General features: G+C 36.2%; 1 long non-coding RNA gene across 4 annotated transcripts; it reads right to left on the bottom strand.

Moving 5' to 3' along the window:
- Positions 1-25,233: 25,233 nt before the first annotated feature.
- On the bottom strand, positions 25,234-69,920 carry LOC143271106 (uncharacterized). 4 transcript variants are annotated; one of them, XR_013048330.1, is made up of 9 exons: positions 69,834-69,920; positions 67,811-67,892; positions 64,929-65,012; positions 61,727-61,794; positions 44,603-44,686; positions 41,348-41,418; positions 31,361-31,413; positions 30,153-30,313; positions 25,234-28,585 (listed from the first exon to the last, which is right to left on the bottom strand). It is a non-coding gene; the product is annotated as an uncharacterized LOC143271106 (long non-coding RNA). The 4 variants fall into 4 exon arrangements; XR_013048331.1 differs by lacking the exon at positions 44,603-44,686 and having other exon boundaries at positions 61,727-61,780; positions 69,834-69,913; XR_013048328.1 differs by lacking the exon at positions 44,603-44,686 and having other exon boundaries at positions 69,834-69,910.
- Between the last annotated feature and the right edge of the window lie 2,169 nt (positions 69,921-72,089).

Raw genomic sequence — 72,089 nt, 5'->3', positions numbered from 1 at the left:
CTGGTGCTCTAACAGAGAAGCTGGGCAATGAACAGGAAAGGTTTCGTTGTATTGGGAGGGGGGAGGAAAGGAGTGTGCATGACATTTGCACTGTCCTGTATTTATTTGATTTCCATGATTAGTAGATTTCTTGATTTCTCATATCTGATGGACTTTATGTCTCTACTTTCAGTCATACCGCTGTGAGGCCATCCACAAAGAGACAATCCATATCTTATGGAAACAAGGTAGTTCTGCAGTGTGCATATCAGCCTATTTAAATTCCCATTCTTAAAATATGTCAAGTAAACACCTTGTAAGGAAATGGCATATGCTACTTGAAATTCATTATGCAAGTCCTGTTTACTTTGGCTGTCTATTCTTATTAGAATAGTCCCTGAAGTCAAGATGAGACTGGATTTAATGATTCTTAGGATAAGCAGCCTCTTTACTTGACCAAAAGTAAGTACAAATGAGTAAATACTCAGTGTTTTACAATAGTATATTAAAAGGAATATCAGAAATCTACAGTATTTACCCAGACACCTAACTTAACTATTGTCAAGTCTATGCAGAAAATATGGCTAAAGAGATACAAATTATTGTATGGCAAGACTTATTGTGGTGAGATGCCTCACACATGTCTACTCAACCCAGATGGGAGCCCACAACAGACCAAAGCAAACTTGGTGAACCTGTTACTTTTACTGGATTATGGGTTAAGGGTTACTTACAAGAGCAGAAATAACTCAAACACAGCTGTATCACCACCTCAGCATTGGTGACAATTCACAAAATCTGAGAGCCTGGAGCACACTGCACAGCCTTCAGGCAGCTCATTCAGGTTGGAGAGTATCCTTTCCTAATGACTCAGTGGACCTAAATCTCTTCCAGGAAGTTTGGCTGATTTATGTATGCTTCATCCTGGCAGCTGGTCTCAGATACTCTTTCTCAGATGCTTGTCTGAGGACTCTTAGCTTTTTATTGCTTACTATGAAATGGGGGAACCTAATAAATTTTGTCAGTTTCAGGGACTTTATGAAGATATTTTGAGTTGTTTACCTTCTCCTTATTTACGTGACTGAGACAAAAATTCTATTGAAACCATCTCCACAGGTTGTCAAATGTCTATCTGTAGTTAAAAATCTCAAAGGCAACATAATCCAGATTCTGTGTATGATTTCCACCTTTATGTGGCTTATTTTTATATTACTTTTGCCTTCTTTTTAAAGACTTTATTTTTAAAAAATATTTCTTTATATAAGTGTCTATATTCATTTTCTTCTCTCTTCCAAGCCTATGTACATTTTTACATACACTGTAAACTGTTTAGTGTTTATCCCATCTGAATATGCCTTATTGTGAATCTATTGCTTTAAACTGAAGCATTACTGGGACTGAAATGGCAGCTTTGGTTTCTGGCTCTGGCCACCTCAGCTTCTCAACACGGCAAACTACATGTACAGCTAGCTCCAGGAACCATGCTCTATGCCAACTCTGGGAAGTAGTGGGTTTATGCTTCTATGCAGCAGTGTGTAGGCCAGAAACCTCTTTTTTTGTCTGTACTAGCAAAAGATAAATCCACTATGCACCATACTGTGTGGCTTGGAAATGCCTCTGTGTACTGTGGTGGGAATCCGCAGCCATGTCACTTAACTCATGGCTGGCAGCCAGCTCCATCTTGCAGGCAGCTGTCAGGAGACAAGTTTGCACTGCTGCTGACACGAGACTGTAAGACTAGGAAGCTCAGTGTGGCTCCATTTCTGTGCATTCAGAATCTTTAAATTTTCTTAGGTCTATATGGCTCAATGCCTGACAGTGAGCACCAATTGTAGTTGGAAGTTTTCCTGTGTCCCACCTGGTCCATTAGTCACTCAGCCTCAAGTAAACACACAGAGGTTTATATTAATTAAAACTGTTCGGCCATTAGCTCAGGCCTACCACTGACTAACTCTTACACTTAAACTCAGCCCATTTCTATTATTTTATATGTCACCATGTGTTCCATGGCTTTACCTGTGTACCATTACATGCTGCTCCCCAGATGGATGGCTGGTGTCTCCTGACTAAGCCTTTCTCTTCTCAGAATTCTCCTTGTCTGCTTATCATGCCTATACTTCCTGCCTGGCTACTGACCAATCAGCATTTTATTAAACCAGTGTACAAAGGTATTATCCCAGAGCATAAAAAATTGTGGTACATTCACAAAATGGAGTATTACTCAGCTGTTAACAATAAGGACACCAGGAAACTTGAATGCAAATGGATGGAATTAGAAAAAAATCATTCTCAGTAAGGCAACCCAGACCCAGAAAGATAAAGATGGGATGTACTCACTCATAACTTGATATTAATTGTAGAGTAAAAGATAATCAGGATATAATCCACAGACCCAGGGAGGCTAGGTAACAAGAGGGCTCAAGGGTGAAATGCTTGGATCTCTCTGGGAAGGAGAGATAGAATAGACATCTCAGGTGGAAGGGGGTTGGGGGAATGGTAATCAGATGCAGGGGAGAATAGAGGGAGAGAGTACCAGTAGAAATAACTCTAACTCAGGGAGATCATCTCAAGGAAACTTAGTTCAATGGAAACTCCCAGGAATCTATGAGAGAGACCTTAGCTAAGCCTCCTAGAAAGGTGGGATATAGAGAACAAACTGGCCATCTCCTGTAAACATGCAACTGTTCAAGTAGAGGGATTGGGAAACCAATAATTTGTCCTGCCTACAAGATGTACTGATGTAAAGGTGGCACAGAAATTGTGGAAGTGTCCAACAATGACTGGTCTAGCTTAATACCCATGCCATGAGAGGGAGCCCATCCCTGACACCGCCTGGGAGGGCCAGGAAACAGAAGCAAGATACAAAGGTTTCCTAGTGAAATCTGAGCATGATTTACCCAGCAGGGCTGCATTAAGGGATGACTTGACGATGTGCATAGTTACTAGGTGATTGAAATGGTCTGCACTTGGCTGTGCTGGGGGGGAGGTCTTTTGCCCCACCTTTTAGTATTCCTATAAAAAGGCCTTTTAAAGAGACATAAGGGGATGGTGGATATTGATAGGCCCTTCCAAAGCTATTCTCTATTTCTGTCTGTCTCTTCTCCACATTCTCTTTCTACCTAATATTTCTTATCCCTCTCTCTTTAGGAGTACTCTGGGAAAAATGGGAAAATGTGGGAGCTGGCTTCATACAGATGGCACCAGATTGTGGGGCCCAGGTTCAGGAATCCCCACAGAACAGGAACTTAACTAGGGACTTGGCAAAAGGAGATTGGGAGTGTCACAAAGCAGGGAGGCATGTCTGGTAAGGAACTAAAAGTAAAGGCAATAGTATTCTATTTTTCAGGGGTATATAGATGAGGTAAAGAGGTGGAAAGAAAAACCAAAGTAAGACGTTAGGCTGCAGAAAATATTTCTCTCTGTTTAGGTTTATTTCTTTTTCTCTCTCAATTTCTATCTATTAAAATTGGGAAAAAATATAGGGTTAAGTATAGAAATACAGTGTAGGAAAAATTTAGGGTCAGGTATATAATATAGGAATGTAGTGCTGTGGATATCGTTCTATATAAATAAAACATTGATGGCCAGGGACCAGACAGGAAGTATATAGGCGGGACAAGGAGAGAGGAGAATTGGGGAAACAGGAAGAAGAGAGGAGAGACACTGCAGCCACCGCCAGGACAAGCAGCATGTAAAGATGCCGATAAGCCACCAGCCACGTGGCAAGGTATAGATTTATAAAAATGGGTTAATTTAAGATATAAGAACAGTTAGCAAGAAGCCTGCCACGGCCATACAGTTTATAAGTGATATAAGCGTCTGAGTGATTATTTTATACATGGATTGTGGGACTGCGGGGTTTGGTGGAACCTGGAGAGATGCTCTCCAGCAACAATATAGTGCAGGAAAAAACTTAGAAAAGCAACAAGACACAGGAAATGTGTTCCTGGGACTCTGAACACGGACTCCTGGGGAAGAATTGGAATCATGCAAAAATACTATGAGAAAAACAGGCAGAAAAAAGATTCTTGTGGAAGCTTTTGGCCTGTAGACAGCTTAAATCTGAGTTCTGAGTTACAGGAGAAAAACTTTTCCCTGAGGTGGATACAAGTGAGACAAAACCCTCTGTTCTAGTACCATTGAATAAAGATGCTTGCTGATAACACTGTTCCATCAGAATCATTTCCCACTTGACCATGAAGCCAAGTTTAAGAGAATAGAAGTACTGGTATAAGACAAGAGAGGAACTGAGAGGCTTGAAAAATCTAGTAATTTCTCTTACTCAAAAAACTGGAAGCTTTCCAGGTCTTTCCTTCTCAGATCTCTTTTCTTTCTGTAAGGGCAAAATCAGACTTAGCTGGAAGGAACAGAAAGATTGTTCATAAATGCCCTAACACAAAAATCCTTTCAGAATATGACAAACACTTATTGATAATCCTGTCTTCCCTTCAAGCTAGTAACAGGGATGTAAACCCCTACCCCCAGAATAGAAAGCAGCTAGCAGGGAGCCTGAGCAATAGCAGTGATGTCAGGGACTCTGAATCTGGGGAAGAAGACAAGTATGGACAAGTAGGAAATCTATCAGGGAAAATCTTTCTGAAAAAGCTCTTGTTTCAAGTACTCTCATTTTCTCACTGACCTGGTGAGTTGGGGTATGGTGGTATTTTATTTGTACTGAAATGTGATTTTAATTGTATATTAATAAATTAAGTTGCCCGGGGGTCAGAGCTATTAGAGACATAGAAAGAGCTGGGCGGTGGTGGCGCACCCCTTTAATCCCAGCACTTGGTAGACAGAGCTAGGTAGATCTCTGTGTGTTCAGGGATACAGCCAGCATTGGAGACATAGGCTTTAAGACCTGGAGGGCTGTACTTACAGGCAGTGATGAGGCAGTCACATGTTTGGGTTTACAGCCAATGAGAAGGCAGAACGGAAAGACTATGTAAAGACAAACACACAGGAAGTAGGTCTTTTTCGGAGAGGTAGGACCACCGCAGGAGGAAGGGTAAGGTTTTAGATCTGAGCTCTGACCTCTTGGCTTTCTCTTTTACATTGGTCCTGTGTTTCTTATTTAATAAGACGGTTGGTTACATCTACATTTGGCGCCCAACGTGACAAGAATCCATTAAAAACTGCTTGGCTTGGCGGCAGGTCCGGTTTCCCTCAAGGGTGGATGACTCCTTAGCCCAGGAGGACGCTTCCCTAGCCTGGGCCCAGGTCGACTTGGCCTCAGGCTGGACTAACCATGAGCTACTTGCTTAAAGCCAGTGCTATAAACACCTCAGCCTGCCCTGCTGAACAGGGCCCCTGCCTGTAAAGCCAACGCACATAGTCAGAGCTTAAGGAAGCCAGAACCAAGCCTTGACTCAGCTCAAGAGGGAACACGTGGCTGGTTTTAAGCTTTAGCAGATTATGCTTTCTTGTGTTCTCTCTCTCTCTCTCTCTCTCTCTCTCTCTCTCTCCCCGTCTCTGTGTATTCACACCTCAGACACTAGGTGGCTGTTTTGAAATTCCCTCGGATTCCTAATGTTCCACGCATATTCGGTAAGTCACAACATATCAGATATTTTTAAGGAAAACATTTAAAAGAGAAATTTTTTCCACATTGAAAAAAAGGGGGTTTTATGTGTACATTGGAAGAAAATTGGATTTGTTTGAAATTTTAGGCAGTCTGACAATGGAACAACTATATGAGAAGATTAATATTGATCGAATTATGCAGTTTGTTACTATGCTTATCCTCATTTTTCTATTTAAAAAGATAGTCATTTTAAATGCCAGGATGACAGCTTTAGAAAAACTTGTTAAACCTGTAAAAATTCAGACAGAAGAAATTAACAGTGAAGTTGTTTCAAGTTTGGACCATAAGGTTACAGAAAGAAAGCCTGTTTTCACACAGTCACCCTTAATTTATCCTGTAACCATACAGCATGTGCCTAATCAAATGACTACACGAAATATTTGGGCTCCAATTGAAATGTTGGATTTACGAAGGTTTAAGGAGGCAATAGTATCTTATGGCATGCATTCCGCATATGTAAAGCAAATGTTAAACTCTTGGTCAACATATAATAGGATTGTACCACAGGACTGGCAGGAGCTGGCACAAGTTGTTCTTGAACCCTCCTGAAGGCTTCAGTGGCTAACTTAGTTCAAGGATGAGGCTAAAAACATAGAAAAGCAATGGAGGGATAAAGGAATACAAGTCTGCCAGGATCAGCTTGTTGGATAAGGCCAATATTCTTCAGTACAAACACAATGTTTATATGATGTCCAAACCCAAATTCTATGTCGAAAGGCAGCCTTGAATGCATAGGACAGAGTTGAGGAACCAGAAAAAAGAAACTGAGTCATTTACAAAGGTTATGCAAAGCCCAAAAGAATCTTTCACAGATTTTTTTTTTTTTTTTTTTACAAAGACTGGCTTCAGCAGTAAAGGGAATGGTCCCAGATTCAGAAGCTAGTAAGGCAATAATTGAATATTTGGCCTTTGAGAATGCAAATGCAGCATGCAAAAGAATAATCAGGCCATTAAAGGCAAGATCTGCACCTTTGAAAGATTGGATTAGAGACACGGTTAAGGTTGAGGCTCATGACCATGGTGATATGTGGGTAGGAGAAGCAATTTGAAAAGTTTTGAGGATTGTTAAATGTATTGGATGTGGAAAGCAAGGATGGTGCCCAACGTGTTGGAAAGAGTTTCCACCTAAAACTTGAGAAAAAAGATTCTAAAACGGAACTAAAAACAGCTTCTTAATTGTCTCTCTCAAATGAGCAGCAGCTGCCGGATTGAGTTACTGGCGGGTTCCTGGCGTGTGTGCGCTTGACCTGAAGTATGGCGGGAATGAGGCCTCTGCAAATGGAACATTAAGCTTCGTGGTGGATTTAGCCTTTGCTAGTACAAAAAAAAAAAAAAAGAGGTTTCTGGGCTACACGCTGCTTGGATAAAAGTGTAGACCCACTATTTCTGAGACTTGATGGCTCCCAGAGCTGGTGGAAAACGTACCACCGCCAAGTTGGGAAATTGAAGGGGGCGGAGCAAGCAGCCACAGAGCCATTTCAGGCTTAGAAGGCTACAGTTTAAAGCAGTAAGTTCGCAATAAGACAGATTCAGATGGAACAAGACTTTAAATGCTTTACAATGTGTGTAAAAATGTACATAGGCTTGGAAGAGAGAGGAAAAGGAACATAGACAGTTATATAAAGAAATAGAAAGTTTAAAAAAATAAAGTCTTTAAAGAGAAAGTAAAAGTAATATAAAAAATAAGCCACATAAAGATGGCTATCACACAGAGAATCTGGATTATGTTCTCTTTGATATTTGTAGCTGAAGAAAAACATTTGATTGCAAAAGCTGTTGAGTTATGCCAAAATGTATATTTTAAAGGTACCTTGACTTCAAAATTTAGATGTAAGGATATGTTGCTTTGGAAAAGAGGCTCTGTTTTTGTCTCTACAGAAAGCCAGAGGCTATGGATTTGTTCCAGATTAAGATACATCAGGTTTGACCAGCCAAGACCCCCTGAAAGGTCTCCGATGACACCATGGCCCAGATGATCCAACATCCAGAATCATTTCAAGGCAACTGGCTCAGACGATACAGTCTCACGGACTACTCCATGAACCTAAAATTTTCTTTGTATCCCCATAAGATACTGCGCCCCCCTCCAGCAGGAAGTAGTAAGAGAAGCTATGCCCAAATTCCCAAATATACCAAGCTGGCTTTAAAGATGTGTAAAAGTTAAAACCTTCCTTTTTAAAAAAAGAAAAGGGGAAGTGCTGTGGGATGTTCTGTATGTCCTGTGGGAGCCCTTCTTGGGTTCTTTGTGGCGTTACCCAGCAGGTCCGCATAGAGGATGATTAGGACCATGGGCCTGAGTGCAGGTGTCTGAGATGGTCTGCACTTGGCTGTGCTGGGGGATGGTCTGTATGTCAAGTTGTTCTGATTGATCAATAAATAAAACCTGATCGGCTGTGGCTGGGCAGGAAGGATAGGCGGGACTAACAGAGAGGAGAAATAAACGGACAGGAAGGCAGAAGGCCAGACTGCAGCCGCCGTCATGACCAGTAGCATGTGAAGATGCCAGTAAGCCACCAGCCACGTGGCAAGGTATAGATTTATGGAAATGGACTAATTTAAGCTATAAGCACAGTTAGGAAGAAGCCTGCCACGGCCATACAGTTTGTAAGCAATATAAGTCTCTGTGTTTACTTGGTTGGGTCTGAGCGGCTGTGGGACTGGCGGGTGACAGAGATTTGTCCTGACTGAGGGCAAGGCCGGAAAACTCTAGCAACACAAGGACATTTGAAAAGGGACTATAAACAGGTCATTCCTAGAAACAATGTTTCTTCAAGAAACAATGACAACAGAATGCCCCTTCCTTCTGGAGTGTGCAGAAGGTATGGTAAGGGAAAACACTGGACCAATGAATGTAGATCAACAAAGAATAGACAGGGTAATCCTTTGCCTCAGTCTTTGGGAAACTCCCAGAGGGGCCTTATGCAGGCACCATAGCAAATCCACTTCAAACCTTTCCTGCAGCCATAGAGGAAACCCCTGCTCAGAGCAATTAAATAACCAAATGTCTATTGGAATAAATCATGCTGGTCAGGATGATGAAACAGAGAGAATAGAAAATTCTGGAGAAAACATAAAGAAAAGTTTTTGGCAAACTTCTGTTAATGAACAAAGACCAAAATTAACAATAAAAATAAATGGTGTTTTATGTCTGGTCTGGTAGACACAGGTGCAAATGTTACCACAATTGCACCAGAATTTTTGCATCCAACTTGGCCTCTTCAGGAGGTAAACTTTCAAATGTTAGGAATTGAGACAATTTCTCAGGAGAAACAGAGTGCAAGATGGCTGGAATGTATAGGTCCAGAAGGACAAAGAGGAAAATTAAAACCATATGTGGCTAACATAGCTATGAAGCTGTGGGGTTGAGACTTGTTGTAACAATGGAATACTCAGATTAACATCCCTCCAATCTCAGAAACAAATTATAAACTAGCACATATTTCTGAGAGAAATATTAGAAGGCATTATTCTGAGTGGTCACCAGCTATCCATATTATACAAGAACAGGACACAACAACTGATGATCTCCCAAACACACCAACACCTCTACCTTTAAAATGGTTAACAGACAAGCCTCTATGAGTTCAGCAATGGCCTTTAACAACAGAGAAACTCCAGGCTTTAGAAGAACTGGTAGAAGAATAGTTAAATGCTCAGCATATTGAAGAATCAACCAGCCCTTGGAATTCTCCTGTATTGGTTATTAAAAAGAAATCTGGTAAATGGAGAACGTTAACAGACCTGAGAGCAATTAACAAAGTAATTCAGCCAATGGGCTCTCAACAATCTGGGATTCCTTTGCCTACTCTGTTACTAAAAGGATTGCCGCTAATAGTTATTGATTTAAAAGACTGTTTCTATTCAATACCCTTACAAGAAAAAGACAGAGATTTTCTTTCACAGTGCCTACATATAATAATTCTCAACCAGTTAAAAGATTTCAAAGGAGGGTCTTCCCACAGGGAATGTTGAATAGCCCAACTCTTTACCAATATTTTGTACAACAGCCATTGGAAATGATACGTAAAAAATTTCTTAAACCTATAATTTATCATTATATGGATGGTATTTTACTAGCTGACTCAAATGCAGATACTTTAGAAAGTATGTTTGAAGAAGTAAAGAAAATTTTGCCTTGCTGGAGATTACAAATTGCTCCTGAAAAGCTACTAAGAGGAGATTCTATTAATTATTTAGGATATAAAATAGAGCTACAAAAAATTAGTCCCCAAAAGGTGCAAATTAGGAGAGATAGACTACAGACTCTTAACGACTTTCAAAGATTATATGGAGACATTTCTCATCTACGAACCATTGTTGGGGTAAAAAATGATGAATTGAATAATTTGTTCAAAACCTTAGAAGGTGACAAGGACTTAAATAGTCCAAGAGAATTATCACCTGAAACTGAGAAAGAATTGGCTTTGGTTGAAAAGAAAGTACATGAAGGGCACATGGATCATATTGATCCAAAGCTGGATTGCATATTGGTTATTTTACCTTCTAGGCATTCTCCTACTGGAATATTAATGCAGAGGGAAGATATTATTTTGGAATGGATATTTTTACCAAATAAACCAAATAAAAAATTAAAAACTTATGTGGAAAAAAATCTTTGACTTGATTTGGAAAAAAAAAATTGAGACTTCGTCCATTAGCAGGAATAGACCCAGCAGAAATTGTCGTACCTTTAACTAAGGAGGGCACTGAAAAATTATGGACAGAAAGTGAACCTTGGCAAAGAGTTTGAAGTAATTATTTGGGAGAAATTAACAGAAAATATCCCAAAAGAGATAGAATTGATTTTATAAAGAGAGCTGATTGGATCTTGCCTCGAATTATCCAGGAAAAACCTATATCTGGAGTTCATACATTTTTTTTTTTTTTTTTTTTTTTTTTTTTTTTTTTTTTTTTTTTTGGTTTTTCGAGACAGGGTTTCTCTGCGTAGCTTTGCGCCTTTCCTGGAGCTCACTTGGTAGCCCAGGCTGGCCTCGAACTCACAGAGATCCGCCTGGCTCTGCCTCCCGAGTGCTGGGATTAAAGGCGTGCGCCACCACCGCCCGGCAGGAGTTCATACATTTTATACAGATGCCAACAAACAAGGAAAGGCAGGTTACAAATCAGAAAATTTAAGTAAAGTGGTTCAAAGTCCTTATAATTCAGTTCAAAAATCAGAATTGTATGCTATTCTGTTGGCATTAATAGATTTTTCAGAACTGCTCATCATAGTAACTGACTCTCAGTATGCTGAAAGAGTGGTATTACATATTGAGACTGTAGAATTTATCCTTGATGCTTCAGAATTAACTTCACTATTTATTCAATTATGAGATACAATCAGGAAAAGGAGTTATCCTTTATATATAACTCACATTTGATCCCATACTGGTCTGCCAGGCCCTCTAGCACAAGGCAATGATGAGATTGATAAATTATTGTTTGGAAATGTGCTGGAGGCCCCAGAATTTCATAAAAAACATCATGGCAATAGTAAAGGTTTAAAAAAGGATTTTTCCATAACCTGGCAACAAGCCACAAAAATAGTAAAGAAATGTCCTACTTGTTCCTTCTACAATCAAACACCATTACCAGCAGGATGTAACCCATAGGTTACTCAGAGGAATGAAATCTGGCAGTTGGACATGTTTCACTTCGCAGAATTTGGAAAATTGAAATATGTACACCACACCATCGATACTTATTCAGGATTTCAATGGGCAACTGCTTTGAGTTCTGAAAAAGCTGATTCTGTAATCACTCTTTTGCTAGAAGTTATGGCTATCATGGGTATACCTGAACAAATCAAACTGACAATGCTCCATCATATGTCTCTGTTAAAAATGAAAGAGATTTTTGCTGATTATAATATAAAGCTTATTACAGGCATACCACATAATCCTACAGGTCAAGCAGTTATAGAAAGATCAAACAGAACTCTAAAGGATATGCTAAATAAACAAAAAGGGGTAACAAAATCCCCTAGAAATAGACTGCATAATGCTCTATTAACTTTGAATTTTCTGAATGGAAATTAAAAAGGAACAACAGCTACAGAGAGAGATTGGATAATAGAAAAACTACAGAATTAAATCAGCCTATATACTTTAAGGTTGTGCTGACCTCAGAATGGAAACCAGGGTATGTATTACATTGGGGACAAGGTTTTGCTTTTGTTTGTACAGGAGAAGATAAGCTGTGGGTACCATCAAAATTGATAAAGGTTCGATTTGAACAAGAGAGACCTCTTAATTAGAGGAGGTGATAGTTCATCAACCAGCATGAGCATCCAATTTAATCTAACTTATACCAGTAACACTTGACTTTTCATTTAATCAGATAATAACTTCCCAAAAGGGAACATCCCCAAAATTAGTCTTGGGGAAAGGTTTTTGTTTTTGTCTTTTAGGAGAATGAAGTTTAAGGAATCTGAAGAACACTGGACAAATGAGACAACTGAAGAAAAGGAATAAATCATCTATCCCAGGAAACAGAGTGAAAGGGTGTATGGTTTTCTGCAGGAAATCACAGCCAGGCCTAACATCAACTGAAGTCTCCAGGAAGAAGATTGGGCCCCACAAAAACAACAATTCCACATGGACAATAATAATATCACTAAGCTGACAAACATCATCTACAGATCAACTTTGAACTACAAGGTGCTCAGAGCAATTTTGAGATGACTAGCTGAGATGATCCAGTCTCAAAGACTATTTGAATAAGGACTTGAGATAAACCCTGAACTTTGGCATTATACACAGACTGGATAATGAAGGATATAGTTACCTTTCCTAAAATTTGACAATTAACCTAAAATTTTTCTTTCAGGATAATGATAACTTCGCCCATACCCAGCAAGAAGCAATTTTAAAAATAAGACGCCCACATTCCTAAAGAGGTGGTGTGGGGCAGGTGGTTTTTTTTTTTTGGTCTTTTTAATGGGTTTTGTGTCTGGGATAATTTTCATTGTTTAGGGGGGTTGGTTACAAGTTGTTGTCAAGGGTTAGGAAAAAGGCTAAGCAAAGGAGATTAGATTTAAGATTCTTATTTTAAAAGAAAGAAAGAAAGAAAGAAAGAAAGAAAGAAAGAAAGAAAGAAAGAAAGAAAGAAAGAAAGAAAGAAAGAAAACAGAGAAACAAAGAAACAAAGAACCAAAGAAACAAAGAAAGAAACAAAGAAACAAGAAAGAAACAAAGAAAAGAAAAGGAAAAGACAATTACTAGTTTTAAATACTTTACATTGGATTTGATTGTTTTATATTGTATACAAATTTGAAATTGATATTGTTAGAAAATGCTATATGTATATTTCAAATTGTATTTACACCATCCATTTAACAATGTAATGCAATTTTCTGATCCTTGAATGTTATTATTACCAAATATTAGGATATAAAGAAATGAAAGTTAGTAGTTAGACATTACAATAGAACTTGTATTCATATTAGATATGTTTTAAAAATTAAGCAAATATGTCTTAGATAGACAGGTCATCTTCAAACCCTTCAGAAATCTACAGAATATGTCATTTAAAATGTTTTAATAACTTAGAAAATTATAATAGGTGACTATTCAAGCAGCTGGCTGTTTCTGTCAACTCACACATTTTTTAGAAGTTGCTTGAATGCACTTCCTGTTTTTATTTTTGTTGGTCTAACGAATACCCTAACTGTAATCATAGAGCCTTTGTCCAGTGAATGATTGAGGCAGATGCAGAGATCTACAGCCAGACACCAGGCTGAGCTTTGGGAATCCAAACAATGAGAGAGAGGAGGGATTCTGCAGGTGGGGGATGTTGAGATCATGATAGGAAGATATGCAGAAATGACCAGCCACACTAGTGGAATCCTATGAACTATAGACTAGTGGCTGTGGAGCCCCCATGGGACTGGACTAGGCCCTCTGGATATGGAAGATGGTTCTTTGACTCAAACTGTTTGGGGGGCACCCAGGCAGGGGGATTGGGATCCATTCCTGGTGCATGGGCAGGCTTTTGGGAATCTGGTGCCAGTGGTGTGATGCCTTGCACAGCCTTGATGCAGTGGGAAGGGGCTTGGACCTGCCTAAGCTCAGTGTGCCAGGCTCTTCTGACTCGCCATGGGAGACCTTGATTTGGGAGATGTGGGGATGTGGCGTGGCTTGGTAGAGAGAGCTGGGGAATGGGAGGAGGGAGGAGATGGGATCTGTGGGTGGTATGTAGAGTGAGTAGAAAATTTCTTAATAATGAAAAATAAAAAATAGAAACTTGGGTTGTGCTTGAGATGCAAGAGAGAAACATTGGCATCATTAAAAGAACTCATGGCAGTCTTAGGAGGCAGTTTCAAAAAATTAAAAAGGGGGAATTTTACTTTTAGTCACCAAATGAATCTTATATGAAACAGAAAAATGTCAACTCTAATGATACCATAGCTGCTGACATTCCTCCAGAAAAGCTGGAATAAAATGTAACCTGGAGCCACACTGCTTCTAGCGGCAATTTAATGTGTGGCCCCTTTAAGAAACAGTTTGAGTCTTACTAGTAGAACAGAAAAAATCTCAGTTATTATGGCAAACATTCTCACCCTGAGGAAAGTCTTCTCAGGAAAGCTAACCTAAAGGGCTGCTGTAACAGAAAGCTCAGGAAACTAACTTTCAGCAAATTGTGGCACTCAGGGGAGCTGCAATATCCAAAGTGTTACAGCCCCTTAGCAGCAAGTGTTACAGCCCCCTAAGCAATGGTACTAACTGAATTCTTGGATTTAAGCAGCTTGATACAAAGATTCTAGGGCCACTGACAAATTAGTCTCTGACTTTAAACTGTCACGAAAACTTTCAGGATGATACCAAAGCTGATTGTGAATTCTGAACTTCAGGAATGAAGCAGTTTTGAGTTCACCTGCAATTTTAACTGTGGTGACTCATCATTGCATACTCTCTTGTTGGAAGAAAATATAAATAGTTCTGTTAAGAGATTGCTTCTTGATGTTTCCTTAAGTTCATAAAGTAGTCCTATAAAGTTTGCTTTTGAATGTACGTTCGTAAAAAGTGTGAATATGTATAGTGATAATAGTTTTGTTAAGAGATCTTTTCCAGATGATTGTTGAAGCTTGTAAAGTAGTTCTATAGAGTTTATTTTGAATGTAATTTTGTAAAAAGTGTAAATACATATAGTGATATTCATACTAGTTATAAATATGTATAGTAAGTGAGTTTGTAAAAAGTATAACTGTGTATAGTGACATGCTAGTTGTAAATATGTATAGTAATATTTATACAAGAATTATGTTAATTTATTAATGAACCATGTTTTGGTGAAGCTAAGGGAATCTTTAAGTTTGATGCAGTTTATTTGATGTTTTTGCATCAAGAGTTTTGATTTAGAAAAGGGGTTGGCACAGCTGTTATAGACATCTTAGAAGCATTCAAAATATTCCATCTTTATCATTCTTTGTTCCTTTACTGGGAAGTGTAGCAGCCCAGGGATCACTGTGTATGTTCTACCTACATGCAAACTCTTAGGCAGAACCTGAGTCAGAGGAGTTAGACTCTGTACCCATTCTTGCCAGAGGATAGAAGTCAAAGACAAGTAAATTTCTTTTTGCTAGCTTCCAACCTAAGCTAGAGTATGCTTGATGAAAGGTGTATCTCCATGACAGGTAAGGATGATTAATAAAGAATCATGACCTAAGACAGGTACAGTCTGTCCGGGGCCCCCGGGGGGTCTTTTATTATATAAAGAGGGGGGAGTTGTGGGCCCACAAGGGTTTCCTGGTGAGATCTGAGCTTGCTTTACCCATCAGGGCTGCATTAAGGGATGGCTTGACCACATGCATAGTTACCAGGTGATTGGAAGGGTCTGAACTTGGCTGTGCTGGGGCGGGGGAGTTCCTTTGCCCTGCCCCTTGGCATTCCTATAAAAAGCCCTTTTGAAGGGATATAAGGGGCTGGTGGATATTGATCCAGGCCCTCCAAAATCTATGCTGTATTTCTGTCTGCCTCTTCTCCACACTCTCCTTCTGTCTAATATTTCTTATCCCTCTCTCTTCAAGAGTATCCTGGGAAAAAATGGGAAAATGTGGGAGCCAGCCCGCCACACCTAGGATAGAACCAAACATGACTGGCAAAAAAATAGTCAATAAAATTATTCCTAATGCTATTTTGCTATACTCATAGATGTGTGACTTTATCAATTGTCATTACAGAAGCTTCATTCAGAAACAGATGGAAACAGATGCAGAGACCCATAGACAAACCTTAGGTGAAGCTTGGGGAATCCTGAAGAAGAGGAGGAAGGATAGTAGGAGCCAGAAGGTCAAAAAAATCACAAGAAAACCCACAGAATCAACTAATACGGGCTCATAAGATCTCACAAACCTAAACTGACAACCAGGAAGCATGCATGGCGCTGACCTATGCCCTCTGCATGTATGTGGCAGGTGTATAGCTTGGTCTAATTATGGGACTCTAAAGAGTGGGATCAGGGACTGTCTTTGACCCTATTCCTCATACTAGATTGCCTTGTCCGTCCTTAATATGAGAGGAGGTGTATTGTCTCTCTGCAACTTGATTTACCATGCTTTGTTTATATACATGGGAGGCCTACCCTTTTTTAAGTAGAAATGAAGGAAGGAGGCAGAGGAGGGTTGGGGGAGAGGATCTGGGAGGAGAAGAGGGAGCATGAAACTGAAGTTGAGATGTGAATAATAATAAATAATTAAATAATAAAAAAGAACTCTCAGCTCCTGTCCAGCACTATGTCTGCCTACATGCTTCCTCCATTATAATAATGGATTAAACCTCTGAATATGTAAGCAATCCTTAATTAAATGCTTTCCCTTATAAGAACTGCTATGATCATGGTGTTATAGATGAATTTCTAAATGGTGTTATTAAATAAAAAACATGGAGCCAAATATAAGGGTGAAAGCTTTAGAGAGATCAGAGAAATAGGGAAAGCCACCAGCCAACCTTACTTCATCAACTCTGCAACTTCCAAATGCATGTTACTTTCTGTCTACCCACACCTTTATTGCCTTGCTGTTCTTCCCTCTCATTGGCTATCTTAGTCCAGCTACCTCCTTCCTTGTAACTGTCTGTCTGTACAGACCTACATGTCTCTATGGTTGGTACTGGGATTAAAGGTGTGTATTACTGATTGGCTCTGTTCCCCAGTATGGCCTTGAACACACAGAGACCCCACTTGATAAGTGATTGGATTAAGGGCGTGTACTGCCTGACTTCTTGTTTACTTAAAATACCTGGCCTTTTCCACTTGATCTTCAGGCAAGCTTTATTAAAGCACAAATAAAATATCACTGCCCCTATAGGAAAATCACCATCAGTGCTATGGACATCATCTGAGTGAGCCTGAACAGCAGTTGTCCAGACTCTATCCTTTTCCTCTGAGGTAAAGGTGAAAGAAAGAAAGACATAGAGACCATTCCAGGTAGGGTTGTATTATTGGGTAAGGTATCTAAATTCTTTAGTTAAATTAGTGGAGTTGTTTGAGAAAGAGCCCAGATATTTCTCTACTTAAGAAAGATCAGACATAAAGAAAGGGTCATAGACATAAAAGGGCCATTGAGCACCATCCACTTCGCTGAGAAGGGTAGAGTCCATCAATGAGAGACCTGGTGGGACTTGTTAGTGGGGATTGTGGGAGGTCATGGCACTTGGGGAGGTGGAGAGGGTTTGGGACAGTAGGTGAGAGAGGTGTTGGTGATTGGTCAGGTAGAGGCACAGCAGGTGAAGAAGATGACTGCTCCTGTGGAGATTGAGGTGACTGATCAGAGTACAGAGGAAGTTGTGGATGAGGAAGAGGATGAAGAGGAAGAGGAGGAGGAATAGAAGAAGAAGAAGAGGAGGAGGAAGACAAGGAAGAGGAAGAAGAAGAAGAAGAAGAAGAAGAAGAAGAAGAAGAAGAAGAAGAAGAAGAAGAAGAAGAAGGAAGAAGAAGAAGGAAGAAGAAGAAGAAGAAGAAAGTTTGAAGAGGCTGAAGAGACTTTGGAGATAGTGGTCAATCTGGAGAACTTGATTATGCCAGTGGTAGGTCCAGGTCCTCTGTATCTAAAGCAAAGCAGAGGGACCCATGGGCTTGTGAATATGGTTAGCCTGGAAAGGAGTTTTAGCTTTTTTCAGGAAGATTTGATGTGTGTGGCAAGAGGCTTAAAGAGTAGTGTGGGAACAAAGGGCAAAGAAGGAATGAATGCAGGGGACATTGGACAACTTATGAGTGCCTTGGCAGAAGTTAAGATCCATGAGAATTTGAAGGTCAAATGTGCCATTTTCTGGTCACTGAGACTGATGTCAAGCTTGTATAGAGGTCAGGCTGTGTTGCACTAGAAAATAAGGTGCTGCTGGGCGGTGGTGGCACACACCTTTAATCCCAGCACTTGGGAGGCAGAGCCAGGTGGATCTCTGTGAGTTCAAGGCCAGCCTGGGCTACCAAGTGAGTTCCAGGGAAGGCGCAAAGCTACACAGAGAAACCCTGTCTCGAAAAACCAAAAAAAAAAAAAGAAAAGAAAAGAAGGTGCTTAATGGCATCACAGAATCCAAGAGAGCTAAGAAACTTGAGAAGACAGGCAAGAGGAGTGGCAGCATCTGACTTAGACTGGAAGGACCACATGGTCACTGAGAATGAGTCCTGAGGAGGGGGTGTCAGAAAAGGAATCCCAGTCCAGGGCAAAAGGTCTTTCTCTGTAGTCGTCACTGGGGACTGTGACTAGTAGACCAGCTAGAAGAAGACCAATGATGTATATAAGCACCTAGGGATATGGGTTACAGATCATAAGAATAAAAAAGGTTAAAACAGTGAGATACAGGAGGGGTAAGCAAGTAATAAAGGGCCCTGAAGACCTGAGATCCAGATGCACCATGCTCTCTTGGTTCCTGGACCCTGGACACTAGAGGTAGACATAGCAGAGTTCTCCAGAGAACACCGCTGGACTGTGCTATGTCTTACCCAGACCCTGAAACCTATCTGTCCCTTCATTTGTAAGTTACACCACTAATAAACCTACCTTTAAACTACATGAAGTGGCCTTAATAATTTCACCAATACAGAGGGCATCCCCAAGTGGATTGAGGCTCCTCAGTATAATGCCCAGATCTTTAGAGACAGGTGTCCTTGACCAGGTGATTGGTACCTAGGAGGGCACAGGAAGATAGCAGTTGTACCAGTATGACTTTGTAGAAAGGTATAGGTTATTCAGACAGCTCCTCAGGTAGGTGAGGAGAGACTAGGAGGTAGAGTAGGTAGAAGAGAGAAATAAATGAAGAGACAGACTTTACATGTTATAGTCAGATTGGTTGGGTGGTAGAGGCCAGTAGAGGCAATTGACCCATACCATTGGAGGGCTGAATCAGCGCTTTTTGGTTCACTTAAAGGAGGGACCAGATCCCCAAAGTAAGACCCAGGAATCTCTCCTGGGTTACTTCACCAAGTATAAAAGGCACAGCAAGAAATCACCCAACAGCTAAACTTTGTGATTAAAAAATAGTAGCTTTAATGCAAAACTTCTAGGCTGCTTCATATAGTAGAGAACAGCAGCCCAAATGGGAAAGTTTGTTGGGCTACAAACGGGGCAACACTGAATCTGGAACGGTCAGGTATATACTCATGGGAATGCTGGATACCTGTCTTTTGTGGTCAGAAGCATTTGGGTACGAGCACACTGCTGTGCTTAGGAGCATCCAGGTTTGACTGCTGTATTCAGGAGTGCTCAGCCAGCTGTTAGACCTTTCTGAGAAATGTTTCCAGTTTCTATTTCTCAGAAAAATCAAGCCTTCTAGCAAAGCCAAGCCCATGTGGGACTCAGGTCATTACCCTAAAATATTGCTACCAGCACTGTCATTTTGGGGACCCTACCTTAACACCAAGAGCCCCTCAAAAAATTCTGTAGCTCTTTCACATGTATAGGAACAGACTGTTGTAGAATTTTGTCAATAACATTGTCAGGTATTATATGCATCTTATCAGACCATAGCACCCCAATAATTTTACAGCCATGCCTGGCCATTTCACCTTGTACAAATTGATCCCCCATCCTTGTTTCTTTAAATGTACCTCATTGTCCAATGACTTTCCAAATCTGCAAAACACTCAGAAGTTAGCATGATGCCACCTATACAGCAGGTAAGGCATCCTGAATACTCACCCTATTACAAATGGTGGGGTTACATAGATAAATTTGATGAAAGACTCTAAAAGTCTGTTGTCATCGGTCCTCACCATGTGTCAGGTGATCACCAGAAGATAACCAAGGTCTAATATTCCATTTGTATCAGTAGCTTCTTCCACAGATCAATGTTAGATACAAAGCATGGGTAGCAGGTGCTATCTTAATTAGCTCTCTGTAGTACTCAGCCATTCTCCTTTAGCCATTACATTTCCATATACTGGAGCTCTTCCATGACGGCTCCTTACATTTCTCCATGCTTAATGAACTAAGTGTATCTGGCTTAATTTGTTCAGACCTACCCAGAGCCAAGAGGGAATGTGGCTGCTCTCCCCAGCTGCACAGGTAAATCCCTGGGTCATGGTGGCCCTGGGCTGGAACTGTGTTTGTAGCTGTAGCTTTTGGCTTTCCATCAACCATACCTGGCTACTGGTGGAGTTTCTACTTGGGCCAACCATATCCACCCTCAGCAAAACATTTTGCTAGAGATAAATATACTCTCCTTAGTCTTGGGGGGATAATTACTCAGTCCTGGGGTAGGCTTGGCTTTATTGTCTTCACCTGTATTATTATATCATAGGTGTCTTCTGTGAACTGCTTGCTCTTCAGGCGTTAAAGCCTCCCAGAAGCCCCTTAGCACACAGTTTGGCTTTCTATCATTTTTTCCCTTAGGGAATTCAGCTCAATACAAATCATGTCACATTTGTCTTCCAGTAACACAAACAGCTCTCTTCTTCAGCTTTAGATTTTTACTATCTCCTCTGGGTCGCTCTCTCACTTTACAGAGACTCTTTAAATGCTTGTCTAAGTCACTGAGATCTGACAAACCCTTCCCTTCTTTATGAAAATCTTGCCAGTGGACTCAGCAAAATCACTAAAGCTCCATGCCATCCTCAAGGTCTTTGCTGGGTCAACCTTTTCTTTAACTCCTGTGTGAACATGTTTCTATCCAGTCCAGTGAACTGGACTTCAAACACAGCATTCTTTTTTCCTGGTTCCCTCAATAGTATCTGACCCTCCTCTACGGTCCTCCAGCCCGTTATTTGTGGGGTCTTCAGATGGTGATAACCAAGTGTTCCTAATGGTTTTGAAATGCCAGTCTATCAGGGACCAGTTTCTCATGTGGTCTCGGTTATGTAGCCTTTGCCTTAAGGAGGGAGGACTAGTTATTGTAGCTAGAGTTTTCCTGCCTTGCCCACAGTCAGGACAAATCTTTGTCACCCACCAGTCCCACAGCCACTCAGAACCAACCAAGTAAACATAGAGACTGTATGGCCATGGCAGGCTTCTTGCTAACAGTTCTTATATCTTAAATTAACCCATTTCTATAAATCTATACCTTGCCACATGGCTCATGGCCTTTTTTTTAAGGACCACAAAATAAACTTTACTAATTAAATTTGGCACACATATCCCACACTTCAATATTTCTCACATGTTGCAAAATAGAAGCCACAATGGGATCTTCACATCAGTCTTTGGTGAACGGTGAACCTTGATTAATAATTTGTTTACTTCAAATCTACAATGAAAAAAAGTTAAAACAAGGTTTTTTCCTTGAAATTGAAAACAACTGTGATGTCTAAAGTCTTAACCAAATTGTTTACATAAATGGGGCTTTCTTTCATATAAGTGCCTATCTATTTCCTGACATCAAGATGATATAAAAAGCTTTTAAATATTGACAGGGATAGAAGCATTGCCAAGATCTGGTTTTGGATGACTTCCAGTAATTCTTGCAACAAGAAGCTCCAACGGTCTAACTCATTTTTTCTGCCTCCACAGAAGCCAGACTGAAACCATCTGCTCGCATGTTCCACAAACTCACAAGTCAAGCTGAGACAAGCTCTTTCGCTGCTTGTTTAAAAGTCTTCCCTAATTTTAGTGTTGGGTATTTCCTGATTTCCCTCAGTTTCTTGTACTGGACCACTGTAAAGACACATTCGTACATTTGACCACAAATTTCTCCTAATTTTCTACTAAAGATTTCTTGATTGGTGTCTTATATCATTTTACCACCTTTATCCCATTCTCTTGTTTATCTAATTTGCTTGATAAATCAGAGGCTACCCCTGTGGATGCTAGCTATGTCTCCTTTTTACTGCAATTGTTCCTGTATACAAATAACTTCTTTCTTGGGTACTTATGTACCCAAGACTTATCTCAGTCTCAGATGCATTTCTAACTATACACAACAGTGGTAGCCAGGTAACCTCTGTTGCTGCTTATTGACGATCTTGACACTTGTATGCTAATTTCAAAGATGAAAAAATTTCCTTTAAAATTTTAACTGTTTTCAGGGCATCACCATATTCACATGATATACCCCACTTATCAAGAATACAAGCATGCCACCCCATACCACACACACAAAGACTGCCATCCTTTGATTCCTCTCACAGACATACCTAACTCTGATGGCTCAGTCTTAGTTATGCATCTCACCTACTCACAACAAGAACCATGCAACTGCTGTCATTGCACAACACACATTAACACACACCATACAGGAAAGGGCAACTATATTAGCATTTCCTCCACTGATGCTCACTCCTCAGACTGCCCATTTTCAGTTGCATTCTTGCTCCCTATAGGTGGGACCATGCACTCACTCCTCCTCAATTATCTCAATTATGACTTTTCCTGGAGAAATGCCTAACACACATCTACCCCAAATAGGAAGCCTACAACAGACCAAAGCAAGGATACCACCAAAGCACAATTTTGTGACCCTTAACTTTTATTGAGAGAACTTACAGGAATGTGGTTTAGAGGTTACCTACAAAAGTAGAAATACTCAAAGACAGTTGTATCACCAAAACTATCCCAGCACAGAAGACAGCTCACAAAACCTGGAGGGAACCTGGAGCACAATACATAGCCTTCAGACAGCTCAACAGAGCTATCTTTCCAAGTGACTCTGGTCTAAACCTCTTCCAGGCAGCTCAGCTGGTTTCTCCTTCTTCCAAACAGCCAGTCTTCTTTGCAGCTGCCTGTCTGAGAGTATTCTTTGAAGCTTGACTTATCTGAGAATGACCCTTAGCAGTCATCTCTATTTATATAGTGTTGGGGAGGGAGAGAACCAAATGAATCTGGTCAGGTTCAGGGATATCCTGAAGCTCTTTTGAGTTGTTTACCTTCTGTCTTAAGGAGCTTGCCTGGGAGGTGAAATGTTTCAATCTCAGAGGAGACTGCTATATGTAGCCATTAACTGTGACCATAGTAAAAACGGGCCATTCAAGCTTAGAAAAGAAAGAAGAAAGAAAATGAGAATATTCTTTATAATATTTTATTATTGTTAGATTCTTAAGCTTTTATCATTGATAACTGTACTTTTCCATTTAGAAATTATGACACAGCCACTTAAGGAAGCATGCAATCCAAATACTCACTACTAGACTAATGAGTTGTAATTATTCTGACTTGCACTTGATCCTCGTTAGTAACTCACCTTGTTGCACTGAGGAATTTTCTTCTTCATTCAGGGTAAGAGAACTAATTTCCCAAATTAGCAATCCTGGTCTGCCCTTTCAAATTCTTTTACTCAGTTCAGTATTTCACAAGTAACACTGGCTCACCTTATATTAGGACAAGCCTCAAAATGCATTTTAGTTCAGGCCTCTGTGCTTTTGGCATCTAGAGGTAAGCATGTGGTAAAAGTCAGAAAAGAAAAAGAAAGTAATAAAGTGGCCCAGCCAGCTTGTCTGCTCCTGCCATGCTAGCTGGGGCCTAGTGCTTTTGAAGGAGAATCTTAGTTCATTTCTACTCAGCTGACTATGGTTCAGCCTAGAAGGAAAGCCTGGTGAAGCAAGAACAGGCATCCTGATACCTGATTCACCTATGGCTTTTGCTTCATAGGAAAAGTATGGGCTTCGGTATTCTCTATCATTATCTGCATATATGAGTTGAAATAAATTTATTGGTTCTAAGTATGAAGCAACTTACTTACCACACTATTATTATTCATCTACTTCCTTGAAACAAAAGTTAGGACCATCTGTACAGGGTTTTGAGTAGATTAAACAGGCTAATACATGTGCTCTTAACTAGCAAACTACTATAGAACAGAAGCCAGCATAAAAACTTTAAAAACTGAATATTAATGCCTAGATGCCTCCCAAACAGATCAAGCCAATCAACTGTCTCACCTATTCAGAGGGCCTGATCCAGTTGGGGGCCCCTCAGCCTTTGGTTCATAGTTCATGTGTTTCCATTGGTTTGGCTATTTGTCCCTGTGCTTTATCCAAGCTTGGTTTCAACAATTCTCGCTTATATAAGCCCTCCTCTTTCTCGCTAATTGGACTCCCAGCGCTCCACCTGGGGCCTAGCCGTAGATGTCTGCATCCAGATTCCTCAGTCCTTGGATGGGGTTTCTGGCACAACTATTAGGGTGTTTGGCCATCCCATCACCAGAGTAGGTCAGTCCCGGCTGTCTCTCGGCCATTGCCAGCAGTCTATTGTGGGGGTATCTTTGTGGATTTCTGTGGGCCTCTCTAGCACTTTGTTTCTTCCTCTTCTCATGTGGTCTTCATTTACCATGGTCTCCTATTCCTTGTTCTCCCTCTCTGTTCTTGATCCAGCTGGGATCTCCCGCTCTCTTTCCCTCGACCCTCGCCGTTCATTGCTCCCACTCATGTCCAGGCTGTTCGTGTAGATCTCATCCTTTTCTCCGTCATTGGGTGATCCCCGTGTCTTTCTTGGGGTCCTGTTTTACAGGTAGCCTCACTGGTGATGTGAGTAGCAGTCCAGTCATCCTTGTTCCACATCTAGTATCCTCCTATGAGTGAGTACATACTAGGTCCTGGGCTCGCTGCATGAGATAGCTGTTTGAAACCTGGGACTTATACAGGGACACTTGGCTCAATCTGGGAGGAGGGGACTGGACCTGCCTGGACTGAGTCTATCAGGTCGATCTCAGTCCTTGGGGGTGGCCTGGATCTGGAGGTGGTGGGAATGGGGGGTGGGCTGGGGGGAAGGTGAGGGGGGCAGGAAGTGGGAGAACAAGGGAATCTGTGGCTGTTATGTAGAACTGAATAGTATTGTAAAATAAAAGAAAAAAAACTGAATATTAATATGGTAGGATTTTTTCAAAAGACAGAATAAGCTTTATAACATTTAAATATATGATAAATTCAACAACATTTATATTCAAAATGCAAAATGAATCTAAAAAGAATTACTGTAATAAAGTCATGTTTGAAAAATATTTTTCAAGCTACCTAATACATTTTGGAGAGTAATCTGACAGAAACATGTATTTTTTTAACATGCATTGGTGTGTTGCCTACATGTATGTCTGTGTGAAGTTGCCTGATCCCATGGAACTGGAGTTACAGATAGCTGTGAGATACTATATGGGTACTGGGAGTTTAACCTGGGTCCTCTGGAAGAGCAGTCAGTGCTCTTAACTGCTAAGCCATCTCTCCAGCCCTAAGATATGTATTGTTTAAAGAGCTGTTAAAGTAGGCACCAAATAGTTTCATGTGCTAGCAATATAAAAGGTAAAATAGAAGACTGAAAGTTTGTTTATGAAACATACTTTATTGAAGGATACACATTAAACTTTTATTAAAATCAGGGTATGAATAAGTAGTAAAGGCTATGTGATTTTAACTGATGCAGGTTATTTATCGCCTTATGACCATTTTTAATACTGTATAATTTGAATTTTCATTGTAAAGCTATTAAAGAAGAAAAATGTCAACTTTTACAATGTCTAATTTAATCAATATTTTAATTAGTTTTATTTTAATATCATCTTTTAAATTTTTTAATTAATTATTTGAAAATTCCATGCATTTATATAATGTGTTTAATATCCATCAACTACTACCTCCCTTCCCCTAGGTTCCTCTATCCTATCTTCCTCCCAACTTCATGTCCTCTTCTTTGTTGTTATTAATAACCCCATGAGTCAAATCAATGCTACCCATACATACATGGGTATGGGACTACCCATTAGAGAATGGCTATCATACTAGCAGCTATATCTCCAAAGAAGAGTGATTTTCTGTCTCTCAGTGGCCATTAACTGCAATAGCTTCTCCACTAAGGATAGGCTTCCAGAGGTTCCTCCCACCTACATACTGGATTTTTTTTTAATCTAGGTTGATCTTGTGAAGGCCTTGTGTATGGAATCTTAGCTTCTGTGACTGGATGTATGCAATAGCCCATGTTTTGTGCAGACATCCAAATTTCATATCCATTAGCATTTGTAATGTTCCCCAAGTCTTGTTTTGGAGGAAATTGATACAGAGGGCCTTTCTACAGCTTAGTACTCAAAATTACTTGAATTTAACTCTTTGATCAGTTGTGAGTCTCTGACTTAATACTACTCACTTTGAAAAGACTGTCTGACTAAAGTTTAGAGAGTCATAAATCTATGGGTATAAGCATAAATATTCAGAAATAAATTTGACAACAAGGCAATTTAACAAAGCAGTAACAATTACATGCCCCCCTTGGGCCCATAATCTCACAAGTTATGGGATTTTACCAGGAATGAAATTCTCTCCTGTGGAACAGGCCTCAAATCCATTAGAAAACCTTCAGTTATCCCATAACAGTCATGCCTTTATTGCACCTGTATAAGCATATCTTTTGGTAGTTGACACTATAGCATGCTGGATCCAGCACTGCTTAAGACCACAGTATCTGGCACATTGTAAGCTAGGCATCAGGGAAAGATTTTCTTTTAATAATGTTTTCTTCAAGTTCAGATGTTTTCTCCTATTTTTTGATGTTTTAATAGTTTTACATCAAGGCCTAAGATTGTATTAGTATCTTTATATGGCTTGAGATATGAAAGAACACTCACACTTCTCAAGTACCCAATCCACATAACCTTTTTTTGAAGACTATTATTTTCTAATTAGAATGTCTACAGCCTCATCCTCAGGGATACCAATAGGCATTACATGTTGTACATTACTCCTCACAACAAAGGCCATTCATATTCTAATTCACATGAAAGACACCTTCTTGTGAAAAGCACTGCAAACAGTATTGCTTAATGTGCCAGATCCACCAAAATATTCCTCAGTCCTTACAGTGTTCCTTCATGTTTTCATGAAGTCTTTATTTTTACATGGACAACATAATTTATGTTAAGGAGATGTGCACAATGCATTACTACTGTCTTGCCTTTTTCATTCTTTCCTAAGTGAGTGTTTAGCATAGAATGTTTCTGGTTAACTTAGGATAGAAATTTTCACTTTTGTTCTTCCTCAAATGCAAGCAGATTATTTAGTTATTGTTTATAAAGAGGCTGTGGCTTTATCATTAAAAGGAAGTTTGTAATCATTCAAAGCCATTGCATAAGCAGAAAAGATTAACTATTTACCCAAATTTTCTTTCTTTTTTTCCTTTTCTTCCTGTTTTTTTTTTCAAGACAAGGTTTCTCTGTATAGTTTTGGTGCCTGTCCTGGATCTCACTGTGTAGACCAGGCTGGCCTCGAGCTCACAGAGATCCACCTGGCTCTGCCTCCCAAGTGCTGGGATTAAAGGCGTGTGCCACCACCACCTGGCTATCACCCAAACTTTCTTAATGCAATAGTCCCACACTGTCTTCATTGATCTCCATAGTTCAACCCCAAAAGTACAGAATAATACACAAACCTGGAAACAGAGATATTGAGAAGAGTGAGATGGTATCAGGATAAAGATTGTATTGGTATTGTGTTCCACCACAAAAGATGACAAAAATTTTCTTCCCTGTTTAGACCTTAGAGTGAAAGAGCCCACGTGAACTAACAGAATTAGACAAAGCAGGTAAATCTCTTAGAAGCAAGTATTGCTACTCATTTTACTCTTCTTTGTACTAGGTTCTTCATATTTTATTTGTCAAGTATTTATAATTTTTGCTATTAATTCATAACAAGTTTAACATCTATTGTAAAAGAATAACTGAAATGTCTTATTGAGATATTTATAATTTCAACATAATTTGGATGATCTTTGATTTTTACATTACAGGTACAAGAAGAAAGTGGGATTTGTTGCCATATATATAAAGCATAAAGTAATCATTTTACTTATATATCAATTTTTATAGAGTTTGATTACTTAGATATATATATTTTTGATAGGATCTCATCATGTATCCCAGGCTGGTCTCAAACTCCTTTGACTACTAATCCTTCTACTTTCAAATGTCAAGTCCTGAAATTGCAAGTAAGTACTACATTCTTATAACTCTTTCTATATCTATATTAATAGGCTGCATGAATTATATTCTCTAGTACCGCTCAGCAGCCAGATTAACAACCCACAAAAATGTAATAATAGATTAGGTCAGTTATTCTTGATGTTGATTTTCATTTCTGTTGTTAAATGAGTGGAACCCTTAGCTGTGGCTTTAAGGCATTTTTTATCAAGTGCTATTGCTATGTTTCTGTCATATGTATCTCTCAGATTTCAGAGTTATAAGGGCACTCAACTCCATACTAACATATATATGACACATTAAGGTGTAAAATAAGAGCATATATGTGTTCAGCCATGAAGAGACATGTTTTCTTGTTTGTTTGTTTCATACCTTGGCACTTAAAGACTCTCAACTCCTGAACAATAAAATGAGAATGATGCACATGCAGGATCTCTGAAGCAAAGAATCTGATAATTTATGTCATAATGGAGAGAATGGATATCCCTTTTCCTACTCACAGTCTGGAGTGAAGAAAATCCCATTTGAGTCATCAAGAAACATTAGTGGAATAGAAAATCTTATAGTCTAAATTTGCCCATATATTGTTCCAAGTTCTTTGGTTTCTTGGGTTATTTCCTTGATGCATGATGGTTATCAGTATAATCTAACATTTTCCTTGCTGAGACACATGCTGCTAGTAGCCTGAACTTCCCTCAGCAAACTGAACCTGGAACATATTGAAGGAAATGCATAGACCAATATCAGAATAAGGATAAGTGTGAGTTAAAATATGGAAAACTTATTCTGAGAATTCTTTTAAAGAGAGAGAGACATTGGGAGGTATTAATATATATACATACATATATATATATATATATATACTAATCTACATTAACTAAAAATATTAAATTTGAAATAATAAATAATGTAAGAGAAGACTTGTGATCTAAAGTAGTTTACCAGCAAGTGGAAAACCTGATACCTCACATTTCCTAAGACAGAAATGTAATAAAATAAGACAATTTGATGGTTTCATTTATCTCTGCCTCTATCAGTATTTTAATCTATGATGATATAATTTTAACACATAATGATAAATATGATGATATTAAAAGCTCACAAGAACCCTGGAAGAAATCTGAATGTGTTTTTACCTTGAGGGAAAAAGTAACAGTCACTTGCATAAGAAACAAATATTGTTCAGAAAGCATATATGTATAAATTTTTATAGTTTGAAAAGCTGTAAATGATGTCTGAATTACACAAAACTAAATGACTAAAATGTAAAAGAGTCTTAAATATTGCATTCCATATGGTTAGTCCTTTTGTGAGTTAAAAGTAATAACAACTTGAAAATACAAAATATATTTGCCTAGAAACCCTCAGATTCTGAAGCTGATCTCACAAGAGGTACACAAGACAGTACTTGGAAACTGCCCAACACTGAATGTTCATTACTGACTTGTGACTGAAACTAATTATTAATGCTACCAAAATCATTGTCCATGTTGCACATTACGCTACACAGAAAGGCGCTGTTCATTTATTAGCACAAAAGAACAATGCCTTACTGAGTGGGGTACTGTACACAGCATCGTTGAAGGTAGCAGCTTTATCTTCTTAACATGGATACAAAGCAATTAAAAACCTTCAGATGACTCTATTCCTAGGGAACTTAATTTTTTACATTTTATTATATAGAATATTTTCCAAAGTATCCTGTGAGTTTAATTAACAAAAAGTAGTTGGTTCTAAGATTCAAGTAATGTATAGGTAATCATTTCTTTTCCTTTAGGGCCAATATTGAGATGGTAGCTGTTGTGCATTGCCTCACTCAAAGAAGTACCAATCATATTTTTTGTTAAATGAGTGGTACATCTTGAAGTGATACAGCACACATGGTATAACTGAAGATGGTAACCTTAGTCTGTTTCCTCTGCCATATCATTTAATAATCCTACCCATACACTCATTCCATGAATAATGAGAAGAACCTTCTCAAAGGACCTGAATGGCATTCATTCTTCTTCCTTCTCTTTTACCACCCTTGTCTTTCTTTTCTCTCTTAGTCTTTCCTTGTTTTATTACCCATTTGCTTTCTAGCCTTACAATGGCACAGATTTTAGGACTGAAAGAGAACAAGCATCCCCATTTGTCTCATATATATATATATATATATATATATATATATATATATATATATATATATATATATATATATTACCAGTTTTCATTACCCTGCTACTTTGTATACCACAAAAGTCAGTTGTTTTAGAATTAGTCACTCATTATACCTGCATATCACAGGCTACATGAAGGTGAAGTTCAGTAGGAATAGTGCTGTAAAGGATAATCTTCTCAGAAACACAATTTCTTTATAATATAATGTGGAAACAGACTGGGTATTCTCTTGTCCAAGATGAAGGCCTGCTACAGTGACCACAGCATCCATGAACTTAAAAGTCAAAGATTAAAAGATAAGAAAATTAAATAATTAATATATACAAATAAATATGAAAGCAATAAAAATAACAATTCTCAAAACAATGCAGTACAAACAATAAAAGATTTAAAACATAATTTAAAACTTGAAGTAACACATAGCATTCACTTATCAAAATAGGAGTAAGAGAAACATACAAAATGCAGTATATTCAAATACAGCCAAAAAATGCAAACAAGGAAAATAATAATAGTAGCAACAAAACTACATTGTAAATATAAGAAAAAATAATACCATAAAGTGTATGAAAAAGGAAGCATTCAAAGAAAGGGGCTAGAGAACATCTCTACATATATAAATATGATATTCTTTACACACACACACACACACACACACACACACACACACACACACACATAAGCTTCATTTCACAGTAATCCAAGACAAACCTAAAATTAAACATCCCAGGAGTTCTTACAGCTGGAGGAACATGTATAACATTTACTTTTCTGAGCTTTCCTTTAGGTGCCTCTTGTGCAAGGAGTTTATGATACACAATCTAAAATTAAAATCTTCAATTTCTCTTAAAAATATTTGGAAAGTCACTTTGAGACTATATTTTAAGAAATCTGATTTGAAATTCATGATAACTACAGAATGATTTTGATTATGGAGTATCTAATAGCATCTCCATGCTACATATGTAAGGGATGTTTCTTTTATTTTTCAGCTCTAATCCACACTCATAAACTAATTAGGACTCTAAAACATAGGGTGACACAGAGGCTTTTGCTATAGCAAATGTACTGAATTTTTCCAAGTGTATTACAGACAACTGATCTTTGCTTTAATGTCAAAATTTTACAAGCAAAGTATTCCAGTGTGTGAAGAGAGAGGAATAATTACAAGACCATGAGTGATTAAGTCATTTGGAATCACACTAACTAGTATCTAACAGTCACAATCCCTCAAGATAATTTTCCCCTCACATTGGTTTATAGTAACTGGGAAAGCTGGTGTTTTATCTCTCCCAGACACCATGAATTTTCTTATATTTACCTCCAGTCATTGCCCTTATAATTAGAAAAGGTAGTGCATCCAAGGCATGAATCCTAAAAAACAAAATTGTTAACAGAAATTGAATAAGACCCAAAGAAACAGAAATGTATTATACTTTGACACTATCCCTGGGGAAAATTATAATCATATTATTTCAATTCTCTATAAATTGATCTCTAGGAAAAATGTGAACTTAGAAATATACTTTACAATACTCCTTTCCTCAAAATCAGATCCAAATTAGTCAAAGACCTCTATTGGAAACCCGAAACACTAAAACTGCTAGAAGAAAACAGACGGTGCTGTGGAACACTCTTTGTGCAATAAAGAGCTGACTGGCCTATATGTGGGCAAGAAGATATTGCGAAGGAGAGCTAGAGTAGGAGGATACTGGGAAGAAGAAGGTGGAGTCTAAGGAGTTGAGAGCCAGAACAGAACAAGCAAATGGAAAATACATACATGAGGTAAACAAGCCCTGTTGCAGCACATAGATTCATAGAAATGGGGCAATTTAAGTTGTAGGAGCTGTCTGGATACAACCCTAAGCTATCAGCCAAAAATTTACAATTAATATTAAGTCTCTGAGTGGTTATTTGGGAAGCGGCTGAAGGAACAGAGGGATGTTAATCTGATTGATTTGTGAATATTTGTTCTGAAGGAACAGAGTTGATCACAGTCCCAAGGAAAAACTCCATCTACAAGGCAGAACTGTAAAACATCTATATAGGTGTAGGAAAGGACCTTCCAAACCAGATTCCATTTGCCAAAGAATTAAGGCCAAATATTGCCAACTGGGGTCACATCAAGCTAAAAATGCTTCTATACAGCTTGGAAAAAATCTAGTAAAGAACAAACCCACAGTATAGGAGAGAATCTTAGCCAGCTATACATCTGTATTTTCTTCCCAGTAGAGTAGAGAAGAAACTACAAGTCTCACAAAGCTTTAACATAGGTGCCTTCTGCACAGTGTCACTCAAAATTCTTCAGATCCACATGTGGTTCTGGTTTGTTTATCTACTCCAAAAAAGGAATGGATATTTATTAACAATAAAAATGAAGTATAAACTAGATTTGCACTTATTCACCACTAGGTACATAAATGATGAGACTATTGTGGTTTCAATAATATATATCTATTTATACCTACAGACACCCATAGGTATCTGTAGCTGGATAGGAAGGCAGTTGCTCATTTTTGCTGTGTAGCCATTTTATTCCTCCATGGTTTTAAGCTATGTTATCACCTCTCTCACATGAAACCCCATAATCTTTTTGTTGTTGTTGTTCTCATTGTCTTTTTGGAAACACGTGTTTCCTTTCTTACCTTGACTTGTGCCATTCATGGAGTTACTCAGAGTCAACTCTAACCCACAACCTTGCCCCTAGGACTTTCCAGCATATTGTAGAAAATCATTGAGGATTTGGGAGTAAAATTGAAGGCTTGGACTTCCCAGAACTTGACTCCTGTGCAGAAGCATCATGTGGAATGTTTTTTTGATTATCCATTTGATATGTTAATGTAATTGAGATTGCTAATATTACAAATTATTTTTAGACCCATATCTGTGCACCCAGTCAAAGTTTGTATAGTTTGACTTTATTTCTGAAATAACCTTTTGAATAACATTGATTAATATCCCTCCAACCTCAGAACCAAATGATAAACTAGAACATATTCCTGAGAGAAATATTAGGAGGTATTAGTCTAATGAGTGGTCACCAGCCATCCAGATTGTCCAAGAACAGGGCACAAACACTGAGGGTCTTCCAAGGCACCAACAGCTCTACCTTTAAATTGGTTAACAGACAAGACTGTATGGGTTCAGCAATGGCCTTTAACAGCAGAGAAACTCCAGGCTTTAGAAGAGCTGGTAGAAGAACAGTTAAATGCTCAGCATATTGAAGAATCAACCAGCCCTTAGAATCCTCCTGTACTTGTTTTTAAAGAGAAATCTGGTATATGGATAATGGACAGACCTAAGAGCAATTAACAAGGTAATTCAGCCAATGGACTCTCTACAATCTGAAATTCCTGTGCCTACTTTATTACCTAAAGGATGGCCTCTTATAGTTATCAATTTAAAAGACTGCTTCTTCTCAACACCCTTACAAGAAAAAGACAGAGAAAGATTTGCCTTCACAGTGCCTAGTTATAATTCTCATCTGGATAAGAGATAAAAATGGAGGGTTCTCCCAAAAGGGGTATTGAATAACCCAACCCTGTGCCAATATTTTGTACAATAGCCATTGGAAGTAATACGTAAACAATTTCCTAAATCTATAATTTATCCTTACATGGAAGATATTTCACTAGCTGATTCAAATGAAGATAATTTGGAAACAATGTTTGAAAAAGTAAAGAAAATTTTGCCTGATTGGAGATTGCAAATTGCTCCTGAAAATATACAAAGAGGAGATTCTCTGAAATATTTAGGATGTAAAATAGGTCTACAAAAAATTCAACCCCAAAAAGTACAAATTAGGAGAGATCAAATATGGAACCTTAATGAATTTCAAAGATTATTTGGAGACATTTCCAATCTATGATCTGTTGTTGGGGTAAAAAAAAATGATGAACTGAGTAATTTGTTCGAAACCTTAGAAGGTGACAAGGACTTAAATAGTCCAAGAGAATTATCAGCTGAAGCTGAGAGAGAATTGGCCTTGGTGGAAAAGAACATACAGGAAGGACACATGGATCCAAAGCTTGATTGCATTTTGGTTATTTTACCCTTTAATTCTCCTACATGAATTTTAATGCACAGGGAAGATATTAATTCAGAATGGATATTTCTACCAAAAAACATAGTAAAAAATTAAAAACTTATGTGGAAAAGATCTCTGACTTGATTTTAAATGGAATATTGAGACTTCATCAATTAGCAGAGATAGACCCAGCAGAAATTGGAGTACTTTTAGCTAAGGATAAAATTGACAAATTATTGGCAGAAAGTGAACATTGGCAAAGAAATTGCAGTAATCTTTTGGAGGACATTAAGAGCAAATATCTCAAAAGTGATAGAATTCAACTTATAGAGATAGATGATTGAATTCTGCCTTGAATTGTTGGCAAAACACCCCTATCTGGAGCCTGCACATTTTATACAGATGTAAACAAACAAGGAAAGACAGGTTACAAGTCAGAAAATTGAAGTGAAATGGTTCAAAGTCCTTCTAATTCAGTTCAAATTTGGAATTGTATGCTATATGTTGGTATTGATGATTTTTTCTGAACCTCTCAACATAGTTACTGATCTCAGTATGCTGAAAAAGTGGTCTTATATATTGAGACTGCAGAATTTATCCCGATGAATTAACATTGTTATTTATTCAGGTACAAGATATAATCAGGAATAGAAAGCATCATTTATACATAACTCACATCCTATCACAAATGTGTCTACCAGGCCCTCTAGTACAAGGTAATGATGACATTGATAAACTATTGATAGGTAATGTGCTGGCAGACTCAGAATTTCATTTAAAAAAAAACATCATGTCAATAGTAAAGGTTTAAAAAAGGATTATTCCATAACCTTGCAAAAAGCCAAGGAAATTGTGAGGAAATGTCCTACTTGTTCTTTTTACAATCAGACTCCACTATCAGCAGGATATAACCCAAATGGTACTCAGAGGAATGAAATCTGGCAGATGGATGCATTTCACTTTGCAGAATTTGAAAAATTGAAATATGAACCACACCATTGATACTTATTCAGGATTTCAATAGGCAACCACTCTGAGTTCTAAAAAAGCTCACTCTGTAGTCATGCATTTGCTACAAGTTATGGCCATCATGGATATACCTGTACAAATTAAAACTGACAATGCTCCAGCATATGTCTCTGGTAAGATGAAATAGTGTTTTGCTTATTACAATATAAAGCATATTACAGGTATACCACATAATCCTACAGGCCAAGCAGTCATAGAAAGATCAAATCAAATTTTAAAGGATATTCTAAATAAGCAGAAAGGGGTAACAAAACCCCCAGAAATAGGTTACATAATGCTCTATTAACTTTGAGTTTTCTCAGTACTAATGAGAAAGGAACAACTGTGGAGAGACATTGACTAATAGAAAAAAGCTACAGAATTAAATCAGCCTATATACTTTAAAGATGTACTGACCTCAGAATGGAAACCAAGATATCTGTTACATTGGAGACGAGGTTTGCTTTTGTTTCTACAGGAGAAGATAAGCTATGAATACCATCAAAATTGATAAAGGTTCAATTTGATCAAGAGATATCTCTTAATTAGAAGAGTTATTAATTCATTGACCAACATGACCATCAAATTTGAACTAACTTATACCACTAACAAATGCTTTTCATTTAATCAGATATAACTTGCCAAAATTGAACCTCCCAAAATTTAGGCTTGGGGAAGTGTTTTGTTTTTTTCTTTCAGGAGAATGAAGGCTAAGGAATATCAAGAACAGTGAACAAATGAGACATCTAAAGATAAAAGAAAAATCATCTGAAAAAAATGTCCCAGCTGGGTGGTGGTGCTGCACGTCTTTAATCCTAACACTCAGGAGGCAGAGACAGGTGGATCTCTGTGAGTTCAAGTCCAGCCTGGTCTACAAAGTGAATTATACACAGGACAGGCTCCAAAACTACAGAGAAACCCTGTCTCAAAAAAAAGTCCCAAGAGTAAATTGGCCTATTGGTATATCATATATAAAATTTCGTGAGTTTTCCTAAATGTTTTTGCTCTTCTCTACAGACACTTAACACAAATGGTCTTTTTGTAGTCCCAGTTGAATTAAAAATTAAAGCTGGCTTTGTAGTTGGATAATGGCTCTCTTCTTCTCTAAACCCAAGCATGTTTGTTAAAAGTAAAATGCAATATCTCTGTATCATGTCAGAAGAAAGAGCCATCTGATATGGGATGGAAGAAAACCAAAATTAAGGGACTATTCTATTGTCACTAATCTCAAATCTTTGCTTCTATTTTGACTCTTTAAACTTTTCTTAAGGTATGAATTTTATATCAAAATTTGTAAGATTTATATATATATATATATATATATATATGTGTGTGTGTGTGTGTGTGTGTATTTGTGTGTGTGTGTGTGTGTTTATACTAAACTTTTTTATGATATTATTGGTCCTATAGAGTACTAACTATTTCTAGAAAAAAAGGCTTTATTTAGCTTCCTATACATGTTTTTGTGTAGGAGTCTCTACCAGTTTTCTGCAGTGAATCAAGACCTGGCCTAACAGCAATTCTGAAGTCTCCAGAAAGATGATGGGGCCTCACAACAATGACTCCATATGGACAATAATAATACCAATAAGCTGACAAATGTCACCAAAAAATCAGCTTTGAACTGCAAACTGTTCAGGATAATTTCGAGATGGTTAGCTGGGATGATCCAGCCTTACAGACTACTGGAGCAAGGACTTGAGATAAGCCCTGCACTTTCAAATTATGTGGAGAATGGACAACAAATGATACAGCTATGACTCCCAGGACTTGGCAATTAACCCAATTTTTTTCAGGATCCCCTAAAGATGCCTTCATCCACAAACAGCAGGAAGCAATTTTAAGAACACAATGCCCATATTCCCTAGAGGTGGAGCATGCGGTTTATGGTCTTTCAATGGGTTTGGGGTATGGAACAATTGTTATTGTTTAGGCTGGTTGGTTACAAGTTGTTATTGTTAATGGTCAGGAAAAGACTAAACAAGGGAGATCAGATTTAAGGTTCCTGTTTAAAAAAAAGAAAGAAAAAGAAAAATGATATAGATAAGAGGTAGATACTGTGGGATGTTCTGTATGACAAATGTGTTAATAAATAAAACACTGATTGGCCAGTAGCCAGACAGAAAGTATAAGTGGGACTAACAGAGAGGAGAATTAAGGTAACAGGAAGGGAAGGAGGAGACTACCTGGAGCCGCCACCAGGACAAGGAAGATGTAAGTTACCAGTAAGCCACTGAGCCACATGGCAAAGTATAAATTAATAGAAATGGGCTGAATATAAGAGTAAGAGCTAGAAAATAAGAGTTCTGAGCTAATGGCCAAACAGTTTAAATAATATAATGTCTGTATGTTTATTTTATAAGTGGGTTAAGGGACTGCTGGTGCTTGGCGGGACCCGGAGAGAAAACTCCAACTACAAATGGCACACAACGGCTCGAATTTCCACCTTAAACCTGGCTTACTCCCCCTCTAAATCCAGGCATATTGCTTTAAAAAAATGTTAAAAGATTCTTGTGTCCCAAATCAAAAGAGCCTTCTGATGTGGGACAGAAAAACAACAATATTTTTATTTAAAACAGGTTGATTATAAATGTAATCTCTTTATAAAAAAGAAAAGGAGATATGATATAGATGTGTAGGATATAAAGATGATAGAATAAAAGGGTAGATTAATGAACCTACTTTTATAGAGCAACAATTTTGTTAAAATGTTTTACATTGGTATAGATTTTAGTTTATGTTTAAAATGTTTTACACTGGTATAGATTTTAGTTTATTGATACAAACTTGAAGTTAATTTTGTTATACTGTGTATATATTTTTACTCTTGTTTAAGGTATTATGTTTGTATAGCTCATTTAAAATTGTAATGGATAATTAAAAATAGATTAATAGTCATCTATGATAATCATACTCATAGCCATGTTAGTAAAGTCTTCTAGGTATACATAGATATATTTTAGATAGATAGGTAATATTCAAATACTTTGAAGACCTACAGAATATGGCATTTAAAATGTCTTAAACATTGAAACATTTCTGAACAGTAAGACATGTCTGCTTCTGGCAGCACTGATTTACTTCAGAGAGGAGGATGAACATCAAAGACACTCTATATGGAGTTTATCTTCACCTTGGCAAAAATAGGCATTTGGAAAAGAAACTGTTCTTGCCTGGAGTGCTTGATCGACTAGACATGCAGGACCCCTAAAAAGGTGACCACTGAACTTTGCTTGGCAAAATGGTCCTTTAGGTTCCTGCTTCAGAAAGAAAACTGCCAGATATTCTACAGGACACAAAGAAAAATGACTGAGAGATTCTAGCCCTGGGCCTAAAGACAGATGCCCCTATTCTACAAGAGAACTTTGTATTAATTTCCAGGCTGCCAGCTGTCTCTGTCTACCCTGCAAGACTCCTGAAAGTTGCTTACATAATTCTCCCATTTCTCAGTTAATATTATATTCTTCTGAGGTCTTTTATGTAGTTAAAACTAGATAGTTATAATTTCCCTTAGTTATGATAAAAGATAAGTTAGATATGAAACTTTAGACTCACAAATATAAGATAGATAGGATATCTTCTTTAATTTCGCCTAGTTATTATAATAGACTAGATATTATAACTGTAATTCTTGCTTGATAATTGTTTTGTTATTTGTAATTTTACTATGTAAAAGTTAAAACCTTTCTTTTTTTAAAAAAAGGGAAAGTAATGTGGGATGTTCTGTATGCAAATAAGTTAATAAATAAAACACTGATTGGCCAGTAGCCAGACAAAAAGTATAGGCGAGACTAACAAAGAAAAAAATTAAAGGAATGAGAAGGGAAGGAGGAGACTGCCTGGAGCCGCCACCAGGACAAGGAAGACGTAAAGTACCAGTAAGCCACCGAGCCACATGGCAAAGTATAGATTAATAGAAATGGGCTGAATATAAGATTAAGAGCTAGACAATGATAGGCCTGAGCTAATGGCCAAGCAGTTTAAATAATATAAACGTCTGTATGTTTATTTTATAAGTGGGTTAAGGGACTGCCAGGGCTTGGCAGGGCCTGGAGAGAAAACTCCAACTACAGTAGATTATTGAATCTACTAAAAAAACAGATATAGAGATTATAGAATAAAGGGTAGATTTTTGAATCTACTCTGAAAATAAAAAATAGAGGAAATAGATATGATATAGATGAAAAGTAGATTATTGAATCTACTTTTAAAAAGCAACAACTAGTTTTAAATTTTTTACATTGGATTTGATTTTTGTATATTGTATACACATTATATATATTGATACAAACTTGAGATTGATTTGTTAGAAAATGCTATACATATATTTCTAACCCTGTTCAAGATATTGTACCTATCCAGTTCATTTAACAATGTAATGCAATTTGCTAATCTGTGAATGTTATTATTACCACCTACTAGGATATAAAGAAATGCAAGTTAGTAGTTAGTCATTACAATCAATCTTGAAGTCATACTAGATATTCTTTCAAGGTCAAGCAGAGATATATTTTAGATAGACAGATCATCTTCAAACCCTTCAGAGATCTACAGAATATGCCATTTAAGATATTTAAATAACATAGATTGATTTTCCTTTTTTTATGACTTTGATATATATCTGCTCCTGACAACACCAATCTACTTCAGAGAAGATATGGACATTGAAGAAAATGCATAAGGAGTTAATTTTCATTGTGGCAAAAGTTAGCCACTGGGCAAGAAAGTGCCCTTGTATCAAATGCTGACAGTATGTTATCCAAAATGGACAGACAGGAAACAAAACAAAGGACTACTGATCCTTGCCAAGATAAGTGTGGTGGCAGCTTTGGCAACAGGTGTCCTCTGAGACCAGGACAATATGAAGTGAGTTTGCAATCTTGAAACGGTACAGTGCCACTTTTTTCAAAAGCAGCTGAACAGGCAATGGACCGATGGCTTATGGTGTGCAGTGGAACAGTAGCTGAAACAGTTATTCTTGAAGGGGTAACTAGGCTTCTGAAGTCTAACCTCTCAATGGTAGACTGGCATTTAATAAAAAAGATGAAGCCACCCACAAGCCGAGAAGAATGGGAAGCTTAATTCCAAAAACACCACCAATTTCTAGAATTTAAAATCCTTAATCATAACAGGACACTGGTGGAATTCAAGTTTGTCTGGTACATAGAATACTCTCACCTAATGTGAGGTCGAGCTATAGGCCTTGTGTGCATCCTACTTCACAAATGAGTCTGTCAGATACACTAGGCCTGTAGGACAATGATGATGTCCCAGTGTGCAGAGAAATGTCAGGTGACTGTACAGGCATCTGGCTGTTTCTGTCAAACCACATTTTTTTGGAAGTCATTTGTTTGTACTTCCTGTTTTACTAGGTAATATTATTTCCTTCTCAGGTCTCTGAAGGAGTTGAAGATGAGATAGTTATAATTCCAGTTTCCCTTCTTAAGAAATTCAGAAAAGAAACTAACTAAGAGGTGTTAAATGTATATATTTGAAAGACATCATAAGATATTTTTCTGTTGGTAATATAAGTTAGGATAGAAAGTGAATTGGGACTCACCAAAATAGGATAGATAATGAAATATTTTCTCTGAATTTGTCAAATGCAAATAGACTAGACATTGTTGATGTATGTATTGCTTGTATATATTGTATATAGTTATTGTACTTACTGTATATATTTTTATATTAGTTATAACTTTTTTATTTTTTATTTTTATTAGACAAAAAAGGGAAATGTGGTGATATTTTATTTGTGCTTTAATAAATAAAGCTTGCCTCGAGATCAGAGGAAAAAGGCCAGCCATTTTAAGTAAAAAAGAAGTCAGGCAGCACATGCCACTAATCCTAACATTTAGCAGACAGGATCTCTGTGTGTTCAAGGCCACCCTAGGGAACAGAGCCACGTGTGCTGACACAGGCCTTTGATCCCAATACCAACCATAGAGGTCTGGAGGTCTGTATAGACAGAAAGTAACAGAACTATGTAAGAAGTGGAAATGATGTAGTTGGGCCAAGAGAGCCAATGAGAGAACAGAACAGAAAAGGCATATAAATGTAAGCATATAGAAAGAAACTCTCTTTGGAAGCTGCAGAGTTGGTGGGGTGAGGTTAGCTCATGGTTTGTCCTATTTCTCGGATCTTTCTCTTGGGCTTTAACCCAAATTTCTGGCTCCATGTTTTTTTATTTATTAAGGTTATTTAGAAATTCCTCTACACACTTGTACTCTACCCATTGATTATATAACAAAGTAATTGATTCCAATCATGTACCTTAAAATTCTCTCCTTAGTCTGTGTTTCCATCTCTCCATTTCACTTTCATCACAGTGTTAGGAACAGATTCTACAAAGACAGCAAAAGAAAAAGTAAACACATATCACAATAAATAAAAAGAAAATGATAACAAAATAGTTCAAAGAATACCTACAGTTTTCTGTATGCTATGAACTACTTTATATTAGTAGCTCATAAAGGAGTCAACATATTTCCAAGGGAATGAAAACTTATGCTGATATATAAGACTTGTTAAACAGATTTGAACATTGCTGGTGGGACTAAGTTCTGTGGAAGAATAGCAGTCTAGAAGAGTACAAAAATTCCAGATGGATATGTTGTACATGTATCATTCTAGTGCCTGGGAAACAGGGTCAGGAGGATCATGAGTTTACTGTCTGCTTGTGGCCCATAGTAAGACCCTGTCTCATAAACAAAACAGCAGCAATAAAATCTTACATAATCAAACAACTTGATTTAACAGTAAAAATACATCCATATATTGTTCACTAAATAAGCATATGTAACACTCCCCATTTCATTCTATTTTCATTTCATTACAATGGGAGTCTTTCAACTTACTGGCAAACACCTGTTATTGTTCAAAAAGTTGAAAGAAACAGGGAATTTAGGGTCATATATACAATTCATAAAGTAGTGTTCCACTTTATCTTAGCTTCCACAATGAGAAAAGAAAAACATGTAATTTTCATCAAATTCAAACATTCTTTCAAATGAGCATTTTCTTGACTCAAAATATCAGGGAGGGGCTATTTAGATGATTCAGCAGTTAAAACCACTTGGTGCTCTTGAAGAGGATCCAAATTTAGTCTTTAACACCCACAGCAGGTAGCCTACAAACATCTGGAATTCTAGTTCTGAAAGAAGATCTGATGTTGTTTCCTGGATTATGTGGGCATGTGTACAAAATGTGGGCAAATACACACTTACACACATAAAAATCAGTCTTAAAAAGGAGAAAAAGAAAATACCAATGAGAGAAGATATACTGGGTTTATTCTGAGAAGCCTGAGGGAACTGGGAAAGGACTAGGGATCACTAAAAATATGAAGCCACTAAAAAAGCAGGAATAAAATGGTAGTTTATGACAGAATCCCACTACTTTGGATGTGGAGGAAGAAAGTTTAAAATTACTAAGTCATCTTGTGCTGATATGCTAGATTCCTTCTAAAAAAATAAACAAATAATAATAAATAAACAACATGAACAACAAAAATAAAATAAAAGGGTAGAAATAAGTTAACAGATTTGTACCTAGAAAACAATTTAGGCTAAAATAATTATAATTGTTATTCACAGAGGTGATCATAAACACTTTAAAATCTGTTCTCACTTGGTTTAAATAACACTGCTTATGAATTTCAGGAGAAAACATCTTATTTGAGGACTTTTTCAGAGTCCCTCTCATTCCTCAGATTTCCTTCATAGAATTCACTTTAAAAAGTGCCTGATGTAGATCAGGAAGAAGAGCAGAGATTGTGTACAGGGGCAGAGACATGGGGGAGATGTATCTCTCCTCTAAGGGATACATCTTTCTGCATGCAGTTAAGCAAAACTACTCATTTACCGTGCCATTGTACATGCCATACATGATATATGTTACTCTACTACAGAGATGTTAATCACATTTAATTATGCATGATTGCCATACTCTGGAGTAAAGTACCACATACAGCTTGTAGTGATTAACACTTACAATATTTGCACTGAAAATGACAGCATTAGGAAAATTAAATCAATAAACCACAGACTGAGAAAAAATATGTAAACTATGTTTCTGTGAAATAAATTATAATTAGTATAAAGTGCCTTAAAAATCCCACTGTGAGAAATTCAGAAATCCAATAAATTAGGAGAAATATAATACTTTGTAACAGAAGATTGTGTATTTCTGGCTAATAAATATGTTAAAAGTTACTCAATATTTAATATTAGTCAAGACATCCTGCACAACCAGGTATGGTTGCACACAACTTTAATCCTGACCCTCAGGAGGCAGGGACAGCTGATCTCTGTGAATTCCAGACCAGCCTGGTCTACATGTTGACTTCCAGGACAACTGAGGCTACATAGAGCGTACCTGTCCCAACCCCAGTTGCCATCAGAGAGCATTCATCTAGTAAATGATAGAAACAGATGCAGAGAGCCATAGCCAAACATGAAGGCAAGCTCAGGGAATCCTGCTGAAGAGATGGAGGATGGACCATAGGAGCCAGAAGGGTCAAAGACATTGCAAGGGAACCCACAGAAACCATTAACCTAACCTGGGCTTATAGGAGTTCATAGTCTGGACCAACAACCAAGGAGCCTACAAGGAACAGGCCTAGGTAGGCCTTCTGCATGTATGTGACAGTTGTGTAGCTTGTCCTGCTTGTGGGAACCCTAGCAGTGGGAACAGGGGCTCTAATGCTTTGGCTGGCTTTCAGGAACCTATTCCTTATATTGGGTTGCCTCATCCAGCCTTAATACAAGGGCAGGATCTTAGTCTTAACTTCATGTGCCAAACTTTATTGATGCCCTTACTGACAAGAAAAAGAGGAGTGCATTGGGGATTAGCAGAGGAGGAAGTGGGGAGGATATGAGGAGAGGAGAGAGGGAAACAGGAGTCAGGATGTAAAATAAATGAATAAAAGTAATTATAAAAAAGATAATAGAACAAAACAAACAAAAATCCTGAACATAAACAAAAGATGTTACCTTTAGGAAGTAACAAAATTATAACAATGTAAAGTTTTCTGGTTACTATGTATAAAATTGGTAAATAATTCACCCCTCAATAAAATAGTCAGAAGATTATATGTAGACCTGTGCAGAAAAAAAAGATTTAATAAAGAAGAGAAAAATTAAAGAACTGAGAAGCAGGGGAAAATTTGAGGAGGCCTGAAAGAGAAGTATTGAAATAAGTGAGGGAAACTAATAGAAAAAAAATGAGTTCAAAGATTTGGGGAAGTGTGTAGGAAATTTTTCTGCAAAAAAAGAATTGTGAAAATTAATACTCCACAAGTAACGAGGATCATTATGATCAAACTGAAAGTCTCGCTCTTGTGTCTGTCACTTGACTTGAAAAAGTGTATGAATCTGTATAAAAATAACTTTTGTTGCTGTTTTACAATTTTCACTTGCTATGATTTACTCTGAAAATTTACATAAGAGACTATTTTGAGGAAGGTGGTGAATGAATACCATACTTGCCCCACAAGATAAACTTTTATCTGTATGTAACAAGGCATACCTAAATCATTACAGCAGCATCACCATATAATCTGTTTTATGTCACTCCACTTAAAGATGTATAGTTACATTTCATTTCCATTGCCTGAAATAGGGTAAAGCATATGGTGTATTTAAAAATGGCAGTTATGGCTAAATACCCACTCATGAACTTTTAAAACAACTGCAGTATTTGTTCAAATTGTCTGTAAACTTTAACATTTGTTCAGAAGACTATCACAAACTACTTGACTGTTCTCCACCATCTATTTCTGCCTGAGTGATTACTATTTGTGTTTTGGTCTTTCACATGGAAACTAAGAAACACTGATTCTTCCTTCCTAGATTGTATGTCTGATGGAATAATTGTCACTGTATGTTATGTGCCTTTTCCTTTCCCCATTATTATAAGAAAGTAATAAGGGGAAGTGTGAATTCAACAAACCCAACTACAACAAAGAGAATATACATCATTTACATGTTGGGCCTATTTTCTCAAAGATCTTAGGCATTTTTCTGAAGTACATATCAGTCCTTGAATCACAGAATAAGTACTGAAATCACACATGATATCCAGGAAACAAATAAAGAAAATGACTAGTGATTGCTAGAATGGAAATTGTGGACATCTATTTTCTTCCTTATACTCTGGACACACAGGAGGTTAGGAAGGGAGAGGGACAGACAGACAGACAGACAGACAGAGACACACACACACACACACACACACACAGAGACAGAGACAGAGACAAAGAGAGAAACAGAGACAGAGACACAAAGACAGAGACAGAGAGACAGAGACAGAAAAGGCAAGAGTAAGAGCAAGAACAAAGAGAAAGACAGAGCGAGAGTGAGAATGAGAGCAAAAGGGACAGATATAGAGTGAGAGAAAGAGCAAAGAGAGATAGAGAGAGAGTTAGAGCATGAAAGACAGAGAGCTAGAGATTGATAAAGAGAGAGGCAGAGATAGAGAGCTAAGTTTTCTGGGCATGCTTTTGCATTTTTTTCATCTAACATACCCAAGACCAGGTACTTGTCAAAGCTAACTTTCAAGCAATATCTGATTTGTCTCAGTGTTGTTGCCTATCAGTCTGCTTACTCTATTTTCTCATCCATGTTGTTTTCCTACAAGATAGCTTGATAAGTTGTTTTCTATTAAAATATTTTGAAATTTTATCGGACATTGTATACTATTTAATATCTCATTTTTAATATTTATTATCATATTAAGATAAAAATAATATAATTACAATATTATATAAATAATAAAATATTTATACTTGCTTTTATTATGACAGGCAAGTAGTGTGGATTTACGTTCTCATGGCATCCTACTGATAATCTAATAACAAATTTGAACATTGATTAATATTGCTACTTTGAAGTGGCTCCCCTCACTGTAGCTCCAATGGCATCATCCCAAAAAAAGTGGAGCACAAACTGGGGATGGTTTAATGACCTCCTAGAAGAAGAGAAAATGTAAACTATTCCACAACTAGTCCACAGAGTGTGGAACTCAGTCTACAAAGTAAAATTCCAGGATAGATACTTATCTCTCACATATCACTGGTGAATATGTGTGCCTCTCTGTAATCTTCCCTTAAACAACTTTATATGAAAAGATGATAAGATGAGGAACACAATAAAAATGAACACAAATGTCACATGTATTGATAAGAAGACCAAATTTCACATGCTTTATTTCTAGTTCAGTTTTAATGTCTAGGCCTAACCCAAGGGAACTCTATTTTAATCTTTACCTTTTGTGTTTATAACTGTGAAAAGACATCATATAAGTTCACTATATACATTCCAATATAAGATATGTCATCTAACTTCCTAGCTCTCCCATCTAACAACCATTGAGCAAGTCACCTTATGGGAAAAAGCAGTTTCAGCTACTGTAGAAGTTAAGAGGTATTTACAGACTACAAATACCCAAATGCTCAATTTATGAGATTCTTAGTCTCTAGTCTTATTTGATCCAATTTTTATTCAGTCTCAAACTATTTTGAATGTATTTGTTCTAATCTTCCAATTGAATCTAATTTCATGAGGTGTGAAATTAAATGATGATAATTAAGAGCTTGCATATTAACTCTATGGTGTCAAGAGTAAATAAGAAAGAATACATATTAGGTAATCACTAACATCACTAAAACTCAGATGCTGGTTTATCTCTGAATACTGACATTTCTTTCACACACAAATACTATAATGACTCAATAGTAGAGGAAAAATTAGAAACTCACTCAGAAATTATAAAATTACAAATCTCCCCTATAAACCTGTTTATGTCATAGCTTTTTTTATGTCATAGCTTTTATAAAAGCTGATTCTGTAGGGAGGTTTCTGGCATAAAAATAAAAGACAGTGACTATATTTAGTTAGCTCAAAATTTCATGAATTTTTATTTTAGTTACTACTTCTGAAAATTGCAAAGTAGTGATCACAATTGAAACAGGTGTGCAAATTTTTACTTGCTAAATACTGTTTTTTTTTTGTTTGTTTGTTTATTTGTTTTAAATAGCCTTGTGGTAAATCAAGTCTTTTAACATCAATACCATCATATGGTAATTATTTGTGGTTAAAGGTGGTTACTTTAGTTTTGAATTCCTACATAAAACCCAAATGGAAGTATAAAAAAAAATAAAACTACCAAAGATGGTAGTTTGCGAATCCATGTAATTGTGTTTCTATGTGCATACATGCTTGAGTGAAAAGGCATGTGTGGTATGCAGGATGTATGTGTTTATATGTGATAGACTTGATAATGATTCCATTAGTTTTACAAATGAATAATGAAGGTATGATTTATGACATTATCTCGATATTCATAGAAACAAACATGATCTAATTGCTACATTTTATTTAAATTTACAATAGAAAATAATTCATAAAATTTTAAAATTAAAGCTATCACTTGGTAAGAAAGTTCACACATATATTATTTGATACATAATATAATGATAATAAATATAAAATATAAATCTAAAAGATTGTTAATATCATATGAATCCTCTGAAATTCGGCATACAATTACTTAAATGATGTTGTAAGAAATACAACTGGAACCTAAAAGTAAGTAGCTTTATATTTTAAATTTATCTTTAACCATGGAATCAAATTCTATTGGTATAGTAGTGGATACATATCACAAAATCAACTAATGTACAGACACTGTGCTTACAGCTATGGCACTGTTAAGGAATTACCAGCGGTATATAATATTTTGAAATACTTTTTATCTGGAGACAAAAATCTCACATTGCCCAGGTTGGCTTTGACCCCACTCTGTAACACCTGTAAACTTTTAACTTGAGATCTTTCTCCCTCAGCCTCCCAAGTAAGTGGTAATATATGCCTGCACCATTAATCCTATCTAGAAATGGCTCACCTTTCTAACATGGCCACTTGTACTTTATTAATAATTGACAAACTAATAAAATAGTAAGGTAATTTGTGGAATACATTGAACATTATTGCCACAAGAATAAAGGTAAGTTACATCATTTTATACTATTTTTGTTGATAAAGTTAGATGAGACTATGAAAGGCCAATACATATGGGCTTAATGATTTGTGGCTACTATAGAGAAACAGGCAATGTAAGAAACGCCAAAGAATCAAAAATTAAAGAAATCTAAAATTCAGAAATCTTTCAAAATCTACTAGCCAGGAAACTGAGTGAATTTATTCTACTGTGAAAATTCCTTCTGAGTATGAACTACCAACCTTGTGATTGACATGTTAATTGAAAAATTAAGTTCCCACAAATATAACACCAATATTACCTTGAAAACCATGGAGATCATGAGTGTAATCATGCCTCAGTGTCATATGTTCCCACATGTAAGGACAAGTGAATTTTATTGGTTGTAGTTGCCTTCTCATTTTTATTTTTGCAACTCTCTAAGTATCTAATAATTGCTATTCTTTCTTCTAAACACTTTGTACATCATATCTTCATCTCCTCCATTAAAATTATCTGCCTCTGATTTCATGTAATCAGATGCTGTTTCCTCAAACCCATGATAACTAAGGTCTGTCTTTCCTGAAAAGAATATTTTAATCCTGTATTTTTATTCAAGGAAACTACTTCTCATTTTTCAAAGCTTTCAAAAATCAAAATTTTTTTAGTCTACTTTGATTCCCAGTAACTGTATGCTATATATTATTTCTCATTCTACCCCTTTAGCTTAGTGTTTGAAAAGAATCAAAATGGCAATACAATGGTTAAGGCCAGTGGTTCTCAACCTTCCTAATGCTGCAACCCTTTTAATAAAGTTCTTCATGTTGTGGTGACTCCCAACCATAAAATTATTTTTGTATTTATTTTACAACTATAGTTTTGCCACTATTATGAATTGTAATGTAAATATTTGATATGCATGATGGCCTAAGACATTTTCATAGGCAATGCCTATGAAAGGACCATTCAAGCCGCTCAAAGAGTTGCAACCCACAGGTTGAGAACCACTATTTAAAATTATGTTTTCTCGGCCGGGCGGTGGTGGCGCACGCCTTTAATCCCAGCACTCGGGAGGCAGAGCCAGGCGGATCTCCGTGAGTTCGAGGCCAGCCTGGGCTACCAAGTGAGCTCCAGGAAAGGCGCAAAGCTACGCAGAGAAACCCTGTCTCGAAAAACCAAAAAAAAAAAAAATAAATAAAATAAAAAATAAAATTATGTTTTCTCAAGCTTGCACTCTCTTATGTTGTTCAAATTTCATCTTCCTTACCCGAAACAGTTAGTATGATCTGAACTAAAAAGGCAAGGCCTAGAATAATAACTGAGCATAAAGAGGCTGTAAATAGTCCTGTAAATGAGCTTATTGTTTTCTCAACAGGAAAGTACCGTAAGTTTTCACATGGTACGTTCTTTTATCATTGCAAGTGAAAATCAATATCATTTAATATTCAAACTTGATAATATCATATCTTATAAAATCCAAATGTCTATTATTTCATGAAGACTTCTAATAGCAATATGAATTATTTAGAGATGCCTTGTTTATAGCACCTACTGCATGGTAAACTTTATTTCCCTTGATTTGGTTTCTCTCAAAAGATACAGATCTTTTATTGGCAAAAATCTGTGTTTTAAGTATAAATTTTCTTTAATACAGTGTGTCATAAACTTGATTCTAGAAAAAAATACCAAATAGCATTGTTATTGCTTCTTTCCTTTTATAATTTCACTAATTTGTTTATTCATTGCCTCCTTCTACTTTGTGTCAAATACTTTCTAAGCATCTACTGTGTACAAAGTCCAGATCTTGGTGCTTATATAAGTACTCATCCATATTCTATGTCATCCCACTAAATGCTTCTTTGAGGTTGATTCTCCAATGTTTACAATATGTTATGTTGATATGTCATAGCCACATCTCCTATCATACATCTGATAAAAGCTATAAGGCAAACAATGATGTGTGTTCATGTCTGTCTAGGATACCAATAAACATAATTGTGGCATCTGACTAGCAAGATGTTTTTTCTTGCTTGCTTGCTTTAGAAAAAAAATGGTTGTGTTGAGAAATGTTACATAGCATATAATTGTGGGTTGTTACTGGCCAACAACTTAAATGAAATTGAGAGCTTTAGTTTAATCAGTTACATAAAATAGAATTCCATAAACAACTAGGTGAGCTTGGGAAGACCTAGAACATCTTAGAGATCAGATAAGTGGTCTTGACTAGAATACTGATGCAAGTGAGAATTTGATTAAAATTCAGAATAGAAGCTGTGCTGGTTGTACCACCATTGGTAATGTGTCCATGCTGAAGACTTTGTCAGATGCTAAAACTAAGAATGATAGACTGGGAAACTTTCCCCAAAAAAGTATTCTGGCCACGGTATATATATTATTACATACTTTAAAACATATTTACAGTGAATCTCATGATTAAGTGAATAGATGTGATTGTTTTTCAATTGCTGTATTATTAGGAAAAGGACCAAGAAAATGTTTGTGAGAGTGCTGAGGTGAGTATATTAGCTGGAATGATAAACATTAGAGAGACTGGAAATATAGAAATCTCAGATATTCTTAAGGCTGTCTCCCCTTCCAATCACAAGACCAAAGTATTTCTAGGGCAGATCTGTATCCTGAAATTCTGGAAGCCCCAAACAACAGATTTATGTACAACACTCCATCACTTAAACAGGAATACCTTGGGATCTAACATTCTATAAAATTGTTCTATGGCCAATAGAGTCACTATTCATACAGATTTGTATTGCTCTAATACAAACGTAGAAACATAAGGCATATACATGAAGCTGGTTTTGCAGGACCACAGAAGAGAACAGTCATGCGTTTATGACAGCTTCCACCAAGATTTCAAAACAAAACCTTGGAAATCTGGGTGCAAGCCTAATAGGAGCATGGGATTGAGGCTGTATGAAAAATTCAAGTCCAAAAGACAGCCGTGTAAAATACTAGTCAGAAAATCTTGAGTTGATAAACATGTAAATAATAACAAAAAGATGGGCACAGAAAATCCTGAGGTCATGTGTACCTTCCTTCCTACCTCAGTGTACCCAGAAGTCTGGCTTGCAGTTATAAAGTTTAGTACATCTCTGTTTACTTTGGATCTTACTTTATCCTTTTAGGATTCCTTATTCTTCTCAATTGTAATGCAGATATTTATTCTATGTATATCCCAACATTTAAACTTGGAAATCAGCTATTTTTTTAATTTCGTAAATAATTATAATTTAAACAGTTTACCTTAACCTCAGAGGAAACTTGGTTTACCCATTTGAGTAACTCTAGGATATTTAAGAATTTGGATGATTATGGATAGAATTAAATCATTATTTTCATAGTTTAATGATTATAAAATCTGAGGTTTAAATCTATGAATTTTATATTATTTGATATTCAAACATTTACTTTCTAGAAGCTTGAATCTTATTTTTGTGGTATAGAGGTAGGATTGAACCTTTAAGAGCTGGAGGCTACTGGAAGATTCAGATGCCTTCTGGGTTGTGAATTTGGAAAAGATTGTTTTGCACAGTAATTTCTCTGACTGCCTGTGTTAACATGAGGTCTATTTTAACATGTACTACCACCATCATGAAGCTACTACCATGAATTTTTCACCAGAGCAAAACTAATGCTTGTAACTTTCCCTTGAAAGCTTCAGAATTATAATTTAAATAATCACTGTTCCTTGACAAACTCACCAAGCCTTGATCATTAGTATTGTAACATGTAAAATGGACTAATTAACCTTCAGCAAATCTGAAAAAATAATTGTGTCATATTTAAGCCAAAGTTATATTAATTATATACAGCAATAAATAAATAATTTACCCACAATTCTCTTAGATTCTTCATTGGTTTGGTGATACTCTAACTTACTTTAAATGTACAAGCTTAAAAACTATGTAACGTAGGTGGGACAGCAATGGCACACACCTTTAATCCCAGCACTCGGGAGGCAGAGCCAGGCAGATCTCAGTGAGTTTGAGGCCAGCCTGGTCTATAGAGTGAGGTCCAGGACAGGCACAAAACTACACAGAGAAACCCTGTCTCAAATATATATACATATCAGAGATCTAGCTTTTTCTTTCTAACTTCTTCAACTTTAACGACATTACCATTTATTTTTCTCTAAGAGGCTATAATTGGATTATTTAATATCATTCTGTAAAAAAACTAAGCATAATTCTGAAAACTGTGACAAGCTAGATTTAGTTTAAGTTTGTAAGTCCAATTTGTTATTCAAAATTAACTTAACATTATCTACCATACAAATAAGAAATCTCAACTGAAAATAAAAGAAAAGCAGTTGAAAATATTCAACAGATATTCATGATGATATCTCCTATCAATTCATGTTTGGAAGGGGAAGAACTTAAAACCAACTTCAACTGGATAAAATTATTTATGGAAAACCTTATACCTGACATTATACTTAACAGTGAAAAACTAGATATGCCACCCTTAAAATTTGGAAGAAGACAATGATGTAAAACATTATTACCGCTGTTAATATATTAATTTTCAGCAGTGAAATTAGATGAGAAAAAATAATAAGCATTTACACTGGAAAGGAATAAAAATAAAACAATCTCTACTTGAAGAAGATATAATTATAAACATAAAAAGTTCAAGAAATCTACAAAAATATTTTCCTAATAGTAAAAACACAAGTTCAGTATCAATTCAGGTTAAAAGATTTACTCATAAAAGCCATCCATCCCCTATCCAGCATCAATGAACATAATGGAAGTGAAATTAATAATATGATTTAATCTACAGCAATGTTTAGCAAAATGAACAAAATCTTGATGATAAAATATAGTGTTTATTAAAGAAGCAGTAGAGAAATTCTATGTTTATAGATTAGAAGACAATTTAGTAAAGATTTGCCCAATTATACTTGTAGGCTCAACTCAATGTGATTCCTATTAAAATTCAAAGTTCCTTCAGATCATTCTAAAATGAATGCAGAAAATTACAGGGACACCAATAGCTAAAGAAAATTTCATGAAGAAAATTAAACTGAGGATAACCAAGTCAATTTATATATTAAAAATTACTATTTCACTTAAGTAATCAAGAGACTATGCTATTGCCAGAGATGTAATCATTTAGATTAATGGAACTTAATATAGATTTGAGAAACAGACATCACAAATATACATTACACATTTTGAGACACTTACATGGACTATTCAATTGAGACAGACTAGTCTTTTCAGCAAATGAACCTGAACAACTGACTATTAATAATTAAGCACAAAACTGATTCCTGTCCCACTCAACTGAACTCAGAGTGGATCAAAGCATTGGATGTAAAACTTTGTAACAACAATAACAACAAAAACTGGCTTAGGATAAGACAGTCAGAAAATGTATTATTTCTTACAATTGCAAGTGAATCTACTATCAACTCTTTTTTTTTTTTTCATTTTAAAATAGTTCTGGAATTTTGAAAGCCATGTTCTTGCTCCAGACTTATGAATATAAATAACACAAAACTTCAGAAAATATATTGTGCTAAAGATTGGTTACATGAGAGACACTTTAAATTTTTTAGTAATAGATAGGTGACAAGAGTATTAATAACTTTGACCATGGAAAGATAATGGATTCCCCCCAAGTACCTGCCTTGAGGGGATTTCTATCAGGGTCCAGAACAGATACTACAAGCAGCTAAGGATTCTAATCTGAGGAATATGCAATGAATCTAAGCACACTGCGTTCTTTAATCCATTCACTTTATTCTTCTAAGTCAATTATATCTACACAGTTTCTTTTCTGATCTCTTACTAGCTCCTCTCAGTCCCTCCTGCTCTCAATCCCTTCTGCTGTTCTCTCAACATTCTACCTAGTTCTTTCCATCTCCATCCTCGTCTCTGTTCTTTTCAATCAATTCTTTTAGTGCGAGGCTTGAAGTTTTCAGGGACACAGAGAGAGGTGATAAGGATCCACACATAAAGCAATATTGTCAGCTTTCATTAAACCCAAAAGGGGAGTGACTAAAAGGGGAGATCCCTGTTAGGGTCAACTAAAGGCTAAAATCAATTAGGGAATTTATGTGCTCCAACTATAATCTAGAAATATCTAGGTAGAGTGGTAGGGGTCAATATGTCACAAGAAGGTAAACTGTCTTTGGCGCCGCTTTTCCCACTTGTCCCAGCTGCAGCTGCTTTCTGATAGGGAGGGGGACATGTGCTAGGTGGCTAAGCAACCTCTGTCAGAGCATGTAGCATTTGGTTTGTAAAAGCACTTCTGCTCACAGTAGTTGCTGAGGAGAAAATCTAGGAACAGCACCTGACTGAGGAGGAATTAAGACTTAGTTTGCACAAGAAAGAAGCTTGGCAACTATTGCCTGCCTGGACTTGTAGGCAATCTTCTTGGGTCAGTGGGAAGTAACTGCCTTAACTCGGGTAACTAGCAAGTGGCTAAAACATCATTCTAAGAATGTGAGCAGTAAATCTCTTAAATTAGGGTCTTGTGTAAAAAACCCGGGATAAATGTAAGAAGTTGAGGATTTAATTGTTAGTGGTTATTTTTTCTTATCTATAAGTGAGATGAGCTAATGTTTATCTATGTGCAGTTTTGTCCTTGGGAAAAAAGGTATCTTTGCTGAAATACTTTTGTTTGGAGAGTGACCCTAGCCAGATATATGTTAATGAAAAATATACACAGCTAGGGACAGCTTTCCAATTACCCTAAATGAATAGGGAAAGTTGTGCTCAAGATTGAGATGCAATCATGAGATTACATGTACAGGTAACATGGAGATGCATAGTAAATGGGGAGAATCATAGATGTTACTGCACAAGAAGTTTACAACAAGAAACAGCCAGTTCATTCAAAAGAGTAATTCCATAATGCCTTGCATGATATTTTCCTCTAACAGAACCCTTAGTTCTGATAGGTTGACCTTCTGAGCACTAGTTGTCACTGCTGTATACTCTCATGGACTACCAGTGGCTCTAAATAGAAAGTTGTAGTATGCTAAGATAAAGTGATGATTGATCACACTGATAAACACTAGAGTTTATTTCTTATTTTGAATTTTAGCTTTAAAGAATAACATTTATTATTTAATTTACAAAGGATTAAATTTCTTTTTGTTCTGCAAAATAATTCAAAAATGAAATATGATTGTTTCATGAACTAAGAGGCCTATTAATGACTAAGAGCAACCAGAGGCAAAAGAGTATGGCATCAGAGTTTCTTCTAGTTATGTGATTTGTGATCTTTGGTTTGAACATCCTTCACCACAGCTGGGGAGTTTTCTTGAACTATCATGCATGTAAGCAGGGCTTATCCAATCATGGTTATCTACAGCCCCATGACAGTTTTGTAGAATTTCAAATAAATGTACAGAGAGAAAATACACTCTGGGTTTACTATAAATGACAATGAAATAACCAGCCCTGTTTCCCATGACTGGCTTCTAAGGCTGTTTGGTCAAAGTTGGAGCAAAGTTTGAAGATAATTACCCTTGGAGTGTAGAAAGAGGCCCCATATGAAGTATACAGACACTTTCAAAGGACCGGTGTAATTATTTTGATCACTGCTGTTTCAAACCATCACAGTGTAAGGCTTTGCAGAGCACAAAACTAATATTCTCCCTTTGAAGATAAAGTTTGAGCTAACTGATTTTAGTTTAGCAATTAAAAGATTTAATAGAAACCCAAAGAGACAGAGTTAACCTAGTGACAAATGTGCATAGGTTAAACTAGGTTATTATTAGAGTTTTCAGTATACCTAATGTTCTCATATCAGTGATAATAATCTTTGTTGTCCCAAATGTAGAACTAGTAATATTTAATAAGGCTTCACATTTTTATGACCTTCAACTGAAACTACTCACTCATACAACAATATAATAATGGTAATGATAATTATAGTTTCTTAATCACTACTTGTCATGCTCTAAACTCTAGAAATGCAATACTTATACAAATAATTTATATTCTTTGTGAAGATGCTAATCAAGATAAAATGTGAAGGAGTTTTATGTGAAAGTATAATTGAAGGAACTAATCTTAAGTGGATAAAACACATTTTCTTTGAAAAGTATCATGCAACTACAAACAAAGAATGAGTAGCCATAAAAACATAAATGGTGGAAGGGTATACAACTCTAGGCCAAATGAAGGCCAAATCTGTAATTATACAGGAGTCAGAAAGAAACATGAGCCACTTATTGAGTTTAAGGAATCTAGAGACAGGTGAAATAGGAAGAAAGGAAAAGTCTGCACATGCCAAGAAAGTGGAATATATATAGATAATTTTAAATATTGTAAAATTTGTGGGTTTTATTTCTACATGATAAAGCCTTTAGGAACCTAATCTTTGCATTTTGTATAAAATCCCCAAGTTTGCAATTTAATAATGTATGCGTGTTCTGAGTTTACATTGTAGATTAGATACATAGGGACAATACCAAGGTTCCTGTAAATATGCAATTGAGAGATAGTCATACTTACAGTAGAGTTGATAAAGAATTGTTAGGTTCTAGTTCTTCTGGAACTAAATGAGACTTGGCTCTGTGGTTCCGAATGTATTCATGGAGTGAGAATAGGATGGATCTGGGATTATCTTTTTCATTGTTTGAGAATTTCATGCATACATTTCAAGTTTTGATCATATCCACTTCTGATCCCTTCTCAAGCAAACAACCTCTCCCTATCCCTCTATCTCTTTCCTGTCCTGATTTCATTGGTTCTTCTTTTTTTAACTCACTGAGTCCAATTAGTGCTGCCTGTAATGTGTATGGCTAAAGAATCATCTACTGGAGCATGGATAGCTTCTCAAGGCCTGCATCTCTGTAGAATATTGACTCTCCCTATTCCAGCAGCCATGAATGGATTACCTTCAGGTTTCTAACTTATGTAGCTCAGTAGATCATGATCATATTGAACAAACTGTTTGACTTGGTGGAAAGCTTTGTTAAGAGTGGCATGTCTGTAAGACAGATGAAGAAAAACTTATGTATTTGAGCATGAAATGAGGAATTCAGAGAAGTTTAGGCTGGAAATACCTATTTAAATTTTTTTTAAAGAATGAAATTTACAAGTTAGATTACCCAAGGGAATAGTGAAGTGATAACACAACCCCAAGGACTTCAAACATTTAAATATTAGAAAGTAAAATATGAGTTTTTAAAGGAACACGGAAAGTGATAAATTAAAACACATCAAAGTAGAAATAAAGTGAAAATGGGAGAGGACATAGATACCAATTATTTCTAAGAAAAAAATAACACATTTTGATAAACATCACCAAATTAAGATTAGAATTTAAGAGCATCTACTGGATTACTTAAAATGTCTTTTCATTAAACATTTTATTAATTTCTACTTTATATATATGGGTGTATTGCTTGTATGAATAACTGTACCAGTGCATGAAGTGCCTATGAGGTCAGTAAGGGGAATCAGATGAAATGTAACTGGAGTTACAGATAATTGTGAGCTACCATGTGGGTGCTAGAGATTAAACCTCAGTCTTCTGCAAGAACAGCAAGTACTCTTAACTGCTGAGCAATCACTCTTGGCCTGAACGATTTGTTTTTAAACACAGTGACAACACTATTACTACTTCTAATAATAATGAAAGCTAATGAACCCTGAGTACAATTTAGATTTTATTTTATTTCTTGTACGCATCACAATAACCCTGTTATTATCTTCAGCTTACAGAGAAATGAATTGAGACACAATGTCCTGCTTTTTCCTACGATTATACTCCTAATGGTAAAATAAGGAGAGAATTCATAGCACTGGTTCTTCAACATTTCTGTGTATCTAAAATTATCACAAAATGTATAGTTTTATTTTAAAAGGAGAGATTATTACTATAAAGGGTATATTAAAATATTTAAGGATATTATTTGATATGTAGGATTTTATTAAAAATATGTGGAACAGAGAAATGAGGTAATAGATATGATGTGAATTGCAATAAATTGCTATATGCTGAAACTGAATTATAGTTGCATATGGGCTCCTTACATTAGGCTTTCTAATCTTATACATGTTTAACATTGTTCATAATAAAAGAAAGATATAAAGGTACATGAATATTAACCCTTGCCATTCAAGAATGTTTAATTAAAAAAACACAACTAAATAATTTAATATTGGGAGCCTAGCATGGTGGTATAGGCGTTTAGTTCCAGTACTCTGGAGGCAGACACAAGCAAATATCTGTGAGTTCTAAGCTAGCCTGGTCTACATACTGAATTCCAGGACAGTTGCTGCATAATGAGACCTTGTCTCAAAAACAAAGTAATCGTATCTCTGGGCGATGGTGGCACAGGCCTTTAATCCCAGCACTCAGGAGGCAGAGGCAAGCAGATCTCTGTGAGTTCAAGGCCAGCCTGGTCAACAGAGCAATTTCCAAGAAAGGCTCCAAAGCTACACAGAGAAACCCTGTCTCACACAGGGATCGCCCAATGACAGAGAAATGGCTGAGATCTACATGAGCAAATTGGACATGAGTGGGGGATAATGAAGGGCAAGGGTCGAGGGAAAGAGAGCTTAGGGGAGTGTGAGATCCCAGCTGGATCAAGAACAGAGAAGGAGAACAAGGAAAAAGAGACCATGATAAATGAAGACCCCAAGGAGGTCCCCAGAAATCCACAAAGATACCTCCACAATGGACTACTGGCAATGGTCGAGGGAAAGCCCGAACTGACCTACTCTGGTGATAGGATGGCCAAACACCCTATCTGTCGTGGTAGAACTCTCATCCAATGACTGATGGAAGCAGATGCAGAGATCCATGGCCAGGCCCCAGGTAGAGCTCTGGGAATCCAGTTGTCAAGAAAGAAGAGGGATTGTATGAGCGAGAATTGTTGACACCATGATTGAAAAAAGCACAGGGACAAATAGCCAAACTAGTGGAAACACATGAACTATGAACCAATAGCTGAGGAACCCCCAACTGGATCAGGCCCTCTGGATAAGTGAGAGAGTTGATTAGCTTGAACTGTTTGGGATGCTGCCAGGCAGTGGGACTGGGACCTGTCCTTAGTGCATGAGCTGGCTGTTTGGAACCTGGGGCCTATGCAGGGACACTTTGCTCAGCCTGGGTGAAGGGAGGAGGGGACTGGACCTGCCTGGACTGAATCTACCAGGCTGAGCTGAATCCCCAGGGGAATCCTTTCCCTGAAGGAGATGGGAATGGGAGGTGGGCTGGGGGGAGGACGTGGGGGGGGTCGCGGGAGGAGGGAGGACAGGGGAATCCGTGGCTGATATGTAAAATTAAATTAATTTATAAAATAAGAAAAAGAAATAAGAAAAAAGCCAAAGGGGGGGAAGTAATCTTAAAACAACAAAAATCAATTTTATATTGTATGTAGAGTTACTTTTTAAAAGGAGAATTGATAGGCAGGAGAGATGGGTCAGCAGTTCAAAGCACTTGCTTTCTTGGAGACAGGCAAGATTCCATTGCCAGCACTCACAAAGCAGTTTACAACCATCTGTTATTCCAGTTCAAGATCTGATATACCCCCTCTGTCCTCTGTGGGCATTGCATGTACATGGTACACAGATATATTTACAAAATACTCATACAGATACAGTGATATATATTTTTTTATTTTAACACACACACACACACACACACACACACACACACACACACACACACACACACACACACACACACATGCTAGAGGGATGGCCCAATAGTTTCAAACATTTTTCCTTTTGCAGAGAACCAAGTTTGGTTCCCAATATCCATATGGTAATTTACAACCATCTATAACTTCAGTTCCAGGAGATCTAACATATAGGCATGCACAGGAAGCACAGACAAAATACCTTTATATATAAAATAAAAATAATTAAAAACTCAAAAAAGACAATAAAAATAAGTGTCATTTTTACTTTAGAAATAATGAGTAAATATGTCCTGTACCTGAATTTTTCATTTTATGTATACTTTTATGTGTTTTATTTTAGTTTTTTTTTCATTTTCCTTTAAGAGATCATCTTTTACTCTTTTTTATTTAAATGCTAAATATCCTTTGAGTTGTTTATGACATCACTTCACTGCTGTTCATACAAAACACTCATACACATAAAATAAAAACTAACAAATAATTTTAAAGTATTTTATGTAAACCTAATGGACAAAGTTAAGTTTTCATCTTAGTTGACCATTCACTAAAATTTGTCAGTTTTGTTTTCTTAATATTTGGTATGTAAGTGTTTGTCCTCCTAGTGGTAGTATTGAGAAATAGTGGTTGGTAACGTTAAGAGATATGGTCTGGCTAGAAATTTTGAAGTCACTGAGGGTGTCCCTGTAAAGAAGTTTGTGATATCTCCATCCATTTTCACTCTTTTATGCACTGTATTAGAGCCAAATTGTATTGACCTATTACACAGCTATCATTCCAAATGATAGCTATCTTACCAAAAGCCCAAAGCAACAGGGATAGTTTTTGCTATTTATATCAGGGAAGGAATTTTCCAAAACTGTGAACCAAACCTTTTCTCTTTATAAGTTAATTACCTAAGGTATTTGTTACAGAGATAGAAATGGAACTAAAATTGTAAAAAATAAACTAAAACTGTGTGTTAAATAAGTTGTTGCATTTCCAAATAAATAGAAATGTAAATTGTTATAATGCTACATTTGACCAATTCATTTAATCAGAAAAACTATAATAAGATGACACCATCAACGTGCCATATATTTTACTAACAGAAAATTCATTAATATTCAATTTCCTAGGGAACTATAGAAGGAAAACAATGAGATTTTAAAAAAATTCATGTGTAATTTAAGAACTAATAACTTTGCATTACTAACTAACCGTATAATCTTGGGCAATGTCCTAACAACTATGATTTTTCAGTTTTCTTTGTGAAGTGGAAAAAGATTATATCTTATAAATTATTTTAAAGGTTCTCTAATATAGATATAAACCTTCTTTTCAACTCTAAAGTCCTACTAATATGTAAAGTACCACATGTCAATCAACTCTCCCAAGTAATACAGCAAGGAGCTAATTTACTAATTTCATCCTGTGTCACACTAACATAGAAGCCAAACTCACAACCAACGTTTTCCACTATAAGTAATTCAGCAAATGAAAAGGAAGGATTGAGTCAAATATTAATTAAATATGAATCAAAAATAATATTTCCTATAAGCATTTACCATGCTATATTTCTGACAAATATAAAATATAGTTTCACTTTTTAATTTTCTGTAATTATCATTACTAATTACAAGATAAAATATAACTGTGTAGCCTGTATTTTATTTGATAATCTTACCCAAGGAACTTATATTACTGAAGAGCAAGAAAAGCTAACCTACAGTGTCCACTCTTCTGCAACACCTAGGCAGGCTAATTCCTACAAGGGAATTTCTTTTACTTCACTTAGTAAGGATCTCATATTTAAGACCAAATCCACCAGTACTTACACCACCTGAATGATCATTTTTAAGTTCAGAAAATTTCCACTTGCTCCTTTTGCTACCATTAATCTCCCATTCTCATCTACCTCCCTTCAGGTCCTAATTTGATCCCCACAAAACCATTGTGAGGACTCTAGGAAGGCATAATGCTATGCTTCTGAGAAAAATAAAGAAGTTTAGATGCTGAAAATTAAGTGACATAGGTAATATGAGACAGAAAGAGTTCAATACCTGTTTTGAAATTTGTGTTTAGAGAACTTCCCATTCTGTGCATAGGTGCTGACACTGTAGAAGGAAGACTTTAACAGAAATTATTATGTAGTAACAAAGTTAATACAAGCTAATATACATATATACATCATATAGATGAAGTAATTAAATCAAAGATTTCTTAAACATTAATATTAAATAAAACCACCTGTTCTAACTGATGTATCTTAAAGATTTAGAAGCCTCACATAAAGGATTCTGAACTTCTCAGTGGCTCATTAAACAAACAACTTTCTCTAATATAGCACATACACCCATTAAAGCACAAAATAAACAACATGATGGATTTTTAAACTCTTATTTTTCCTATGTTTTTAATTTTGGTTACCTAAGTTTGTAATTTCAGTTGCCTAAGTGAGTGGGTATATCACATGAGTTTTATGCCATGGCAGAGTTCAACAGACGAATTTCAAGTACATATCTGATGTGCTTTCATTATTTTTTGTAGGAGAATCTCCTGCTAGGTGCTTTTATACTATTGAGAAAAAGCAATTCTGTCACTTAGTTTTCACATCTCTACCAGTTAGTCAATGTACCTTACATATTAATATAAGAAAAATACTCACATTGGAGTTAATGTCTGTATAGTAACATAACATGCTAATAATACTCTAGAGGAGTGCTTCTACAGCACAGCTGTTTATTGAAATAACCTGGGAAACAATAATAAGGAAGTCTTGGTCTCAATCTCTTTCTTCTTTTTACATATTAGTTGTTATTGGTTTATTCTGTTAATCTAGATACTTACTTCAAGTGATCCCAAGTTTGCTAAAATGTACAATAATGTTGACATCTGCTAAATCAGAACTAGAAAAGGGAACTTTGAAAATTTTCTAATACTCAGGATAGACATTAAATAATTTAAATAAAGTGTTGGAAGCTGATACACAACATAGTATTTAAAGATCTCTGTGTTATTCTAATATGAACTCTAGGCTAATTAATCGCCACTTCAACTTCAATGCTATTTCATATTGTTTAACAGCCATCACAAAGAAACATAGGAATGTCACTTTGTAAACTATTTAATCTCACATTTGAGTTAAATTAGGCACATCTGAATCCTTGACCTTGGAATATATTACATATCTCACCATGTTAACACATTGAGGTTAAAGTGAGTTTAACTAGTTAAGTATTATGACATCATGATTGAAAAAATGCACCACATAATTAATCATGTATGTGCTATATATAGAGTAGGTTCCAGGGAAAATGATGATTATATAATATTAGCATAGTATATTTCTTTTGAATCAGTTTTACTTTTAGATTTATTAGTAAGAATATGTGAAGATACTCATATATTCCTCCATGCTTTTAAGAAGCAAGAAAAAGAAAACTATGTGTAGGTGATGTGCTATTTTTGTAATTAGTCTATGATTATCGGATTTTGCAGGTATAATCGGATATACAAATTAACAAGTATAATGTGTGAATGCTCACGTTATTTATAAAGTTTTTAGTCTAAAAAATAAAATAAAACACAGAGCTGGAGAGATAATTCAGTGGTTAAAAGCATTAATTACTTCTTTCAAGGAACCCAGACTTGATTCCCAGCATTCGCATAGTGGTTAATAGTCATCTGTAACTCTAGTTCCAGGGGATCTGTAGCCTCTTCTGGCCTCTGTGGATACTGCATGCATGTAGTGCACAGGCATATATGCATCCATACACCCAAAATGATTCTTTTAAAAATGTATTTAAAAACTTAAAAACAAAAACAAGGACTATCAAGAACAAGCCTTTAAGTTATAATGTAATTAAGGAATCCAGAGTTAAAACTATACTAAACAGGAACCAGGTAAAGGCAAATCTGATAGCCTGAGTTAGAATTCTGGGACTCAGATTGAGAAGAAGAAGAGAATCTATTGTAAGTTTTTCTGACTTACACATTTAAGTATGGTATGCATTGATGTGAACACAATACAATGAATGTATTAAAGGGGATAAAAATATACTGTTAAAACAAGAAAGCAAAAAGTACAAACTTTATATATAAAGGCAGATGTACATATATATATATATATATAATATACTGAATAATATAATAATAATGATGGTAATAACCATAATCTTGAAGCAAGACATATAAAAGTATGAAGACTTATTATAAACATAAAATTTAATAACAAGTTCACATACATTTGTGATTCATTTCATGTATATAATGATACATATAATTCTATTTGAAATTTTAGTCATGTGAACAATTTAAGAGTTTAGTATTTACAACTTGGTAAATATAATACAAATAAAACTAATAAATTTGAGAAAAAGATTATATAAATCACTTTTTTTCTATAACATAATTGTGGTGATATTGTGTTCCCCCAAATATTGTGCACCATAATAAACTTATCTGGGGTCAGAGAACAGAACAGCCACTTGATACAGAGGTCAGAAAATGGTGGCACACATGCCTTTAATCCCAGCATTCCAGAGGCAGAGATCTTCCTGGATCTCTGTGAGTTCAAAGCCACACTGGAAACAGCCAGGTGTGGTAACAAGAACCTTTAATCCCAGGAAGTGGTGTCAGAAAGGCATATAAGGCCTGAAAACCAGGAACTAGTCTGGTTAAGCTTTTAGGCTTTTGAGCAGCAGTTCAGCTGAGATCCTTTCTGAATGAGGACTCAGAGGTTTCTAGTCTGAGGAAACAGGATCAGCTGAGGAACTGTTGAGGTGAGGAGGCTGTGGCTTGTTCTGCTTTTCTGATCTTCCAGCACTAACCCCAGTAACTGGCCTTGGGTTTGTTTTTATTAATAAGACCTTTTAAGATTCCTGCTACACATAATCATATATTTCATAATGACATTTTTATCAATGATACGCCTTGTGAAGTATAGTAGCACTTTCTGTTTTGTGTGAATAATGACAAAAAGGCCTCACAAAAAGAGTTACAGAATGTATTCCTGTCGTTAAGTAACTCATGATAGTATCTTTAATTCTATGAGAAAACAGCATAATAGTAACAAGACATGGGATTTATTACTGCACTGTTGAATGAGAATTTTGGATGTTAGCTCCATATGACACCTTGGAAGAAATGCCCATTTTAGTACTGCAGCTACTAGCTTGTTCAGAAACACTAACCTAAAAAATTGTGCTTTACAATAGGATCCTGATACACAATACAATGTAAAGGCTAAGATTTGAATCTTACCTCTGTCACCACAGAGTAACTATTTTTAAAATTTGAATTTGAATTCGTAATTCTAAGCAGTTGAATATCTTTCTTGCAAACAGGCTGTGAAGAAAAGCATAGAGAGTGTAAACACTAGTTTCTAAGCCTCCCAAATACCATAACTTCATATGAGCACTATTATCTTTGTCATGAGCACAATTTTCAAAGTTCTAAAGACTAATGATAGTTATTCAATTTATTTAACGTATGCATATTTATTGATCCTAATTTTGTTCCTTTTAATTCCCAAGGAAAAAATACATAAAGAAAAATTTTTTTAAGATCAAAACAATCATAAGACCACAGCTATTGATTCTTTTACAAGTACCCTACTTTATCATTGCGCTTTATTCAGACTTATTTATTGCTGCTGTTAAATGGAACACTATTATGATAGCATTCCCTACACTTAAATGAAAATGGGAGGGCCTCAGGTAAGGACCAGGTTCACTGGGTCCAAGACTGGCTGTATTCTGAACATTTAGACAAAGGGCTATGATTCTGTGTATATTGAATGTTTGGCAGTATATGACCTGTGAGCTCTTTAAGTTGTAAGCTTTATCCAGGGTACATGCCCACAGCACCATTAGGCATTTTATGGCTCTGATTATTAGCACTTGAGACAAAAACTATTCATAATATTTTAAATTTTGTAAGGATTCCAAAATAATATATTATTTTAAAAATCTACTGAGGGGTGCTAAAGAGAAGTGAATCTCTAAAATCATGTATCTGTTTTTTTTTTTCACTTTCTATTTATTCAGATCAGTCATCTTGTCTGACCAGATTCATACAACAAAGACTTACAAAAATCACATCTGAGATCAAGCCACCAAGACTGTTTCCTGTTTCCTGCAGTTTAACTGTACTTTGTGCAAGAGTCCATATCTTAGTAAGCACATTTTGTTTCCACTTAAGGTTTAAAATTTTATATTTCAGTTTTTGGAGATATAGATAAATCCCTTAAGTAATAAACACATGGTGTCAGAAGTGGAAATTTTCAACAAATACATAATAAAAAATCAATATTTTGAGTAAAACACTTGGCTTTAAGTGTAAAGAACAATAAGAACAGAACAAAATGTTACTTAATACATAGTTATCTCTCTAATCTATTCATTGGCTAAGCAGTGGAGCATCCATTTATATTGCAGTAATCCCAGAGTTCCCAGGCTTTACAGACAACAGAAGAATGTTTATTTCTATATTTCAGCACTTTAAAAAACACTTTTAGGAAGGTCAATACAGTAAAAATTCCCATCTCTTATCTCCTTCTAAATGAAGGCCTGGAGGCCATTATGAGAGGTAAGAATTAAATTCTAGCTCAAACATTAATAGTCCTTTCTTTGAAACCAGGTGTCTAAATTTTCGTGGTGAAGATGAAATATATGTATTTATATATATTTCATCCAATACATGTAAAATAGGAAATTCATACTCAACATAATATAAGAAACAAAAGACAATAAAACAGAAATATAGTGCAATAAAGCACACAAAATGAGGCAAAAGAGTCAAGGACACCACAAGAATACACACAGAATTAACTAACCTGGGCTCATAGAAGTTCACAGAGACTGAACCAACAACCAGGGAGCCTGCATGGGACTGAACTAGGCCTTCTACATATATGTGACAGTTGTGGAGCTTGGTCCTCTTGTGGGACTCCTAACAACAGGAACAGAGGCAGTCTCCAACTCTCTTATAGGCTTTTGTGACCCTATTCCTCATACTGGGTTGCCTTGTCCAGACTTATTAAGAGAGGAGGTTCCCAGTTTCACTGCAACTTGACATGCCATGGCTGGCTGACATCCTTGGGAGACCTACCCTTTTCTGAAGAGAAAGGAAGAGGAGTGGATTGGAGGAAGGTTAGAGGGTGGGACTAGGAAGAGAGGAGAGAAGGAGGGGAAACTGTTTGGGGATCCAAGTATTTTACCTGCCTTTTAATTTTTTTTTTTTTATTTTTTATTTTTTTTATTTTTTTTTGGTTTTTCAAGACAGGGTTTCTCTGTGTAGCTTGGGGCCTTTCCTGGAACTCACTTGGTAGCCCAGGCTGGCCTTGAACTCACAGAGATCCGTCTGCCTCTGCCTCCTGAGTACTGGGATTAAAGGCGTGCGCCATCACCACCCGGACCGGCCGCCTTTTCAGTTCTTTAGCTGTGTATATTGAACATGTTATTTAAAACCCTCTCAAAGACTTCATAAAGAATGTAGTCAATGATGACTGTGAAAGTAAAACAAATACCTAACTAAATGTCTTGATTCATCTTCATCAAATAAGGAAGTCAGCAAAGTCACTCATAAGTTTTGTCATACAAATCTTTCTCAATCAATCCAATAATGTGTAAATTTTCTTACCAATTCTTCTCTTGAAAATTCCCAGGAACTATGGCACTATCAAGAAGGCAAATACAGTTTCTCTCTATCAAATGGCCTTGTCACAAATAAAAATCATGATTGCAAAATTAGAAGCCTGGACTTGTAGCGATCATCTTTTATTATGTTTCTGTATGTGTTTTATCATATGACTAAGTCAGGCATATTCTTGATAATGACTACATTGTTCCATGGAGATGTAATATTATCATATAAAATAATAAAAAGATTGAAATTATTTGAGAAAAGCATTATTTTAAGATGTAATATGTTGTATTATGTATGCAATGCAAAATACTGGCATATTCTCAATTTATAAACAGACTTTAAGAAGGTATAAGAGTGGCTTATTAAACTTCAGGGTTGGGGTGATTTAGATAAAGTTGGGGCATATAGTAACCTGAATGCAATTTATATATCTATGAACAATTTTAAAGAATAAATTCAGTAAAAGTTGTAAAATTATATTTTAATTTCAATATTACCTTAATACTGCATTTTGTTTTATTCACCAAGGCACTTATTAAAAATGAATCACATCTATAATGTCCCAAAGTACTACAGCACCTAGGAAAAGGAATTTGTGTTTAGACAGAAACAATAAAGAGATTCTGAGAGTGCCGTGCTGGTGTAAACTTGCACGGGCATGTGAGAACAGACTGTGCACATCTCTTTCTAATTCCGAATTTCATAATGTCATGTTGTTAGCTGGAAATTAGGCATGGTAGGAGGCTTATCACAAGGAAAGTGATAAAATATAGAAATCAGGTTGCTGTTCTTTTTTTTTTTTTTTTCCGGAGGCACAAGCATAATAATAGTTCTTGGTCATAGTCACATACAAACAGCATGTCTGTTGAAGAATAAATGTAGAGACATGTATTTTCACTGAATTAAGCTCTGAAAGCAATTTTAGTAATTATAGCACTTCTCTCATTTTAGTACGCATAGAACTAACAGAGTTCCTATTATATGCCAATGTTAATTTAGTATATCTGGACTGGATCTAAGGTAATGCAAATTCATAGCACTCCTAGTGAAGTCCATGTTAGCGTACAGATGACATGGGTAGTAAAGACTTATGAAGCTACTGTTTAATTTCTGAAGAATGATTTTTCTGCTGTTTTTCCTATAAAAGTTTTTAATCACTGTTAGTAAAACAAAGATCTGAAGAAACTCTACAAAAGTGATTTTGGAAGACTGTTGTAGTAGTAGAATAGTATAAATGTATTTTTATTTATAGTGGATAATTTATTTTTCCACAGTAACTCAACTCTTCTACTAAAATTCTAATAAAACTAAAAAAATAGAAATCTGTGAGTAAAAACTAAAATACAAGATTAAAAATTAACCAACACTCAGAATCTACTATCAGCATAAAAAGAAGCAGAGGGCATGTAGGAGTGGCTATTTCTTCAGAGTTACAAGGAAAGAATCACAGCCATGCTCTCCAAAATTTGAAACATATCTATGAAATTCTGCAAAATGTAAGACAGAATAAGGATGAATATGCAAAGATTAAACATACTTCTTTAAACCTCAAAAATTCTCTAGTTTCTCCAAAAAAATGTTGCTATCCTTAGTATTTTAAAATGGTCTTTTTCATTAATTATATTTACTGGAATAGGCAATGATTGTGTATTCAGAAACCCAGACTGACATACTGACATTGAAGAATGACATGGGTGTTGAGCCTGTAGAAGAAAACTCTCTATATGTTTATGTATGATCCAATGTTGTATCCAGCTGGGATTTTCTGAAGTAACATGGAGAGATGGGAGAGAGAGAGAGAGAGAGAGAGAGAGAGAGAGAGAGAGAGAGAGAGAGAGAGAGAGAGAGAGGAGGGAGGGAGAGACAAAGAAACAGAGAGACCAACCTGACTAACAAAGAAAGAGAGAGTCACTATAACACAATGGAGAGCTGAAAGTGTAAGGGACTTATTGTGAATGAGCCACAGCTTGAATGCTGGTAATGGAGAGGTTCTTTTCAACTAAGAGAAGATATGTCTGTTATGAGAAACATGGCCAATAAAGCTAAATTAGAATACTGGCATCACCATATCATTGCAATGGAATTCAATTCAAAGGGAATAATGGAATCTGAATAAACATTAAGCCATTCAAGGAAATTGTAGCAAATTATTTATATTTAAAGCAAGGAATGCAAGGAAGCTGGATAACAGTGAATAACACATTCTAAGAGTAAAAAGATATTTTGAGACAATTATTTCTCCTCAAAGAAAATACAAATAGCATGAGTTGTATGATGAGAAAAGGAACTGCAATATCACAAATGTACAAAAATTAATCTACGAAATAGGGAAATGAAAACTAACAGAACTCACTAAGTAAATGAAAAATGATCAAAGTACAGAGTCAATAAATGATCACATTAGAAGAAACTAAATTAAATATTAACATTGCTGAAAATACAGTAACATTTAATGAAAGCCACATAAAAGAATTATAACACATAAAAGCAAAATAGATATTGAAATATTAAGAAAAATACCTGAAGACCAGACAAAAGTTATGCAGCTCACCCCAAATGGTTACTCTGCTGAATGAAGCAAGACTTATGAAGGCTAACAAAGGCCGGAATGTGAGGCTAAAAATGATATAATGTTTCTTAAGGGGAAAAATGGTACAGGACATTCAGTATTAGACCTTATCTAGAAAAGAGTTGCTGAGTTTCAAGGATAAATGAAGATACATGTGGGCATTCAAGAAGAAAGAACAAGTCAGTCTTTTACAAAGAAGGTTCTATTCTGTACTTGCCATGGTAGATTAGCTGATGCAAGACTTATGCCCCTGGTTAAAGAAAACTGAAGAGGATGAACAAAATGGAAAAAGTAATTATTTCCAGACGGTGGGAACAAACAGTTCAGAATGATTGTGCCAATATAAGGGAAACAAGTTTTCTGAACACTAACCCATGATAACTGTGTGCCTACAGCTTTTTGTAAACCTAAAAACAGTGAGAACCAAGGCCCCTACACTGGAGTTGCTTAGTGAAAAAAGTAAATATCAGAATTTGTGGAAGAAAGGTCTAGAAATAACAGAGTAGATAATTTTAGTGTAAAGAGCTATGTAAGATAAAAGCCATTGCCTTCATCTTAAATCTCTCCTTTAATTTTGCACTGAGTATTAAGTTAGATTTACAAAGTGTGCAACTCTGGGATGACAAAAAAAATCCTATACATTGACAACCTTAGCATTTTTAGGAATTTGTATTAGTCATGGACAGTTTTGAATTCCAATCAGCCACAACAAAGACAGATACTGAGTATTAGGTAGAAACCTCAGAAAAATTATGATTAGATAATGGGTAGAGCCTAAGTGAACTCAGATTCTTGTGTAAGTTGATTATGTAGAAAGCCACACACAAAACTTGTTTTCAAATATCTTAAAATCCTACCTAACATAATCTCACTGGGTTCCAATGGATAGTTCCAGTCCAGTGTTCTCACAGATGACCCTGGCTTTACTGACTGGGTCAGAAAGCAAACTCAAGAGTCATGAATCTGGAAAAGTGACTGAAAGAGATGGGGTGTGGCTGGTGAGGGTGGGGAGAGATATGAAAGGATAGGAGAGAGTGACTAGAATGCATTATATAGGTATAGGAAATATTCAGATAGCTAAACACACACACACACACAGTTTAAAGAAAATATCAAAATTCAGATATTCAACAATGTAAAATGACAACATCTAAAGTTAATATTTTCTAGTCATACTAAGAAGGAGGAAAATAGAAACAAACCCAGATATGATAAACATGATGAAAATAAAAAGTAGAATGCAAAATTGTTTAGAAGAAAGCATAAGCAAAATAAGAATTAGAACATGCTAAAGCTCATAATTTTTTGAGTTGAAAAATAATCTTTGAAATAAAACCTTACAGAATGAATTTAATATTTTTGACACTTAAAAGCAACCTGAACCTGATCACATGATTCTGAACCGTAACAATAAAAGGTAATCAGACAGTGGCCACAGTGCTGTGGAAAATACTTATTTTGATATAATCCTATTTATCTACTTTTTGTTTTGGTAATGTATTTGGAGTCTTATTCAAACAATCTTATTCATACAAATGTTCTCCATAATCTTTCTTCTGACAGTTTTAGTTTCTTGTTTCACATGTGTGTCTTTGAACCATTTAAAGTTATTTTTGTTTTATAAATTATAGTTCATTTATTCATTGGCAGTTTTACTTTATTATTGTTTAGCTTTGCAACCCCTTATATATTCTCTAGATTAGTTTCCTTTCTGATGTATATCTGGTAAAAATTTTCTCCCTTTCTGCAGGCTGTCCTTTTAGTGATGCATTCTCTGGATTGCAAAAGCTTTTAATTTCATATACTACCACATGTCAGTGCTTAGCACCATTTCCTGTGCTACTGGAGTCCTATTAAGAAAGTTAATTTTTAAGGTGTTTTCTCTATATTTTCCTCTACTAATTTGATCTTTGATCCATTTTGATTTTTTAGCACAATCAGGGAATAATGATTGCATAGTCTCACTCATTTGCTGAAGTGATAAAAATTGATCACTTTCTTAGAGACTATAATAGTGTGTTATTAGAAGACAGAACTGGAGGAAGAATAAAGAAGTTGTAAGCAAATACCAAAATAGCATTCCATGGGGAGGAGGAAGAATTTATTCTAATGTTCTATAGTGCAGTGAAAAAAAAATCAACAATCCACAATAATTTTAATTCATATCAAAATAGAGTTTTAAATTTACGAAGGCAGAGAAGTGGTAT

Source organism: Peromyscus maniculatus, chromosome X (assembly GCF_049852395.1).
Source record: "Peromyscus maniculatus bairdii isolate BWxNUB_F1_BW_parent chromosome X, HU_Pman_BW_mat_3.1, whole genome shotgun sequence".
NCBI lineage: Eukaryota > Metazoa > Chordata > Mammalia > Rodentia > Cricetidae > Peromyscus > Peromyscus maniculatus.
The sequence above is the reverse complement of the archived record's forward strand: the minus strand, read 5'-3'. Positions and strand labels throughout refer to the sequence as shown.